The sequence below is a fragment of the Quercus suber genome, unplaced genomic scaffold (assembly GCF_002906115.3).
Source record: "Quercus suber isolate HL8 unplaced genomic scaffold, Cork oak 2.0 scaffold_937, whole genome shotgun sequence".
In the NCBI taxonomy this organism is placed as follows: Eukaryota; Viridiplantae; Streptophyta; class Magnoliopsida; order Fagales; family Fagaceae; genus Quercus; species Quercus suber.
In genome coordinates this window covers 18099-90187 of record NW_027070360.1, presented here as the reverse complement: position 1 = coordinate 90187, position 72089 = coordinate 18099, and the positions used below count along the sequence as shown (strand labels likewise).

General features: G+C 33.8%; 2 protein-coding genes, 1 long non-coding RNA gene, 3 other non-coding genes and 2 pseudogenes across 6 annotated transcripts; 4 read left to right on the top strand and 4 right to left on the bottom strand.

Moving 5' to 3' along the window:
• Positions 1-14901: 14901 nt before the first annotated feature.
• Positions 14902-18007, bottom strand: LOC136065356 (uncharacterized). Its single transcript, XR_010626990.1, has 2 exons — positions 17413-18007; positions 14902-15680 (listed from the first exon to the last, which is right to left on the bottom strand). It is a non-coding gene; the product is annotated as an uncharacterized LOC136065356 (long non-coding RNA).
• Positions 16792-16881, bottom strand: LOC112003779 (small nucleolar RNA SNORD34). The gene has a single exon (XR_002882032.1). It is a non-coding gene; the product is annotated as a small nucleolar RNA SNORD34 (small nucleolar RNA).
• Positions 17409-17513, bottom strand: LOC112003720 (small nucleolar RNA R30/Z108). Its single transcript, XR_002882026.1, has one exon. It is a non-coding gene; the product is annotated as a small nucleolar RNA R30/Z108 (small nucleolar RNA).
• Positions 17634-17738, bottom strand: LOC112003896 (small nucleolar RNA Z107/R87). The gene has a single exon (XR_002882039.1). It is a non-coding gene; the product is annotated as a small nucleolar RNA Z107/R87 (small nucleolar RNA).
• A 16455-nt stretch (positions 18008-34462) lies between the features above and the next one.
• Positions 34463-35200, top strand: LOC136065360 (antimicrobial ginkbilobin-2-like protein; annotated as a pseudogene).
• A 3653-nt stretch (positions 35201-38853) lies between these two features.
• LOC136065359 (antimicrobial ginkbilobin-2-like protein) lies at positions 38854-39591 on the top strand (annotated as a pseudogene).
• Positions 39592-51340: 11749 nt separating this feature from the next.
• On the top strand, positions 51341-52167 carry LOC136065357 (antimicrobial ginkbilobin-2-like protein). Its single transcript, XM_065768445.1, has one exon. The coding sequence runs from the start codon at positions 51358-51360 to the stop codon at positions 52084-52086; it is 729 nt and encodes a 242-aa protein (XP_065624517.1). The 5' UTR covers positions 51341-51357; the 3' UTR covers positions 52087-52167.
• A 12981-nt stretch (positions 52168-65148) lies between these two features.
• LOC112039339 (antimicrobial ginkbilobin-2-like protein) lies at positions 65149-66023 on the top strand. The gene is given in 2 exon segments (XM_024072212.2): positions 65149-65735; positions 65737-66023. Coding segments are annotated over 2 exon segments (726 nt in total). The 5' UTR covers positions 65149-65172; the 3' UTR covers positions 65900-66023.
• The last annotated feature ends 6066 nt before the right edge of the window (positions 66024-72089 follow it).

The following is a 72089-nucleotide window of genomic DNA, read 5'->3' as shown; positions in this document are numbered from 1 at the left end:
TTAAATACAGCATTACAATGGATAAGATATCCTATTTCCAATAAGAAAGATTTACTTGACAGACTACATGAAGCAACTATATTTTCCAAGTTTGATATGAAAAGTGGATTTTGGCAGATACAGATTGATGAGAAAGACAAATACAAAACTGCTTTTACAATTCCTTTTGGTCATTATGAATGGAATGTCATGCCTTTTGGTTTAAAAAATGCACCTAGTGAATTTCAAAATATCATGAATGACATATTTACACATTTCACAGATTTTTCAATTGTCTATATAGATGATGTCTTAATTTTTTTCCAAATCCATCGATGACCATTGGAAACATTTAGATATATTTGTCAAAGTAATCAAACAAAATTGATTAGTTGTCTTAGCCACTCAAATAAATTTGTTTCAAGATAAAATCCGATTTTTAGGTCATAATATTCATAAGGGAACCTTAAGCCCCATTGACAGAGTCATTCAATTTGCAGAAAAATTTCCAAATGAAATAAAAGATAAAAATAAGTTACAAAGATTTCTTGGCAGCCTAAACTATGTTTCAGATTTCTTTCAAGGATTAAGAAAGATTTGCAAATCCCTGTATAAAAGGCTAGAAAAGAATCCTCCTCCGTGGACAGATAGACACACTATGATAATTAGACAGATTAAAAAATATGTTAAGTAGCTCCCCTGTATTGTTATTCCGTCCCCTGATACTTTTAAAATTGTCGAGACAAATGCTTCTGACATAGGTTATGGTGGACTTCTAAAACAGATAGCAAAAAATGATGCCAAATAACAGATTGTTAGGTTCCAATTTGGCTTTTGGTCAACTACCCAGCAAAATTACAATAATATTAAGAAAGAAATTTTATCTATTATATTATGTGTTTCAATATTTCAAAATGATCTTTTTAATAATTTTTTTTAATCTGAGTTGATTGTAAAAGTGCTAAAGAAGTTTTACAGAAAGATATTCAAAATCTTGTTTCCAAACAGAGTTTTGTTAGATGGCAGGCTATTTCAAGTGTTTTTGACTTTGATATTGAATACATTAAAGGAGAAACTAATTCAATTCCTGAATTCCTAACTCGTGAATTTCTACAGGGAAGATGAATTCCCCTACAGATAAAAGCAAATCCCCAAAACCCAAAACCAGACAGTCTTATGTTGCTCCTCCGATTCCTCCCCCCTAGTAGATTTCTCCCTTGTCCCTCTTTCACCTCACCCACTTTCTCTTTGAATAGACACCAAGAATGACCCCCATTAACTTGTAGCTCAAACCCCTTTGAACCACTCTCCCTAAGCCTTACTCTAACAGCCAAACAAACATATGCCTCGCCCTCAACCCCCTCAACTCCTTTAAAAAAACCATTTAACATAATTGCATCCTCTTTTCCCCCTTTAGCCTCTCCTTCTAACCAACCAAAGTACAGATCCTCCACCTCTCAGGAAGCCTGAGCCCTAAAAGAAGACCGCAGTATTGAACTCCCAAAAGATTCCTGAAATTTTAGTCTATGGATTGAACCAAAATTCCAACACATAACAGATACCCTCTCCCTAGTCAGACAGCTCATGCCACCAGGATGGGAGCACCCTAAGACAGAAAAGACCCAGAAATTTTATGAGTTTATTTTAGTTGATACAGACTCAATTCTAGTAACACATATGCCATGCTCCTAAGACCCAAAGAGAGTTGGCTACTTTAAGGTAGTCATAAAATAGATCCTCACCCCCTCCTAATGGAATGCAACACCCTGGATTACTAGGAACCTTTCTCAACCCTTTGACCCACAGTTTTATAATTATTATGACTATGTAGAAGCCTGGGATAGATTCCTTCTATTCCAAAATAGCATTTACAGACATACTTGGTTTTTCCGTTTTGATATGTATAGAAAGCAAGACATGATGGTCCCAAGATGGTTCATTGACTAGTGGAATTCTCATGGTCCTAAAGCTATGATTCTCCCTCCTAATCTCTTAAAAGCATATGAGACTTTCAAGAAAGAATCAGATATACCACATCTTAAGAATTTCCCACATCTTTTACAGTTTTACTATAGGTTTCCAGATCTCCCATGGATTATTAGATGGGAATACAAGATAGAAAGACATCCCCAGTATCATTTCCCCATACTCACCAGACAATTTAAATTAAAATGGTGGAATAAATTTAATTTTGATCATATTTGCCAAAAATTACAGAAAAAATCTTCTCCCTCCCAGACAGAGAGTTCTAATTTTCTTCTATAAAAGAGTCAGGTCTAGTGCCAGCTTGCCTTTGTCTCAAACAGAAGACAGCTTAAGAAGCAAATGCTTGAAGTTGCATCACAAATTTCAGACGATGAAGATGACACAATAATGGAATCTTCCTCCCCAAACTTCAGGACTCACCCAGAAGCATTCCAAGATTCTCAAGATCCCTATGACATATGACAGACAGAATAGCTCCTAGATAGATCACACATGGATTAGTATTCAGACAGATCTAGACAAATCCACACAATCCAAATAGAGACAGACAGATTAAAACTCACTTTATGACAAATTACTGTTCGCTAGCATGCGTACCCTGACAAAAGACAGACTACTGTTCATGAATAGTAAATTCTACAAGGTTCCACAAGTTTCCACCGACAGACTAACTTGAGTTCACTTAAGTCATGTTACTTTTGAAAAATTACCATGATTCATTTTATCTATAAAAGGACAGACTTCGAAGACAAAAGACAGGTCCAAAATTAAGGTCCAATTTTGAGGTTCAAATTTCTATTCAAAGCTTTGGTCCAAGATAGCTCTCTTTGTCCCTCAGAACGACTCTTGTAATCCTTTCTCTCTTTTGTAATCTTGTAACCCTTCCCTTCAAACAGATATAATTTTGTAACCTTTCAGTTTCAGAGACAAATTTTACTTTGTAATATTGTAACTCTTTAGACAGTTTTATTTCAAAACTTGTATCAAAGATAGAAGTTTGTTTTCAAGTTTTATCAAAGACAAAAGTTTTTATTCAAGTAAGATTTTACTAGTTTTTGTTTTCATATTCCATACTCCGTTTTAACTTATTTTGAATATATCTATTTTGCTGTTTTCTTCTTTATCATCTATTTTATCATTGTTTATGCTTCCATATTATTACTATGCTCTCTCTTGGGTAGATAATAGAAGTATTATTATGACAGATAAACAGCCTTCACAAGATGCAGTTAATACTTTAATTTTTATCATAACTAAACATTTTGTTGAAGATCCTAATCAATATAAAGAAAGAGCTTTAGATGTTTTAATTAATTTAAGATGTCTACAACTTTCATAGTTTAGATGGTATAAAGATATTTTTATTTCAAAAGTTTTAAGTAGAAATGACTGTCAACAAACCTACTGGAAAGAAAAATTTGTTGCTGGTTTACCTTATTTCTTTGGTCAAAAAGTTAGACTTGATATAGCTAATAATGACGTAACTATAAACTATCCTAGCTTAACATATGGTGACATAAGAGAAATGATATGTCTACAATAATTTTACAACAAATCTTAAATGGCAGATTGTTACTAGTTGTTATTATTGGGACAAAAAAGTAATCTTAATGTTAATTTTAAATTTGAACCAATAACAACTAACCACCTGTGATTTGTTGTAAAAATGTAAAATTGTTGTAGACGTAGCATCTTTTAGTGACATAATATCCTCAATCAATAAAACATGTCTATGGCTTTGTAATGATTTAAGACTAAAAAATCAGATAGAAAAAGAAAAAAGATATGCTAAAAAAGAACTATGAACTTTTTGTGAACAATATAGTTTTGATCCCTTAATTTACACTCTCCAGCCGTTAAAGAGTATTCCTCCATAGGATTTTTCCTTCTAGAGTCCTGAAAATAACCTGCCCTGCCAGATTAAGACTTGATAATCCTCTCCATAGATATGAATGCGGTGACCAATTTCTCAGTGAGGTCCTTGCTACACAATTAACAGGCTCCTGTTTTATGTTTGTATATGTTAAAATTGTTGATTGATTTGAGAGAATAAATGAGATGGTTGACTGACACTATTCACCATGCTCGTAAAGCACAAACTACGCGACACGTTTCCTTTCACTCAATTTTTTTTGGCCACGAACCAACAACTCAAAAGGATACTTATGACATTTATAAAATTCCGAAGATTAATCCTCATTTCCTGTTCCCAATGGACACGATTATAATGAGCAAAGAAACACAAACTTAAATTAAATGACAAAAACAAATAATGAAATGTCCAGAAATTCTTAAAAGTTCACTAACATGCAAAGGGAATTAGGTCCCCAACTTCAGAAGCATCAAGAGACAAGAGGGCGCGTATATGATTAAGTAATTTTTGCAAACACTTGTTGAGTATCGTTTTTTTTTTTTTTTTTTTCTTTTTAAGGAAAAACTTGTTGAGTATCTGATTGTATTGAAATCAAACTTTAATCACCAACTCCTACAAAAAATAAAAATAAAAATAAAAATTCACCGATTACAGACCCAAAAGATCACTACACATTATTATAAGCGTGAGTTTAAAGATGCAAAAACTACACTTGTGCATGAATGCAATGAATGTAAGTATAGGAGTCTTCCAAACAATTTTAACATTGGTTTAGAGTGAGTTTCTTCTAATGTAACCATTGTGAACCTCTTTTGATATCTTAAAATATACAATTTTAACATTGGTTTAGACTTTAGAGTGACTTTCTTTTAATATAGCCATTGTAAACCTCTTTTGATATTTTAAAATATGGGGCCTTGCATAGACTTGGACCTTATCTATATCATACACGTGCGCTTGTCCCATACGATACCGTCTCGTCTCATACGTGTGGGTTTGTATCAATTTTACATTGAGTTTTTATTTTTCTCTCTTTTCAGCCCTTTTGGGCTTTACTACGCATTTGTGACCGCTGGTTCAGTCTAGTGGAGATTAGCTTCCTTAGTACATTGAGTTTTTATTTTATTGTTGTCTGGTCAACTCAGTGGCTTATTTAACTCACCATTAGAACACTTTTCCACCAGATTTTTATTGCTCTCTCTCTCTCTCTCGATTTTGCTGAACAATAGCACTAATCTTTTTTTCTCTCAAAAGTGTTCTTCCTCGCCCACATATTATTATTTACTATCATGCTAATGGTATTCCAATTTCCCCTTTGAATTTAGATTCCAATTCAAAGGGGAAATTAGAATCTAAATTATTGATTTAAATTGGGAAAATCAATAATTCCAATTTCCCCTTTGAATTATTGATTTTCCCAATTTAATTTTTGTAATTTTAAAAGCTCTTTAAATTTTATCATTATTATACCTTGTGGATTATTACAATTACTAATATGGCATTTGTTTTTTGTTCACATGACCTAATACAACAGGCTAAATGCAAAATCGAAACATACAGAAACATAAGGTATACACGTTAGTCATTAGGGACTATCATATTTTATAGGAGTATTTATTTCAATATTATTTAAGTATCAAATTCAAGAAGAGTTAGAGAATTTTTTTTTCCATTCAAATATGAGTACTGTGTTGCACATCTGTTTTTTTTTTTTTTTTTTTCGTCAAATTCGTCTATAATACTCGTCCATTAAGGCCATGTTTGGTATATGTGTTTAACACATATTTTCAGTTTATATAAATAACATTACATGTATTTTTACATATTTTTTCACTCACACGAATTTTTAAATAATACAAACAACATTACTAGAATAACGTTACCAAACAGCCCCTAAATGCTAAATGTGTCTGATTTGTATGATTGGAGGAGCAGAATTTTCAGATATTTTTATTCCAAAAGCAAAAAATAATTCTTATCAACACATGGGTTGGGCCACAATATACAAATTAGAGCCTTAAGTGGGCCCAACGTGAGCTTGTGAGCATAGTGGATTGGAGAAGCTGTGCACATGAATTCTGAAAATGGATAAAACACGTATTGCCCAGTTCCATCACGTGGAGCTGGGCCCAACTTCATATACAGAATTTCAACATGAGCTTTTAGCATGCGTGTAGTGCGCATGGCATTGAACATTGCGTCCTAGATTCCATACAAGCTCTCACAAAAGGTCTTCAGCTCATCCCTTCTGTCTAATCTATATATAGTTTTATATCCTAGTTGAAACAAATGTAAGTCATTCTTTGTCTCACTCAGGCCTAGAGCTAAATAGCTAATGATAATCTTATCAAAAAAGAAGAAGAAGAAGCTAATGATAAGCATGGGCTTCAGCAGTAGAGCATGGATTATTAAGAGTGAAACAAAGCCTTATGATTACTCCTGTGTGAATTTCTCTCTTGAAAACTTGAACTCTAACCCTTACAACCTCCCACCCCATAATAATTTTTTATACTTGTGAAGTAACCATCATGCTAAGAATATGCGATGATACAAATACATAGAATATGACCAGTCATAATTTAGGAATATAAATTGGGTTATTTAAGAGAGTTACTAATTTTTGGAATTTAGTAACTAATTTACATTAAATAGAAGTTTAATTAGTTTACATTAATTTATCTTGATTCTAATTATTATATTATTATCATTAATGAATTAATTTTTTTTTTTTATTTATACAAGATAGAAATTCTACTTTAATTTAATTTAAGTGTATATGTGCATGAAGCTCTCTCCTGGAAATTTAAACCCCAACCCTTACCCCTCATACCCCACAAGCATTTATACTTGTTGGGTAACCATCGCACCAAGGGTGTGCGGTGGTATTAATGAATTTATTTTGGATGTAAGATGAAGTGTTCTATAAACTTATAACAACTCCACATTTCAAGAGTTGCATAAATTAACTTCACATTACAAGACTGATAGAAGTCCTTTTTTCTTTTTCTTTTTTTATTATTAAGGCTAGTAGAGAGAGAGAGGGGAAAAAAGGGGGACCTTCATACTGGTTTTATTAGCATAGAAATGGCATACAATGAACTTCCTGCGGAGGTAATGTGCTAGTCTTAGAAAAAAATGGCATTTCAATTTAGTATATTACATGTATGAGAAAGCAGTAACTAATGCAAAAACTATGATCAAATGAGTTCCCAATTACGATAGGATCATAGGATAATATTAAGGATTGGAATCCTCACATTTTATTTGGTTATGGATGCGTTTTCAAACATTATCACAATGAGCTCCCTTAGGACATGTTGTTTGTAAATGAGATTATATTGATTAATAAAACTTTAGTAGATTTAATTAATTATAAGTTTGAACTCTGGAAATTCAATCTAATTAATTATAAGTTTGAACTCTGGAAATTCAATCTAAAACTAGGACTAACAATTAGGGAAAGTAAAATTAGACTATCATGCGATACTATAGTTGGATAGATTATCCATGAAGATTGATAGAATGAAGAGGGTCCCTTTTATAGAGTTAGGCTAAGCAAAGTCTTTCCAAACTAGTTTGGGAAGACACTTTAAATGTGTCATATATTTTTTTATTGAATATGAATTTTGAAAATCTATCTGTTGAATTACATATTCTTTATGTTCTTAACATGTATATTAAATTTCGTTTAATAAACTTATTTTTTGTGCATAACTTTTTAAGAACATGTAATTCAACAGTTAGATTTTCAAAATTTATATCCAATAAAAAGATATAAAAGAAGTTTAAAGGGTTCATCTTTTCCATTCACAGTATTATTTGATAATAAGATACCCATTAGTCAAACAAAAACAATTCTATAAATTAGAAGTACTTAAGGTTAAGGGGCTAGCCTGAAAGAGGATGATAAGATATATGTACGAATATAGAAAAGATAGTGTAAATGACTAAATTCATTTTATGAGAAGGTAAAGCTGGTGCCAATTGAAGATAAAATGAGAAATTCATTAGAGATTAATGTATGGATTTACGTCTTGTATTTTCTATTAACTTATTTGCTTAAAGTTATTTTTTTTTGTCTATCCTTTTTACAAATAATTTTTTTTTAAAAGTAAACTTATTTGCATAAAACCATTTTTGTCTCCCCTTTTAACAAATAAGGTAATAAAAAAGAAGAAGAAAAAAAAGAGAGATGTTAAATGCAAATATTAGTCTAGTGTGATGACATCAATGATAAACGGAAAAAGAGAGAAAAAAAAGAAAAAAGAAAAAAAGAAGAAGACATGGGTAAATATGAAAATTTTAGATAGTAAAAGATATGATTTAGTATTCGTTTGGCTTTAGTTATTTTTGTTCAACTTTAAGTTTTTAGTTTTTATATGTAGTTTTATAAAATTTTACTTTTTTTTTTTAAATATAAATATTCTTTAACATATTTTTAGCAAAAAAAAAAAAAAACTGAATAAACTGATGCCAGACGCAAAATTAGACATAATCGAGTGACAAGTACATCTTAGATTCTAAGGGGAATTAAGTTGAATTGAGTCTTGATTGTGCTTGTTTTGGAAAACTTCCAAGTGGGGAACAACTACAAGTGAACAGCAAACGGGAAACAAGTAATCCTAGTCTCTGAGTTTTGAGTCTCTTATTTTCGCCTCGCTGCTGTAGTCCTCATCCTTCTCCTAGTCTCTGATATTTTTGTTAGTGCAAACTGCAAACTTATATTGTCCTCACATAAAGATAATGGCATATAAAGTGCCTAACAAACATACGCAAATTGTCAAGAGACTCAAAACTCCACTTGCGCCCTGAAATTCCCTCTAGATCACAGAAAGGCTGCACACGTACGTATCAGGATCAGGTCCCTTTCATAAATGACCAACTTAAGAACGTGTAAGTGAGAGACTCAAAGTGACTATCTCTGGACTGCACAGTGCCACCACAGCATATAGCACAAGCAAAAAGCGCCTTTTTTGCAGTTTAAAGTTTAAACTGATCAAATCAAGAAGAAGAAGAGGAAAAAAATAAAAATAAAAAACCCTAGCTAATACCCGTTACAACTTACAAATTTGTAAAACTCGTTTAAAGCCACGTGTCTAAGGTGGCATGGCATGGCCGGTGAAAGCTACAACCACCTAAAAGTTGGACCCGATCATCTCAATCTCAAAATCCAAAAAACTTTTTTTTTTTTTTTTTTGAATCTAGATTTCTTAGAGGGGTTCATTAATCTCTCATGTAATATTGTATATCATTGGGTAAATTTCTCTAACTACCTCTGAGATTTAGAGTAATACCAAGCAAGTCCAACATTTTTTAAAACTAACCAATATGGTTCTCGAACATAATTTAGTCCATAAATAGAGTAACAGACATTACTTATTTTTTAACTCTCCCTTCTCTATTCTCCTCTCTGACTCGAACCTCTCCTCTTTTCTCTCTCAAATCACCACTATAACCACCGAAACATCATCGATGAGACAAACTGCCACTAATCAACAATTAATCCTGATTTTCTTACTACTGTATTTGAGGTTTGGCTTGGGGTAGGTTTGGTTACAAGGTTAGATTTGGTATTTCTTAAGTGGTTTTTTTTTTTTTCCTGAATTGGTGGTTGAAAATTCACTTGGTGTGTAAAATACTAGTAAATGTTTAGACTCCAAATTTCAAAATTACCAACACAAGCTTATACTCAAATAATATATGTGCGGAATAATAAGTATAAGTTATATCCAAACAACCAAACTACTCTAAGCCATAATGTAATCACAACATAGCAGTAATTAAAAGCAAAGAGTAAAGGTTAGAGAGATACAAACATAAGATAACACTGGCATGTATTATCGAAGAGGAAACTGAAAAACTCGGTGAAAAACCTCTCCGCTACCCTTCAAACTGTGAAATGATCCACTAGAAAATCAGTTGAGATACATGAATAGTAATAGACTCTCTAAGCCTAATCTACTTGATGCACCTAAGCCCTCCAAGCTTTTTGGTTCAACAGGGTTAAGTCTAACCTTGTCTTCTCTAATTTACCAGATCCCGCAATAAGCCCATTGCCTCAACCAAATGAATTGATCATCTCTGAACTACTTCCCAAGCACCAAATAACCTTCTCACTTATATGAATATGGTGAGGTAAGGATTTGGCTAAAGTTCCTCTCAAAGGTATGTCAATGGAGAGGGTGAGAGTAAATGAATTTGAAGAATCAAATATATAAGATTGTGGATGAATCAATCTTGTTGTTCTCTAGGCTTTCTCTCTCAAAATTTTCTTTGGAAACTCTCTACATTATGTGGGTATAAGGGTATTTATAATAGAGTATGTGAGGAATGCGAAAAGTAATTTTTCTGCAAAACAGGAGTTTTTAGCAACTCACTTGCGATTGAGACAATTTGCGAGTTTCAATCGCGAAATAACTGACTGTTTAGACGGTCCTTTTTGTCCTGTAGTGCTCCAGCTGTCATGGCTTTTCAACTTCTTGCATGCTTCACACGTGTGGCATTTTGGCGAGGCATTAGTCACGAGTCACTCACGAGTTCCAATTACGAGAATGCTCTTGATTGCACACACACTTGAATTCTTCACACTCTCTCACACATTACATGATTCCCACCTAAATACAGGGTATCCAATTGTTGAATTATAAGTAAATTTGACATAGAATAAAGCTAACACATGGTTGAATAAATTCAACCTTACAGTGGTGGTGGTTTTCTATTTATGGGTCTCGTTGATGATGGGTTTGGGTTTGAGAAGAGGTGGGTTTTGTTGAATTTTCTTGTGTTTTTGGGGTGTGGTTTGTGATCCTTGAGCTGATTGGGTGTTGTGTATTTTCTATGTATGTGAACTGTTGTTTGTGGGTATGAATTCAAACCTGATCTCTCCTTTTTTTAGGATACTTCTTTGATTTGGGCAAGCATTCTTCAAGGGACGATGACACCAATCTTGTGGTAGGGCCATCTCATGGAGTCGATGATGGTGGATTGGTTTCATCGATGATGGTGCATGGGTTTAATTGCGGTGGCTAGAATTGGTTTGGTTTGGCTGTGGGTTTTGGATTGGTTTGATTTGGGTGGCTGTGACCGTGGGTTTGCATGGTTGGGTTTCTATTTATGGATTTGGTTTGTGGTGGTGGGCTTTGTAACAATGGTGATGAGTCTGTGGTTGTGATCTTGACAGGTGGATTTATGGGTTGTGGTGGCTTTTTTTTGGGTGCAATTTGAGTTCTGACTATGGGTTGTGTCTTGCTGTCTAAGTTTTGGTGTTCACGGTGGTGGTTTAAGAGAGAAGAAGAGGTTTGAGATAGAGTGAAAGAGAGACAAGAGAGAAGAAACAATCAAAGAATAAGTGAAAAACTACTGTTACTAATGCCAATTAGGAACTAAGTTGTGCTTAGGGACTATATTGGTTAGTTTTGAGAAGTTGTGGATCTGCTTGACATTAGTCCAAACCTCAAGGATAGTTAATGAAATTTACCCTATATAATTTTATTGTCCCAACCCCAAAAATTAGATTTTAAAAACAATCTTTATAGATAATACCTACCACAATTTAATTAAAATGCCTAAACAAGTCACCAACGTCAACCGTCTTTAAAAATATTTATAATTTTAGCATTTTTCTTAAACTATTCATTTGCAGTTAATTAAATGCTTCTTAATTAATACATTATAAGTGTGTTTGGGGAGTTAATTAGCCACTTCTTAATACGTTATAACTGTGTTAACCTAACATTGTTTCTTGATTTCTTGATTAAACCAAGGGAAAAGAAATTTCTTGTTTTTTCCCAGTGGGACAAAATAACCTTCATGGGTGTCCTTTTTTTTTTTTTTTTTTTCACAAATTTGATAGGATAACTCAAACTTGTCATCTTTTTTTTTTTTTTCAAGTGATGAAATAAAAATCCAATTCATAGACCAATAAACTTGGTTTTAAGGCTAGCAGATCGGTTTTTTTTTTTTTTAATAAAGGGAAAATTAAAAGAAGTNCTGATATAATTTCCCAAGCTAGGAATTCATATGTTCTAGGGCTTACGGTTCAAAAGTTTTTGCAATTTTATGAAGATTTTAAATCTTACTCTCATAACTCCAAAAAAAAAAAAAAAACAAAAAAAAAAAAAATCTTACTCTCATCACCTCAATAATTTTTTGGAAATTATATTAGACTCATGAATTTGCAACATCCAAAAAAAAAGACTCGCTAGTGTATTGATTCTTTCATACTCGTTAATACATATTGTTTGTAAACATATTATTCAATTTATGTTTTAAACGTGGATACTAATAAAAGTTTGTATATCGCACATAAAATTGTAGATGTGTATATGTAGTGTACAACAATGAATAAATTATTGGTATAATTTCCATTATATTCCAATATCCCAAAACAAGACACTATATAGAAGTGTTGTGCTTTTGCAAGACATACAAATGGTGTGAGACAAGCAGGTTATGCTTAGCTGCATAGGGATCGAACTCGAGCATAATTTATTCCCCTCCCAATGCTTATGTTAACCGGTTTACTATATACTTGAAACATCATACAATCGAAGCATAATTGCGTCTAATTAAGGGTGGCAAGATTAATCCAAACCCATTAATCCCCACCCATAACCTTGCCTATTACAAGGAAATCTTTACCCTCCCAATCAAGTCAAGATTTCAATGAAAATTTTACTTGTGTGTACAATTGTGTGCATGAGTGTGTATAACAATAATTATCCAAGATTTATTGGGTAACCTAATTAAGTGGGATATTAATAGATAAACCTATTGAGCATCCGTCATTACTCATTTCCTGGATTAGTTGAGTACACACACCATTTTTTTTTAACTGGCTAGATACTAATCAATACACATTAATACTTATTTCTTTAATTGTTTGGGTTGCTAGTGTGTACCGTGTACCCATCTCTATTTTTTCTACTAATTTGTAAACTACACCTAAAATTTTTTGGTAATTTTGATTTTGCCCCTAAAATTTTAAAAAAATTGATTCGCTCCCATAACGTAACCTATCATTTTGATTAGGAGCCCTTTCATCCATGCCCACATCTAGTTATCCATTAAGTGCCAATTAAGACTATCATGTGAGCTAATTGATTTAATGAAATCATGACATCACTTTAGTTATGCGATGTCAATTAAACAGTTTGAATTTTTTTAATATTAAAAAATATAAAAATTCTTTATAATAAGAATTAGGGTAATTTGCAAATTATACCCCTAAAGTTAGGGGGTTTGAATTTTATACTCTGAAATTTCAGAATTTAGATCTTACCCTCTAAAATTTTTGGGTGTTTAGATTTTATACTCCAAATTCTGAAACTTCAGGTTGTAAAATTCAAACACCCCCAAACTTTAGAGAGTAAAATCTAAATACCTCTAAAATTTAGAAGATAAAATTCAAATTCTAAAATGTCAAGATGTAAAATCCAAACACTCCAAATTTCAAAGGGCAAAATCTAAATTCTGAAACATCAAGGTATAAAATTTAAACATCCCCAAACTATATAGATTATTAATTAAAAAAATCAATATAAAAAACGAATCAGACTTAATTTAATCATCTCCCTTGTGATTGCACCGTGTAATATAATCATCTCTCACCTTCCCAAGCGCTTATTACTACAAACTCTCTCAAGATCTAAGATGGTAATCGATATGAAGTCGTTCTTGCACTTGCGATAGATAAAGTTTGGGTTTCAATGAAGATGTGTTTGTTGGGATTGAGATCCAATGCAATTGCAATATGCGATTGCACCGTGTATTAACCCTCCTTCCTCTCACAACAATTTTTACTATTCTCATTTTTTTATTCAATGTTTGAGGTTTAAAATTATTAAATTTCAACCATTCATAGCAATTACATAAGTTACAATACCTTAGATATTGCATCAGCTCTCAATCCGTGTTTATCCCAATGATAGCACGTATTGTAAAGTTTTCATGTCGGCCATGGACTTGATCAATGACTAGGACTGAGGCTATGTTTTGACCAGTGTTTTTTGAGTTTTTAAACTAGGTTGTATGTGGTACAATAGTCAACTTGTGCTCTGTGGGTGGATATCTCATGGAAAGCAATGCTGTTTTTTTAGAGAGAGATGCGACTAGCTTTTGTGTGCTTGTTTTCCCAAAAGAAAATTAATGATTTTATCAGAAAATGAGAGGATTGCTATGCTATGCATTTGGAAAAGGACAAAGTAAAACGAAACTGAAAAAATATGACAAAAAAAAAAATTGAAAATCATTAGAACATTTTTTTATGGCATGGTCAAACGAACCAATTAGAAGGGCTCACAATCAAAACATGCCCTAATGTTAGGAGAAGGAATCAAAATTTTGAAACTTTTTAAGGGGAAAAAAAAAATCACATTTTCTCAAAATTTAGGATTGCAATTTTTAATTTAGTCTTTTTCTCTCGCTCATTTTTTCCTTCTCCTCATCGATCTTCCAACTTTCCCAACCACCAAATGGATCCTCTCCTGCTAATGCATTTTTACCCTCCCTTTAGTCCCCATTCATGAAGATACATAGACCCCTGGAGATCTCACTCAAAAGCTCTGGATAACTGATATACTATTTCCATAAAAACATGATCTCAATTTTCATTATTTTTTTTTTCTTTTTATCTTGTCGACCACTTCATCTTTTTATTGAACTGAATTCATTGAATCCAAATTGCGGCCGATGTTATCTACTAGTCTACAAGAACAACCATTATCCACCTCATCTACAATCTTTCAAAACGAAATATTGCCAGTATGACAACTTTTTCTCCGCTCAATTCCTACATAACCAATCAAGACAGATCGTTATTTTCATTTACAACATCAAACCCAGCGTCACTCTCGCCACCATTATTACTCTTCCCAAAATCATTATCACATCGTATTATCATCACCATCTATGCCATTAAGCACTTCACCATATATAACCAACTTGTTTCAACAATGCATCCTCATCCAATCCACTGCATTACGTAAGTTGTACTCAACATCACACTAAATTTTCGAGGTCACATTCTTTATGATCAATTACAATCAATTGAGCATCACATCTCATAAAACAAATAACACTGAAATTCCATTCCTTTTCTTGAGGTCAAAACTTACAAAGTTCAGCAAAAGGATAAAAAGACAAAACAGAAATAAAAATTGTTTTAGGTACATTAATACCACACAATTGATAGTACAACACAAGCTTCTACTTTTTTTCTTTATTTTATCTGAATAAACATTTGTATTTCAAACAGAGATATATAGCAGAAGGAACTCTCTTCATCTACTTCCGGTGAACAAAAGCATGAAGAACAGATCAGATGGGGATATTTCCCACAAAGTTACACAGCAAAGTCTAAATTATGGGCCACAAAATTGGTTTCCCCAAATACACGAGCAACATCCCATTTCTCAAAAGAATATACTAATACTACTGCCTCAACTATGATTATTTTTATAGACCGGTGTGGAAGGGACTCTTATGTGGAGAAATAACATTAAATTATTAAAAGCATCACCACCACAAATTAAGGTTTTGAAGCTTTGTTCTTTTGCCTTGGATAATGCTAACAGCAATCTCTCAAAAAAAGAAAAAAAGATAATGCTAACAGCACTTTATTAAACCACTTCTTTTATTTTTGACCATGACAGACTCAAACCATTTCTGTGGAAGATAGCATGACAGGTATTACCAACTAAAACAACTCTACGTCAAAAATCTGGAATTGATGATTTCAGTAGTCTGCTATGTAGATCAGAAGAAGAAAACTCAATAATAGATTGCAGTCCACACCACTCTTGGATCAATTTGCAGTCCAGAAGATGGAGCTTAAACACAAGATCTGCACATAAATCACCACTGATTTGAAAATAAGATTTACTGGAAGATAAAGTAGCCAGATTAACCATAAAATCATCCCAAAAAGAAGAATTCGACAATAGTGTTTGATTTTGGTCATGCATGTGCCACAAACCATATTGGGGCAACCAAACATACTCAACACCAAGGCTTCATCATATATGAGCAGTGATCGTGTCACCTGCTATTAAGTTTTCCACATTTTCTGCAATGTCATTAGTTGACCCAACTGAAAAACTCCAAGTCGAATCAAGCTTGCCAAACATATAAAATCCAACCGTTATACCTTCTCCAATTTACCCCACTCGCTCCATTCAACCCAAATGTCAACAACTCTGCAACCTCCATTGTACTACAACCTTACCAAGGAGGAACTCAAATGAATGAAGGTGAGAAAGCCTGATCTAATGGGATGAAAGTGATGCATTAAGTATTTATTTAGGTCAAGGAATTTTACTCGAAGTTTGGTTGCTAAGCACAAAATAAAATGTTGGGTATTAATCTTATGGGAGTTTTGGGTTTGGAAAGTGTTAGGTTAAGAACTCATCAAGACAAACTAATATGTTTGAACTAGAATTGTGAAGTTGGTGCTTTTGTAGTGGGTGCTTTTGTTTCTACAACTGGTTGATTAAAAAGTACAATTTGAGATGTAAGATAGAACTTCTATGGAGATGGTTTAATTGAAACCTGTAGTAACTTGCAGATTAAAAAGATAAGGAAAGAGAATATTTTAAATTTCTCTTTGTTCATCTAAAGAGTTGATCTGTAAATGAAGAGAGAAGGACAAATAATAGCTTAAAATTGTCTTGTCAGGACATTTCTTTTTCTTTTTTGGCGAGCGATCAATTTTTTTTTTTTGGGATAAGTAAAAAGAAAAATGATAACATTCCCAAAATGAAAAGGAAATGATCAAATTATCTGTTGAAAATACATTATGAGTTGGGTACCAAGAGGAAAATATTACATTATAAACTTTGAAAGCAACTTCCCCAAATTATGAGACAGTGGTAACAATTAACAAACAACAACCCTAAAAGTCTAAAACACGAAATTTTTCCTTTTTTTAATTGACTTGAAGAAATAGAACATCATAGAAAGGCCTCAGATATGTCAGAGATATCATTATCTTATAACAGATAATCATCCAATGTAGGCAAAATAGTTTTAGATCATCACTGGCCTCAACTTACAATATAGAATTAAGCAAAACTTGTCAAGAAATCAGTAGCAAGTTGCAATTTTTTTAACATAACTTGTAAGAGATTAACCTTCAATGAGATTATCTATAATGATTTATCGAAACCATTCAAACATTGTTACCCCCACAGCTACAGCCACTTAACAACCTTCCCTACTATACAGCTTAATATTTATAAGCCAATCTAATTGAAGACACAATTTCTGAAATTTCATAAACACAGCACACACTAATAAAAATTTATTATAAATTAGATCTAACCCAAGTGCCCCATATGTTTTCCAAACATTCAATGAAGATTAGTTTATCTCACTTATTTTCCTGAATAACTGGTTTATCTAAAATTCACAACAATATCACCCACTTCAACCACAAAAAACAACACCAAGAATTTTAATTATAAGGAAATATCAAATATACTCACACCCAGTAAGAATGGGATTGGACCCATGACATTAAGCTAAAAAATTGAGTCTGAAAATAAAGATATGAAATGAAAGTGGGGGAGAGAGATTACTCAGTGGTGGCGTTTAGAGTTTTAGGTTCGATTCCGCCAGCAAATTTCCTCAACTTTTTAATTTCAGAAGAGGGAGCTTTTTCATCCTCATTGCAAAATCTATTTCCCCCAAAATTCTTATTGATTTGAACCAAACAGAGAATAATTTGTAACGATGAAAACATAAAATTAAAAAGACACGAGACCACAACAACAGCAACAACAAAGAAAGTAAAGAGTGAGATCGCTCAGTTCAGCGGGTATTCGACACGCAAAACTTTCTCGCAAGAGAAAGCCCTGCATTCCGGTCTGTTGAGCTTGAATTTTACCGAGTCATCACTGCGATCTTATTCTTCATCACCATTATTATTCTAAACTAAACCAAACACACAAGACATCTGAGAGAGAAAAGAAACAGAGAGAACATAAGACTAGAAAAGCCTTGAAGCCTATTGCTGCTGAGATAGGGTTAAACCAAAGGTGTGAAATTTATAGGGATTGTCATTTCTAGGGTTTTACGGGGTTTTGCTCGCACAATGGCAAGAGGGTCAAGGTTGAACCCGGATCCGTTAACCCGTCCGAACCCGGATAAAAAGTCTGGGGTTTTTGGACCTCAAGTTGTGAAATTCCGAGTGACCCGCTAGTCAACCCATGTTTTAACACGTGAACTTTTCATTTTGAGAGTTTTTTTTTTTTTTCAGAGTATCTTGGTCTCTACAGTCTACACTTCTCTCTAAATTTTCTTTAATAAAATAGTTATAGTTATAAAATTTTAACTATTTTATTGACCAATTTTTATTGTATATTAGAGTTATATTAAATATTGTAGTGTAGTTGAAAACATTGACAACATTACTCACTAATTTGAAGTGCAATTCTCAAGTATAAATACTCTATAATTAGATCTACAATTAACATTGAGTAAGTTGAGATACTCTATAGTTTGGATCTACAATTAACATTGAGTAAATTGAGATGCAATTCATATTAATTATTTATTAATTTTTCTTTACCTAACATGTTATGTTTTGTTCTTAAAACTTTATATATTTAGTTATCTTTGTATGTAATCCAACTTCATTTATGTTTTACACACTATAGGTGCACTTGAGAAAGTTGATAACATGATATAATCCACATCTAATTTTTTTTTTCTATTCGTTTATGATGATGATAAGATTATTTAACAACTTTGGATTGTATAACTTGGACCATATAGATTTAAAATTTTATGTATTATTTACTATTTATTTTCAAGTGTTTTTTTTTTTTTTTTTTTTGTATTTGTATTTGTATTTGTATTTGTTCCCTTGGTTGTATTGAAAGAAAGACAATGACAATATGATTAAGCTCATTTTCTTAATTTTTGTGTGTGTGTGTGTGTTTGAAAAAGGTACAAGTCATGCCTAGTTGACTCAACCCTTATAAGATCGAGTTAGGCATAGGTTTAGTAACCAGTTTTAGCCTTTTAGGACAACCTATTTCTAACCTAAACTCAATCAACCCAACTGGTTTCCCATGTGCAAAACCTAATTGATTACTTGGGTGTGTGCCTTTGCTTCTAAATTAAATTCAATATATCATATGGCTTGTTTGATCCATGCAGCACAATTATGTGTTGTATTGGCCAATATCAATATAATTTGATTTTTTTTTAAAATAGAAAACAATAGAATTGAATCGAATTGAAGAGCTTAATATACAACAGGCAAGGAACTATATTAAAATTTTACCTTACAGAGGGTGCAATTCATTTTAAAATGTATGATTAATATTAATAATTTTCATCATAAATATGGTCGTCATTACCCCATTTTGATCTTTTATCCTCATATTATTTAATGAAATTAGGGGTCCTAAAAAAATGTCATTTTACCTAAAGATCCCAAGAACTAGGATAGATTAGGGATGGCAATTTTGTCCTGCCCCGTTTTAACCCGCCTGCCCCATCCTGCCCCATACGGGTTTTCCCCACCCCACACAAGTGGTGAGGCGAGGATGGGGCAATATTTTGTCCACATACCCCAGGGCGGGGCGGGGATGGGTTTAGTGTTTTTATCCTGCCCCGCCTTACACTAATAAGGACTATAATTGTAAATTTAGTAAACCCTAAATCACTAATATTTAAAGTGAAACACAAGAGTACAAAACATGAGATAAAATATTTTTTATTCTAAAACCCTATTGCTATTGCCGCCCTCTAACCCATCCCTCTTCTCTATAGGCTATACGTGTTTTTCAAATTTCAAGCTAGACTCCACTCCAAGTCCAAGACGTTCCTTTTTAGGTTCATCTCATTCACTATCTTACTTTTGTTTTAGTGTTTCTTTAATCAGTTTTTTTTTTTTCAATTTAAATTTTGGTTCTTTTTTTCTATGTAAAATTGGTGTTTTTGTTTATAGCTATTGAAGAAGCACAGTTGGAAGGAAAAAAGGTTGGTCACGTAGTGCTTCAAGTAGGCAGTAGGCTTGTTTCTTATCATATTCCAATTGTTTCAAATTTTTTTTTTTTTTTTTTTTTTTTGCACATTGTTTCATGCTTCCAGTAGGTAGTAGGTTCGGGCATTCTTGGATTTCACTATGTATTAGGTAGTTTGAAGCTAGATGTGATTCATTATATGTTCAGCCCCACACTTGCTATTAGGCAGTTTTGAATTATGTTGTTATGTATTAGACTATTTAAATACTTGGTTTATTTAAATGCTTGGATTTTAAAACATTGTTTTGTTGTGATTTATATTATTGTAGCCAAAATTTTATTTGTATATATAAAATTGTATTAAGGGCGGGGCAAGGCAGGGCCCCAAGAGGCGAGGATGGGGCAAGGTGGTTTGCCCCGCACCTCGGGGCGGGACAAGGCAGGGATGGGGAAAGGCAACACCCATGTGGGGCGGGGACGAAGATCCCATTCACCGGCCACGCCTCACCCCATTGCCATCCCTAGGTTAGATGGGTCAGTTATCCTGAGTCCCTAACTAGACAATGGATTGATGAATGTCGTAAATTTACAATGAAACCCAAGTTTGGCTAAATTCGGCATGCTTGACTAAGCCTTAATTGAAGACCCTTTTTTTTTTTTCAATTTTATTTTATACAAGATAGATAATCTACTCTAACATAATCTAAGTGTATATATGTGTGAAGCTCTCTCTTGGAGACTTGAATCTCGACCCTTTCCCCCCACACCCTACACTCTATAAGCACTTATACTTGTGAAGTAATTATTACGCCACGGGTGGCGATGGTAAGATCTAATTGTTAGAACGCAGTAAAAATGGTTCTATATTAAGAGCATTAAATTCCTTTTGATTTAAAAAAAGCTTGAATTAAGTAAGATGTTATGGGAAAAAAATTATTGCAAATCATGAAAATATTTCCTTAGTAAGTATGCTAAAAATTTATTGGAATTCATCTAAATTTCATTGGATAATGTATCATAATTCTCTATAAAGAAATGCCTTATTTATTTGAACTAGAGCCAAAATCCTCTTAAATTTGCATGTTACTCTTAATAATTATTTGATTTTTATTGAAATCAATAGTAATTCCATCATTCTTTTTTAATCAATAACAAGTTTCTTGAAAAAATTCTCCTTAATTTTATTAAGGGGAATTACAGTAAATCCACCTATGGTTTGGCCCGTTTTCACTTTGCCTACTTGTGGTTTAAAATTTAACACTTTTCTTATTTGAAATCCAATCCGTTTGCTCTTCGTTACCCACCTCCCCTTCAGACGTTAGAAAAATACCTTTTTAATACAAATCACAACATAGCACGGATCAAAACAATAAATCTTTGAAATCTTTCCTCACGAGCCCTAGAATCACAAAAAAAAATCCTTGTATTAATCTAGTGTTTTGATTTTTCTGACCATGTTGCGTAAAACTTTCACATTCCCAGACATTCTGAATTTGGGTTGTCTTGAGGCATTGAATATTCGAAGATAGAACAAGCCAATTACGAAATTTATGCTTTATGTGTCTTAGGTTTTCACCTTTTGATGCTAGCTTTGATTCACAAGAAATTTGGATAGAAGTTGATAAGCGATGTCTTCTTCGAGTGGAAATTACTTAGGTTCAAGTGGGCGTATGTGTACATATGAGACTTGTGTGCTGAGAACAAGTCTGACAATGGATAGCTTTAGAAGAAGGTTTATGGGTTGTAGCCGATAAAAGGTAGGTATAGTTTTTAGTTAATTTAGTTGACTCAATTGAGTTGGAATGTGATATGTTCGATTCAATTTATGAACAGGTTGGTCCCAAGTGCACTTTATTTCATTGGGTTAATAATCCCACTTGTATGCGTAGGAATGAAGCTGCCTATTTGGTGTAACAAAAGCTGGACTGCAAATTAAGTTGCAACTTGCAAATGAAAGGGAAAGAACAGCTATCCAGACAGCAGCAGAAACTTCCCAAATGGCAGAAATTGCTCAAGTAAGAGTAGCAGAAGCTACTGAAAGGGAGAGAAAGTTTTGAGCTTCCTCTGTTAAAGCCAAGGAGATAGCAGTGAAAGATTTAGAGCATGAGAGAGTGCATAATTGCACTAATTCTGTCATGGTCTTTTTTTGTTTTGGCTATGTTGTTTTCATGTTTTGGCTTAAGTGAGAATGTTGAAATGATGAGATTGAGTCTGCCTGATGAGTTGTAATGTATAAGTAGGTTCTCAATTGGCCAATGTTGGCTGTTGGTGTTTTTGTTTAAAGTGAATTGGCAACTTGTGTCTTGTGGTTTTGTTGGATGCCATGACTTGTTTAAAGTGCAGAATTGTGTCTGGTGTTTGTGCAAAAAGTGCATTGTGTGAAGATAATTGTGTTGAAAGTGAATTGTTTAAAGTGTTTGTGTTGAAAGTGCATGACAACTGTCAACTTGCAAAAAAAGACAACAAATGCACACATAAACCTGCTATATTCAACACATACGCCTGCTTTATTTAATAAACCTACTGTATTCAATATATACACACATAAACCTGCTATGTTCAATTGCAATAATCAATCACATGACAACAACTAGTTAAAATAATAATTTTGAACACCTGCCATTAAGTTGGAAAATTGTGTACACATTTAAAGTGACATTAAATATTGTCTTTCATCAACCAACAGTCAATATAAGACATTTGGTACAACAACCACAAAACAGTTGCACCTGCCCTTACTTACAAAACTTACAAAAATAATACAAACCCCAACATATGTTTTGACAGCATATATAACCAACAATTGTCTACCCTACCATTGTTTACAAAATATATTTAACCCTAACACCTAATCATATTACCCTAACACTAAATATACATAGCAACAATCTTCTTCACACAAGCTTCATTTATTGCCCCTGCCTCTCCTACCATAGCCGCCCTTTCCACCTCTTGTGTTACATTTTTGTGTCTTTGTTGCATTACTGCTTCCTTTGAAAGTAGCTCCTTAGGTAGCAGATGGTCTTGTAGGCTACAAAGTACAAGAATTCAAATGTTAGCTACCGGTATCACAGATTTATGAATAAAACATCAAACATAAAACTACAGTACCTGTGATGATAGTGCTCTAGTGTCCTATGTTTCTTCAAGGGTGTGTGGTGCTAGCTAGCTTGAAGAGAACCAAGGAGCTCTTCTAATTGTGTACCTGAAGTCTGTAGAGTACCACTGAGTTGGTTGTTGTAACCATGGAGTTTAACCTGGTGGCTGTGACCCTGCTGTCTAGTTGGATGAGGCCATAGTATAAGGCTGATGAGTTGGTGGCAGCTGAGATAAGGATCGGGCTTGGGATGAAGATTGGGCTTGGGATCCTTGTCTACATGGGGCTTGGGTGAAGATTTTCCTTTTTGCACTCTTTTCCCTATTTCCCATGGTGTCTCACCAGTGACATTGACCTTGCATCCCTTTGCATTGTGCCTTTCCTTTTGACACCTCCCACACTTGACTGGCTTGTTTGCTCTAGATACCTTGTAAGGGTTCCTTGGCTTATCAGCATCACTCTTCCTTTTTATGGGTAGCCTGCCTAGTGGCTTATAGATAGTAGGTGCAACAGGAGCAAGTTGGCCATTTGAGATCCACTCAGACTAGCTAGGCATGGGAGGTATGGGTTACTTGTATGTCTCCACATAAACATCTTTGTAGTAGCATGGATGGGTGTAATCCTATGGTTTCTCACAATTCACAAAAATGGTTGCAACTCCATACTTGCAAGGGATTCCTGTCAAGTCTCATACTCTACAATTGCATGCCTTCCTTACCAAGTCCACCACATGTCTCTCCCTCTCATTGTCAACTTCATATACAAACCTCCTAGATGGCATTGCATAAAAGCCCTTAGACTCTACGTTCATCTTCATGCTTTTTACATAAAAATTAATGTTCATCATATAATATAAGTTTAAAAATGTAATTATAGTATTTCATATAAATTATATTATTATCATCTAAATCAATTCCAAGCACATGGCTAAATATATATATTAATATCTCATATCTAGCATCAAATGCTCTCCTTACTCTCTAATATTTGGTTAAAATACCAAAAAAAAAAAAAAAACCATAATTACATCTCTAAAATTTCATCAAATATTAACCAACTAGTTTATTACTCATCAAAATTATATATGGATTAAATATATAATTTTTCAAAAAAGAAAACTTAGCCAAAAATACCAACAGTAGCTCCAGTAGATGCTGCAATAACTCCAATAGCTTCTGCAGAAACAGCTCTAGCAGAAGCTGTTTCTGCAGAAGCTGCAACAGCTCTATCAAAAGCTGAAACAACTTCTGCAAAAACTGCAACAACTCCAACTGTAATACTAGAAATAGAAGGATCACATAAAGATTATCTTACCATCTTTAGCCAAACCATGAATTTAATGCCAAGTATTTTCCTCCAAGCAAAAAATGTCATTCAGATGACATCATCCAGCTATAACAGCTATGATTGACAGCTGTAACAGTAGCTCCAACACCATTAAAGTCTCAAATTTTCTTCTTTTGGCTAAAAAACAAAAACCCACTAATGAAACCACTTACTTTGTCAAAAACTTTTCCTTATTTGCTGAATTTCCCTTCAACTAATTCTAATCTAGTTATACACTTGGCTCTATATAAAGAGGGCCAAGCTACACACTAAGGGAGACACCATCCATCCCTCTCTCATCCTCAATATTCTGAAACTTCATTCACTTTGCTGCAGATATCTCTAAACTTTTCCATACTTCTCCATCTCCCTTACAAGAATATCTCTTCTTAGATAATACCATTACATCAAACCTATTACACCACACCATTACACACTATCTATCTCTCCCACACTTTAATATTCTGAAACTTCATAATTTTGCTGCCCAAAATCACATCTTCATCTCATTCTTTATTTCTCATACAAAATCTCCCTTCTTAGAAAGTAACATAACCCATGACATAACACAAAAAACCGCTCTAGCAGCATCTTTAATCTCATGTATTTACTATATTTAACCTTCATATTATCTATCTCACACTTCCATATATTTTACAAACACTTTCCTCACAAAATACTCATACATACTTCTCATATATCTTTAAACTCCATGTCTCGCAAAGTATACATATAATTCCTATACATATTACAAACAATATATCTCACAAAATATATATATTTCTTACCATTTTCACACATCTTAAAACATATCAAATACTCTTCCACGAACTTATTACTAAAAGCCCTTTCTCATGGAAGACATACATTTATAATGCTAAAAGCCCTTCTTATGAAAGGCAAAAACTTATAATACTAAAAGTCATTCTCATGGAAGACAACATCACTCATATTTGACTAAAAACTGAAAGAGAATTACATGGAGAAAGTTATTTAAGTGCATGATGAAAGGGGATAAACTTGACCAACCTATGCACACGACCGGACATTATCGGGGGCGGATTTTTAGCACGTAGCCACATGTCTCCTGCTGGAAGTGTGACTTTGCTAAGCCCAAATTTGTTTTAGAGAGTTCAACCCGGAACTCGACATCAGGCCACATAGACCAATGGCTTTCGGTGTATTTTTAAGCCTACAAAATAGATGAAGCCCAAAGTCTTAGAATCAAGATAATGGTTGAAATATATAAATGATATGCTTAGCATGATAGCTTTGATTAGATGGTGAGTTGATACATTATTATTCCGTATATTAAGTGATGTCCAGTATTAGAAAATAATAAATTAGGTGTCAAATGTCCAACAATGGGATGAGTCTAATAGTCCATGTCTAGTTGCGGTTCATGGTTCATATTCAACATAATAAGGTATGTCCGGCAATGGTAGTTCATTTCAAAAAAACATGTGTCCAATGGTGGTTCATGTCCAAATAATATATATGCAATGGTAGTAGATCGATTTATTAATATGTATATTCATTAATGAAGTATTAGTGAGATCATGTTTATTAAATAGTGAGATGATATTAAAATAACTTTCATCTAGCAGTAAAATAATAATGAATTAACATGTACTTAATAATGTAATCTTGAAAATAAAGAAAGATTGACTTATCTTCACAATTTGTAGCTCCAACTGTAGAACAGCAGTGGACTTATGACATTTCAACAGCGTGATAAAATTAGTCCAGCAATACAATATGATATTATGAGTCCTTCCGTGGTGACTTCATGATTGAAGGAGAAAAATGGGTGCAACTGGAGGGAGAGAAAATATGTCCAGCCATGCGCATAGGTTGGTTAAGTTTAACCCCTTTCATCATGCACTTAAATGACTTCCCCCATGTAATGCTCTTTTAGTTTTTCAGTCAAATGTGAGTGATGCTGCCTTCCATGAGAATGACTTTTAGTATTGTAAATTTTTGTCTTTCATAAGAAGGGCTTTAGCATTATAAATATATGTCTTCCATGAGAGAGGACTTTTAGCAATAAATTCTTGGAAGAGTGTTTGATATGTTTTAAGATGTGCGGAAATTATAAGAAATATATATATATATATTTTTTGATATATGGTGTTTGTAATATGTATAGGAATTATATGTAGATATTTTGTTAAACATGGATCTTGCATATGTATACTTTGTGAGACATGAAGTTTAAAGGTATATGAGAAGTATGTATGGGTATTTTGTGAGGAATGTATTTGTAAAATAAATAGAAGTATGAGATAGATAATATGAAGGTTAAATGTAGTAAAAGCTACTGCTGGAGTTGTTTTTTGTAATATGACATTGGTTATGTTGCTTTCTAAGAAAAGAGGTATTGTAAGAGAAATAGAGAAAGAGATAGAGATGTGTTTATGAGCAGCAAAATGGTAATGTTTCAGAATAATGAAGTATGGAAGAGATGGGTAATGGATAATGGTGTGTTGTAATATGTATGTTGTGTTGTTATCTATGAAGAGAGATTTTATAAGAGGGATGAAGAAAGATATGGATATCTTTTAGAGATATGGCAGTAAAATGAATGGAGTTTCAGAATATTGAAGATGAGAGAGGGATGGATCCCCCACCTAAGTGTGTAGTTTGGCCCCCTTTATATAGAGCCAAGCATGTAACTAGATTAGAACTAGTTGAAGAGAAATTTAGCAAATAAGGAAATTTTTTTGACAAAGTAAGTAGTTTCATTAGTGGGATTTTGTTTTTTAGTCAAAAGAAGAAAGTTGGAGACTTAACGCTATTGTAGCTACTATTACAGCTGTCAATCATAGTTTTTACAGCTATCAATCATAGCTGTTACAGTTGGATGATGTCATCTGAATGACATCTTTTACTTGGAGGAAAATACTTGGCATTAAATTCATGGTTTGACTAAAATTGATAAGATAATCTTTATGAGATCCTTCTATTTCTTTGGTTATGACAGCTAGCTACTGGGATTGGGCATCAATGGGCAAGTGATGTCATTTTAAGACATGTGTCAACCTGCTAAAGTTACTATAGCTTCTGCTGGAGCTGTTGCAGTTTTTGTAGAAGCTATTTGCAGTTTCCGCTAAAGCTGTTGCAGTTTCTACAAAAGCCGTTGCAACTTCTGCTGGAGCTGCTGTTGGTATTTTCGGCTAAGTTTCTTCTTTTGAAAAATTATATATTTAGTCCATATATAATTTTGGTAAGAAATAGACTAGTTGATTGATATTTGATGAAGTTTTAGAGATGTAATTATGGTTTTTTTGTATTATAACCAAATCTTGGAGAGTAAGGAAAGCATTTAATGCTAGATATGAGATATTAGTATATATTTAGCCATGTGCTTGGAATTGATTTAGATGATAATAATATAATTTATATGAAATACTATAATTACATTTTTAAACTTATATTATATGATGAATTTTAATTTTTATTTAAAGAGCATAGAGAGTTTTATCATTTTAAGTATTATGTGATATGAGAGGCTTACCAAATGTTACTTATTGCACACTAACCATCAGAATTTAGAGAATTAGGGAAGACATGCCAAGCAATATGCTTTCCTTTATCAACTTTGAACTACTGGAGCTTTACTAAACATACTTCTTGACCCTCCAAACCACGACTCCCAAAATTCCCTCGATGAGACTCATAAGCTTAGATCATGAGCCAAAAAATGAGATGATGTGCTATGAGCTTGAACCATGGACTTTAATGCCTTTTCGTGTAAGTATGGGCTTTTTGGGCTTTAGAAGAGATTTTCCCAAAATCCATAATAGTGTTGACGTGGTGCAAGTTGCCAATGAAATGAAGCCATGTGTTGTGAAAAATTTGTCGTCAACAGACATATTCTCTCTCTTTTCAGTTGCACCCATTTTTCTCTTTCAATCATGAAGTCACCATGGAAGGACTCATAATATCATATTGTACTATTGGACTCATTTTATCACGCTGCTGAAATGTCATAAGTCCCTTGCTGTTCTACGGCTAGAGCTACAAACACACAAGATAAGTCAATATTTCTCTATTTTCATGATTATGAACGGTTTTAGACCCCTTAAAACACAACCAGATTAGTTAGCCAAGTTGTTACTTAGTCAAATTATGTAATTCTAGGTTAAAGCAATCAAATAATCATATCAAAATAATAAAGCAGCGGAATAATAAAAGACACAATGATATGATCACCCAGGAAACCACACGGTAAAAATCTGGGGAGGATTTGACCTAGCTATCCTCAAGGTAAACCTGAATCCACTATGCGAAAGAATCGAAGTTCATACAGAAGGACTACAAGCTCCCCGCTTGACTTCCTAATGCTACCCACCAGTAGAACTTACTGACACGACCACGTGCAAGCTCCGAATCCACGGACTCCTTCTTTCTTGAATTCTTCAATCAGCTACAAGCACCCACGCTTGATATTCTTTAAGTTTCAATGGTAGCAACCAAGTTGATCATCAAGATATAAAACCCTAAGCTTTGTGTAAAGGAAAGCTCCTCAAATATCTCACAAGAGATTTACACAAAACAACAATATAAGCAACAAAGGCTTAGAGAGGTTTGGGTACAGAACCCTAGATACAAAAAAGGCACACTCTTCTCTCTCTCAAAAGTCCCAAAAACGTTCTAGGGTTTTCCTTATATATAGGAGTGTTTTACTTGAACCCCAAGACGTTTAAATAGAGTTTGGGCTTAACTGGAACTCTGCAGAAAAATAAATCTGTATGTGGTTCGATCAATCGAGTCTAATTTTCGATCGATCGAGCCTTACAGATTTAGTCCAATAAATCTGCAATCACTCGATTCCAGTTTTACAAATAAACATACTTTGAGCAAGCCTAAACAAGACTAAACATATTGTTTTGAGCATGGTTTGCCAACATTACACATTAGAGTTCTAAATACATAAAATCCTAAATCTTTAGAACCTAACAGATTACATTATTAAGTACATGTTAATTCAATATTATTATACCGATGGATGCAAGTTACTTTAATGTCATCTCATTATTTAATGAAACATGATTACACTAATACTTCATTAATGAACATACATATTAATAAATCGATAAATAAGTCAATACTTTCTCCATCTTTGAAATTACATTGTTAAGTGTATGTTAACTCATTATTATTTTACCGCTAGATGAAAGTTACTTTAATATCATCTCACTATTTAATAAACATGATCTCACTAATACTTCATTAATGAACATGCATATTAATAAATCGATCTACCACCATTGCACATATAGTATTTGGACATGAACCACCACTGGACACATATTTTTTGGAAATGGACTACCATTGGACATATATTATTTGGACATGGGTCATTACTGGACATACCTTATTATGTTGAACATAAACCATGAACTGCAACTGGATATGGACTATTGGACTCATCCCATTATTGGACATTTGATACCTAATTAATTATTTTTAAATATTGGACATCACTTAATATACATAATAATAACGTATCAATTTACCATTTAATCAAAACTATCATGCTAAGTATATTATTTATTTATTTCAACCATCATCATAATTCTAAGACTTTGAGCTTCATCTATTTTGTAGGCTTAAAAATACACTGGAAGTCATTGGTCTATGCGGCCCAATGTCGAGTTCCGGGTTAAACTCCTTAAAACAAATCCGGGCTTAGCAAAGTCACACTTCTAGCAGGAGACACGTGGCTACACTCACAAAACCGTCCCCGACAACCATAAAACCCATTGTACCCAAATTATAATTTTTCATGCAATGTAGAGTTTCGAAGGCAATAAGGATATTATCCAATATGAGGCGGCCTTTTGCAAAAGCTTATTCGTTTTCATTTATAATTGAATTGAGGAATTTTTTTAGCCTATTAGTGAGGACTTTTGAAAAATTTTTGTAAAGCACATTGCATAAACTAATAGGGCAATAATCTAACACTAAGCTTGGGTTTTTCTTTTTTAGGATTAGAGTAATAAAGGTATGATTCAGTGGGTGTGGGATAGTACCTGAATTTAACCAAGATAGCACCGAGTAAGTAACATCACCTTCAATCATAGGCTAGAAAAGCTGAAAAAACAAAGGGGGCATTCCATTTGGTCCAGGTGCCTTCATTGGTGCCATTTGTTTCAAAGCTTGGTTTACTTCCCATTCCTCAAATCTGCTTGTCAATTCTTGGTTCATGTCATCGGTGATCACTTGAGGAATATGGTTTAGAGCTTCATGGTGAGTGGACGGCCTTGAGGTAGTGAAAAGTTCACTATAGTATTGGATGAGGATAGCTGCTATATCATTCGGCCCTTCCTTCCATACTCCATGGCTATCATTTATTCCCATAATCACATTTTTCCTATACTAGTGGGAGGCACAACTGTGGAAAAATTTTGTATTTCCATCTCCATTTTTCAGCCAAAGAATACGGGAGTGTTGATTCCACATCCTTGTTTCTCGGTCCATAAACTCATTTATCTCTCTTTGCAATTCTTTGATTCGTACATTGCTTCCAGTTCTCAATGCCAACGGCTTCCTCTTCAAGTAGCATGTCCCTCTTCTTTTTAACTCCCTCCTCACATTGCCAAAGACATTATAATTCCACCATGATAAATCTTTACCGCACTTTTCTATTTCTCCAAGGATTTCCTTACTTGGGTCTAGTGATACCACTACAAAAAACGCGTCCTCTAGCCGCGTTTTGTAGCCGCGTTTTTGTAAAACGCGGCTACAGGTTAGAGTTTGAGCCGCGTTTTGTAAAAACGCGGCTCCAGCTTAGAGTTTGAGCCGCGTTTATGACAAACGCGGCTCCAGCTTAAACATTGAGCCGCGTTTTGCTAAACCCGGCTAGAAACCTCCCTGAAGCTGCGTTTTTAAATGGTGAGGCTGCGTTTTTGGGGTTTTTGTTTTTTTTTTTTTTTTTAGAATATTTCAACATATCATTTTAGGGTGTTTCAGAATATATATATATATATATATATATCATGTCTAATCAATTCATTTAAAGAAAGGAAATGGTTGGCAGAGTTCGGCTACCACACTGCCCAAGCCATCTGCATTTTCAAATCCCAACATTTTACTTATTCTCTATTCTTTTTTCCTTTTTTCCTTCCCATTTAGTTTTTCTTTGTTTCCTCTTTTCTGAATGTTTTTCTCCAGTGATATCATTTCTCCAATTATCATCCTAAGCAACCTGTCACCACTAGCATCAAGCTGTACAAGTACGTGATATTAAGACGAAAGAGTTTGAGAGTAGTTCAGTGAGAGAAATGTAGTTTATTTATTTATTCATTTTCAAAATAGACTTCCCAAACTTCATATTGGCCGAATCTTGAATTTTGGCAGGAATTTATTGAAACGATCCAAAATGCCCAAAATGACTCGGAATAGTCCGAAATTTGATCTGAGGTGAAGCAAGGGTGGTTATTGTTTTGGTTTGCTCATCGGTATGGTATTTTTCGGCCATTGCAACCGGAACGGAATGGTATGCATAACATTAATTTGGATTGAATAGATTGAATTTGACTGAATGGACTGAAGTGGACCATAGTGAATTAAAATGGACCAAAATATTATTTTGATGTGGCTTAACAGGAGCATAACAACAATAAATATTACATTTCAGTTTTTAGATATTATATAGATGATGTCATTTAGTCATATATAACAAATATACAAAATTATTATGCCATGTTGTCAATTTGGTAAGTTACGCACATATTGTAGTTAAAAACTTTATTAGAGTTATTATAGATTGGCCTTGGAAGTCTAAAATGGTTACAATGAAACCTATCATCTAAAGTTTTAATGGGAATCATGTTTCACATTGATTGGGCTAGTGTTAAAACTATAATAAATTGTCTCTAGAAAGAAGTTTTACACACATATATACTTAGATTAGGTTAGAGGAGAATTTCTATCTTGTATAAAAATAAAATAAAATAAAAATCTGTTGAATTTATGTCAAATTGTGTGATTTTAAATTAATTATAGCAAACTTTTTTTTTTTAAGAAGAAAACAAGGACTTTTATTAAGATAAATTGGCTATATAAGACTAAAAAATATGGAGTTATGATGGAACATCTTCTATTCAAACTAACATATCTGGGACATTTATAGAATTTTTGGCCAAATTATGAGCTAACTTATGACCCTCTCTTCTGTTATGAGAAAAACTTAACCAAGTAAAAGAATTAGAAAAAACTCTAGCATACGATACTCCCAAAACCAGCCAAGGACAAAGCTTCATCTGCAAGTGCATGTATAATCACACTACAAAAAACGCGTCCTCTAGCCGCGTTTTGTAGCCGCGTTTTTGTAAAACGCGGCTACAGGTTAGAGTTTGAGCCGCGTTTTGTAAAAACGCGGCTCCAGCTTAGAGTTTGAGCCGCGTTTATGACAAACGCGGCTCCAGCTTAAACATTGAGCCGCGTTTTGCTAAACCCGGCTAGAAACCTCCCTGAAGCTGCGTTTTTAAATGGTGAGGCTGCGTTTTTGGGGTTTTTGTTTTTTTTTTTTTTTCGTATATGTCTGGAGCTGCGTTTACGAAACGCAGCTCAGGATATGTCTGCCTTCGACATTTAGTCTAAATTATTAAGAAAAACAAAATCATCACTCCACAGAAAGGAAAAAAACCCCTAAGCTCTCGGTCTCAAAAAACTCTCACGCTACTCTCTCCGAATCCCCTTCCTCTGAACTCTGAGCTCTCAAACTCCTTCCCTCGCTTCCACACTCTTCGAATCCCCTTCCTCCTTCCGGTCTTCCCTCCCCTCCATTCGTGCTGCGGTACTTAGGCCGCGTTTACAAACGCGGCTACAGGAAACGCGGCTCCAGCCTGTAGCCGCGTTTTTTGGGTCTATAGCCGCGTTTTTCAAACGCGGCTATAGACCCAGATTTTTGTAGTGTCATCTCAGAATCACCTTCAAGTATAGTAGCTTGTGTAATCCCAATTTACAAAGCAAATTCTAGAGCTATTGCGATTTTATTCTTATGATTGTCTTAACTAGCAAGTCAGCCACTGAAGAAGTTTCATGCAATTTATTCTTATGATTGTCTTCATTTTGGCCTTGAACAACTTGAATTTTCATGAAGTGCTTTAAAGAACTTAGTCGTGAAACTTTCATGATTCCTGATTTTGATGAATCAAATTATTTTAAAATCTAACGACACATTAACTTTCTAGTGTATTAAGACTTTTTCAAACTTTGACTTTTACTATTATGGTGACTTTGTCAAGTTCAACTTTTTGTTGAAATAAAATAATACGAGGGTTGAGTGCACTTACATTTTATTTCATTTTTAATAACTTGATCAAAGTGCAATTCTAGGGAAAAGCTCTCATGGTGCATGAGACTTGCCTGTGAGAGGCAAATCTCATGCGCCTTACGCATGAGATATTTGCTCGTAGTTCTAGTTCTATTTTTTACTTTTGCAAATAAAGCAACCCACACTGGAAATTTCTTGTTCAACTTCAACAATGATAAAGAAGAAATAGTCAGTCCCTTTTAACATTTCCAATTAGTATGAAGCTGAGATTTACTATAAATAAGTGCTGCATGGTCCATACTTTAAACCAGTGGTGGAGGCAGGATTTTAGTCTTGAGGGGGCAAAATTAAAAGATGATATTAAAAGTGAAATTAATCTAAAAAATATTAATCAACAATAATAACAAAATAAATAAACAATTGTAAGCAAATATGAATATATTTCATATTATTAAAATAAATAAACAAAAATAACCAATTCATAGCTACTAATTATTTACAAACTGATGGATTAAGAATGTGATTAGTGTTACTTAAAAAATATAATGAATAAATGTTTGAAATGATTTTTTTGTTATTGGTGACATGCCAATTTGTAAGACATAAATTGTAAAATTTGTAATATCTCTAGCATCATTCAAAAATAAAATGCTGTGAAAAGTATCATAAATAGTAAAATGGTGTAAATATTGATATAGAATAAAAAATAAATAATAGTGAAATAGGTGCAAGTTGCAGTAGAACAAGACAAAAGCAATGGTTTGGTCACTTTCAAGTTTTCAACCAAGTCCTTTTTTTCTTTTTTTCCTCCATGTCAGTATATAACTACTTTAGACTACTATTACTAAAAAATTTGAGGAGTCAGGGGGGGCAGGTGCCCCCCATCGCCCCCCTCTGGCTCCGCCAGTGCTTTAAACCCATCATCCTCTCATTTCCTTCTGAAAATGTCTTCCTCGCAGTTCACCTTCTCAATCTACCTGCTAAACTTTGCTTTCTTTCTCCAAACCATTTTTGGAGTCAACCCCCCTCTCTACAATATTTGTTCAGGATCTGAGAACTTCACCACCAATGACCAATATGAATCAAACCTAAGAAAGCTTTTAGGTAATCTTAACTACCAAACCCCTCCTCTTGGTTTTGGTCTTGGTTCAGTAGGTTGGTACCCATACCAAACTTATGGGCTTGCTCTTTGTCGTGGAGACATTGCAGCCGCAGATTGCAAGGCGTGTGTTAATGAGGCTAGCAACGAAATTCACAAACGTTGCCCATATGGTAAAGGTGCAATTATATGGTACGATAATTGTCTTTTGAAGTACTCAAACAAGGACTTCTTGGGTCAAATTGATAATGAAAATTGGTTCTATTTGTTGAATGTGTAAAATGTGAGTGAGCCAACAATATTTAACCAAAAGACTAGGGAGTTATTGAGCCAACTAGCCAAGGATGCATCTTTCACTGTTAAAAAGTATGCAGTTGGAGAGCTAAACCTGGGATTGGGAGAATCAACCAAACTCTATGGCTTGGCTCAATGCACATGGGACCTTTCTACCATTGAATGTTTTCAATGTCTTGATGATGCAATCGATCAACTTCCTAGTTGTTGTGATGGGAAACAAGGAGGAAGAGTTGTTGGTGGGAGTTGCAACATAAGATATGAGATTTACCCATTTGTCAGTACTTAATTCGTTGTAGAGTGCTCTAGGTTTCGGGTGCCTTTTTCATGATCTCACTTTGGTGGGATACTCAAGAATAATGATCTATGATTCTTTAATTTTCTTTGAACCAATGTAATTATATAATCCCTTGCCAATAAAATTGATTTGTTTTGGTTTTCTTTATTTTTTCCGTCAAATAATTCAATAAGAATCTCTCGATTCAGGGGTATAGGTGTTGTTAGTTGAAGCTCCATTATGACACTCGCTGTCCAGGAGCACGAAAACTCCCAATTCACTCAAGGTGAGGTTCTCTACACGCTTGCACTAACCACAGGCTTTTACCTTTTCCTTTCCAAAGGTAAAATTTTTTATTTTTTTTTATTTTTTATTTTTTATGGTTGTATATATCCTTACTACAATTATTATAGCTTCCTTTTCGGGACCCTCGATGAAAAACATGAGACTTGAAGTCTGAATTGCCAACAAATATGAGTGGACAGTGGAGTTAAGTACATAGAACAGGCATGCATGGATCTCGGATGTCGGATGTTGGTCCTCTATTAAGCACGTAAGCAAGAATTATAATGGCTGGGTCACAAAGAAAGTATAGGAAGACAATGCATTGTTAGAACGAACGTATTACGACTTGAGTGGAGGAGCGGCAAGTACTAGAGCTGGATTTATTAGAGTCAGACTTATCAGTTCGCATGGAAGAGGCAATAGAAGGGTTAGCTGCCAACATAGTAAAGCTTTTTTTGGGCTTGCAAGCTCTGTAGACGAGTCTCACAAGCTAACTCATTAAGGACGAGTCTCACAAGCTCTGTAGAATGCAGAGAGGCTCATAGACATCATGCAAAGCTATCAAGAATCGGTAGAGAGGGACTGATCTTGTTATACAGTGTACTTGGCTGGATAAGTGGGAGTCCCAAATTACATGAATGGCACAATTTAACCATGAGTTCATATTCCTTGGAACCATGAGGAGCAAAATAGTGTTTGTCTAGCATATATTGTAACAACCTTGTAAGGTTGAATTTAATCAACCGTCTTATTGGCTTTATTTCGTGCCAATTTGCTTGTAATTTAACACTTAGTAACCTTGTATTTAGGTGTGATTCATGTAAAGGTAGTGTATAAAGAGAGTGTGAAGAATTGCTCAACTTTGTGCCAAGAAGTAGGGACTTGCGGCTAGGACTCGCGACTTGCAAGCCGCCAATTGCTGTGCACGTGAGAAGCATGCGGGGAGGTGAAGGGTCACGCCAGCTGTCGCACTACATGACAAAAGTCCCAGGCTGGCTAGGCCGTTATCTCGCAACTTGAACTCGCGACTTGGACAAGTCGCGAGGCCAAGCCGCCAACCAGCCCTGTTTGGGAAAAACTGACTCTTCATATTCCAAACACACACCACTATATATAGACCCTTATACCCACGAAATGTAGAGAACTTCTAGAGAGAATTTTTGAGAGAAACCCTAGAGAAAAACAAGATTGATTCATCCATAATCTTTACCTTAGAGACTCTACAAATTCCTCTACTCTCACCCTCTCTATTGTCATACCCTTGAGAGGCTCTTTGCCAAATTCTTATCTCACCACACTTACGTCTGTGAGAAGGTTTAATTTGGTGCTTTGGGAAGCAGTTATGAAGGGACCAATCTACATTGGTTGATGCTATGGTTTAGTAGCGGAATCCGGTAAGCTAAAGAAGAAATAGGTTCGACGCAACCTCATTGGAGCAAAAAGCTTGGAGGGCTTAGGTACATTGGGTAGATTAGNGAAAAAAAAAAAAAAAAAAAAAACCTATAGCCGCGTTTTTAAAAACGCGGCTATAGGTTGCTGAAAACGTCACTGAAGCAGCCGCGGTTTTGCTGTAAACGCAGCGCAAGAGGCACCTATAGCCGCGTTTTAAAAACGCGGCTATAGGTCCGCTGCTGTAGCCGCGCGTTACAAAACGCGGCTCAAGTGCGAGCTGTAGCCGCGTTTTGAAACGCGGCTCCAGCTAGTCCTGTAGCCGCGTTTTTTACATAACGCGGCTACAGGTCTGGTACCGTAGCCGCGTTTTGAAACGCGGCTCCAGCTAGTCCTGTAGCCGCGTTTTTTACAAAACGCGGCCATAGGCCTGCGGAGCCGGTCCCCTTTCCCAAACCGGAAAACGCGGCTACAGGTCAGACCTGTAGCCGCGTTTTCGTAAAACGCGGCTATAGGTTGACCTGTAGCCGCGTTTTCCAGAAACGCGGCTAGAGGTCTGGAGCTGCGGTACTTAGGCCGCGTTTACAAACGCGGCTACAGGAAACGCGGCTCCAGCCTGTAGCCGCGTTTTTTGGGTCTATAGCCGCGTTTTTCAAACGCGGCTATAGACCCAGATTTTTGTAGTGTCATCTCAGAATCACCTTCAAGTATAGTAGCTTGTGTAATCCCAATTTACAAAGCAAATTCTAGAGCTATTGCGATTTTATTCTTATGATTGTCTTAACTAGCAAGTCAGCCACTGAAGAAGTTTCATGCAATTTATTCTTATGATTGTCTTCATTTTGGCCTTGAACAACTTGAATTTTCATGAAGTGCTTTAAAGAACTTAGTCGTGAAACTTTCATGATTCCTGATTTTGATGAATCAAATTATTTTAAAATCTAACGACACATTAACTTTCTAGTGTATTAAGACTTTTTCAAACTTTGACTTTTACTATTATGGTGACTTTGTCAAGTTCAACTTTTTGTTGAAATAAAATAATACGAGGGTTGAGTGCACTTACATTTTATTTCATTTTTAATAACTTGATCAAAGTGCAATTCTAGGGAAAAGCTCTCATGGTGCATGAGACTTGCCTGTGAGAGGCAAATCTCATGCGCCTTACGCATGAGATATTTGCTCGTAGTTCTAGTTCTATTTTTTACTTTTGCAAATAAAGCAACCCACACTGGAAATTTCTTGTTCAACTTCAACAATGATAAAGAAGAAATAGTCAGTCCCTTTTAACATTTCCAATTAGTATGAAGCTGAGATTTACTATAAATAAGTGCTGCATGGTCCATACTTTAAACCAGTGGTGGAGGCAGGATTTTAGTCTTGAGGGGGCAAAATTAAAAGATGATATTAAAAGTGAAATTAATCTAAAAAATATTAATCAACAATAATAACAAAATAAATAAACAATTGTAAGCAAATATGAATATATTTCATATTATTAAAATAAATAAACAAAAATAACCAATTCATAGCTACTAATTATTTACAAACTGATGGATTAAGAATGTGATTAGTGTTACTTAAAAAATATAATGAATAAATGTTTGAAATGATTTTTTTGTTATTGGTGACATGCCAATTTGTAAGACATAAATTGTAAAATTTGTAATATCTCTAGCATCATTCAAAAATAAAATGCTGTGAAAAGTATCATAAATAGTAAAATGGTGTAAATATTGATATAGAATAAAAAATAAATAATAGTGAAATAGGTGCAAGTTGCAGTAGAACAAGACAAAAGCAATGGTTTGGTCACTTTCAAGTTTTCAACCAAGTCCTTTTTTTCTTTTTTTCCTCCATGTCAGTATATAACTACTTTAGACTACTATTACTAAAAAATTTGAGGAGTCAGGGGGGGCAGGTGCCCCCCATCGCCCCCCTCTGGCTCCGCCAGTGCTTTAAACCCATCATCCTCTCATTTCCTTCTGAAAATGTCTTCCTCGCAGTTCACCTTCTCAATCTACCTGCTAAACTTTGCTTTCTTTCTCCAAACCATTTTTGGAGTCAACCCCCCTCTCTACAATATTTGTTCAGGATCTGAGAACTTCACCACCAATGACCAATATGAATCAAACCTAAGAAAGCTTTTAGGTAATCTTAACTACCAAACCCCTCCTCTTGGTTTTGGTCTTGGTTCAGTAGGTTGGTACCCATACCAAACTTATGGGCTTGCTCTTTGTCGTGGAGACATTGCAGCCGCAGATTGCAAGGCGTGTGTTAATGAGGCTAGCAACGAAATTCACAAACGTTGCCCATATGGTAAAGGTGCAATTATATGGTACGATAATTGTCTTTTGAAGTACTCAAACAAGGACTTCTTGGGTCAAATTGATAATGAAAATTGGTTCTATTTGTTGAATGTGTAAAATGTGAGTGAGCCAACAATATTTAACCAAAAGACTAGGGAGTTATTGAGCCAACTAGCCAAGGATGCATCTTTCACTGTTAAAAAGTATGCAGTTGGAGAGCTAAACCTGGGATTGGGAGAATCAACCAAACTCTATGGCTTGGCTCAATGCACATGGGACCTTTCTACCATTGAATGTTTTCAATGTCTTGATGATGCAATCGATCAACTTCCTAGTTGTTGTGATGGGAAACAAGGAGGAAGAGTTGTTGGTGGGAGTTGCAACATAAGATATGAGATTTACCCATTTGTCAGTACTTAATTCGTTGTAGAGTGCTCTAGGTTTCGGGTGCCTTTTTCATGATCTCACTTTGGTGGGATACTCAAGAATAATGATCTATGATTCTTTAATTTTCTTTGAACCAATGTAATTATATTATCCCTTGCCAATAAAATTGATTTGTTTTGGTTTTCTTTATTTTTTCCGTCAAATAATTCAATAAGAATCTCTCGATTCAGGGGTATAGGTGTTGTTAGTTGAAGCTCCATTATGACACTCGCTGTCCAGGAGCACAAAAACTCCCAATTCACTCAAGGTGAGGTTCTCTACACGCTTGCACTAACCACAGGCTTTTACCTTTTCCTTTCCAAAGGTAAAATTTTTTATTTTTTTTTATTTTTTATTTTTTATGGTTGTATATATCCTTACTACAATTATTATAGCTTCCTTTTCGGGACCCTCGATGAAAAACATGAGACTTGAAGTCTGAATTGCCAACAAATATGAGTGGACAGTGGAGTTAAGTACATAGAACAGGCATGCATGGATCTCGGATGTCGGATGTTGGTCCTCTATTAAGCACGTAAGCAAGAATTATAATGGCTGGGTCACAAAGAAAGTATAGGAAGACAATGCATTGTTAGAACGAACGTATTACGACTTGAGTGGAGGAGCAGCAAGTACTAGAGCTGGATTTATTAGAGTCAGACTTATCAGTGCGCATGGAAGAGGCAATAGAAGGGTTAGCTGCCAACATAGTAAAGCCTTTTTTGGGCTTGCAAGCTCTGTAGACGAGTCTCACAAGCTAACTCATTAAGGACGAGTCTCACAAGCTCTATAGACTGCAGAGAGGCTCATAGACATCATGCAAAGCTATCAAGAATCGGTAGAGAGGGACTGATCTTGTTATACAGTGTACTTGGCTGGATAAGTGGGAGTCCCAAATTACATGAATGGCTCAATTTAACCATGAGTTCATATTCCTTGGAACCATGAGGAGCAAAATAGTGTTTGTCTAGCATATATTGTAACAACCTTGTAAGGTTGAATTTAATCAACCGTCTTATTGGCTTTATTCCGTGTCAATTTACTTGTAATTTAGCACTTAGTAACCTTGTATTTAGGTGTGATTCATGTAAAGGTAGTGTGTAAAGAGAGTGTGAAGAATTGCTCAACTTTGTGCCAAGAAGTAGGGACTTGCAGCTAGGACTTGCGACTTGCAAGCCGCCAATTGCTGTGCACGTGAGAAGCATGCGGGGAGGTGAAGGGTCGCGCCAGCTGTCGCACTACATGATAAAAGTCCCAGGCTGGCCAGGCCGTTATCTCGCAACTTGAACTCGCAACTTGGACAAGTTGCGAGGCCAAGCCGCCAACCAGCCCTGTTTGGGAAAAACTGACTCTTCATATTCCAAACACACACCACTATATATAGACCCTTATACCCACGAAATGTAGAGAACTTCTAGAGAGAATTTTTGAGAGAAACCCTAGAGAAAAACAAGATTGATTCATCTATAATCTTTACCTTAGAGACTCTACAAATTCCTCTACTCTCACCCTCTCTATTGTCATACCCTTGAGAGGCTCTTTGCTAAATCCTTATCTCACCACACTTACGTCTGTGAGAAGGTTTAATTTGGTACTTTGGGAAGCAGTTATGAAGGGACCAATCTACATTGGTTGATGCTATGGTTTAGTAGCGGAATCCGGTAAGCTAAAGAAGAAATAGGTTCGGTGCAACCTCGTTGGAGCAAGAAGCTTGGAGGGCTTAGGTACATTGGGTAGATTAGGCTTGGAGGGTCTTCTGCTGATCATGTATCCCAACTACATTCTTTAGTGGATTATTAACCACTTGGAGGGCGGCGGAGAGGTTTTACGCCGAGGGCTTCGGTTTCCTCTTCGATAACACATCACGTGTTGTCCTTGTGTTTGCATCTCTCTTCCTTTATCTTTGCCATTTATTTTCTATTGTGGATGTGATTATATTTGGCTTAGATTGTTTATCAATTCTGTATTTGATTTATATTCATATTCTGCACATTAATTATAATAAGTTTGAATTGATTTTTTGTAATTTGGGGTTTAAATGTTCAAGTGTGTTTTACACACATATTGAACATTCAAACCTAAGGAAAAACAATAATCATGTCTACGATTATATCCAAAAGGACTAGTCTAATTACAATTGAGGTTCTTTATAGTGGTTAATAAAGCTCAAATCAACCAAGGCAAAAAATAAAATAAAATAAAAATTCAACTTTCATAAAGTCAAAATCAATCCTACTAATCAACAGTTTCGAAAAATGGTTCAAACCATGGCTTCTGATTGCAAATCGGACTCAAGTCAAGCACAGTCAAGTCGAATTGGGTAACATGAACCGAAACTAATGTGGCACTTGGTTTTGGCGTGGCAATTTTCATGCCACATAAAATAATGTGGCAGGTAACATGGTAATGCTGATGTGGCAATAGGGCTAGAATGGTAGTGCTGCCATCGTAAATGTTGTTGATAGGTGATGTTGACTTGACCTTAGGGCTGACATGTCATTCTATGAATGTTACAAGTGTCAATGACACGTGCTTGATTGTTGGAGACACTGTGGCACGTGAGAAAATTGGGATGGCGTCTAAGATAGCTGGGATCACCATGATTCTTTCACTGATGGCGGTGGTGAATTGTATGGAGGCTCGGAGACAAAAATTTTGAGTGTGGCGACGATTTTGTAGTGATGATGGTGGTGAAGGAAAGATGGTAATGGTAGGCCTGAGAAAGCAAAGTTAGTAGAAAAATGCCAAGGAAGACAAAGACTATTCTTGAATAAAGAAATATCAAAGCTATATATATAGTAGAATTGTATGAATAGAAAAATGTCTCGTATGCCATGTTAGAATGGAGGAGAAATTCTAAGTGTATTGACTTCTGTGTAAAACGGTACAAGGACATTAGGGTTGTACAAGTAACAAGAATCTTGTATGATTAAATTACAATAAGATTGGGTCCCAGTTAGACTTTGAACTTGTAAGATTGAATTTAATCAACCATTCTGTTGGCTTTATTCCGTGCTAATTTTGCTTGTAATTCAGCATTTAAAAACCCTGTATTTATGTGGGAATCATGTAAGGGTAGTGTGTGAGAGAGTGTGAAGAATTGCTTAAGATTATGCAGTGAAGCAAGGACTCGCGACTAGAACTCGCGGGTGGCTCGCAACTGGCAAGTCTTCAGAAAATGCACACGAGTGAAACATGCAGAGAAGCTGAATCGTCATGCCAGTTGTTGTACTACAGGATAAAAAGTCCAGACTGGCCATTCAGTTAGCTCGCGGCTTGAACTCGCGACTCAGTCAAGTTGCCAGCTAGCTCTGTTTTGAAAAAATGACTCTTTGCATTCCAAACACCCACCACTATATATAGACCTTTATACCCACGAAATGTAGAGAGCTTCTAGAGAGAATTTTGAGAGAGCAACCCTGGAGAAAAACAAAATTGATTCATCCACAATCTTTACATAGAGACTTTTCAAATTTCTTTACTCTCACCCTCTCTATTGTTACATCCTTAAGAGGTTCTTACCCAAATCCTTTTCTCACCATACCCACATCTATGAAAAGGCTATTTGGTGCTTAGGAAACAGTTGAAAAGGGACCAACGGTTATTGGTTGATGCTATGGGCTATAGCGGAATCCGGTAAGCTAAAGAAGACAAAGGTTCAGCCCAACCTCGTTAGAGTAAGAAACTTGGAGGGCTTAGGTACACTAGGTAGATTAGGCTTGAAGGGTCTTCTACTGTTCATGTATCCCAACTTCATTCTTTAGTGGATTATTGACCACTTGGAGGGCAGTGGAGAGGTTTTACGCCGAGGGCTTCGATTTCCTCTTTGATAATACATCGTTGTGTTGTCTTTGTGTTGACATTTCTCTTCCCTTAATCTTTTCCATTTAATTTCTGCTGTGGATGTGATTTTAATTGGTTTAGATTGTTTATCAATTCTGCTATTAACTTATGTTCATGTTTCGCACATTTATTGTTTGATAATAAGTTTGAATTGGTAATTTGTAATTGAGGGTCTAAACGTTCATAGTATTTTACACGCTATTTGAACATTCAATTGGTATCAAAGCGGGTGCACTTGTTGTGGTTTAAATACCTAAGTGTGATCCTTGACCCCTTGTGTTTATTTGTCATGGATAGTGCTTTATATGCCTCTATGCATGTTTTGGATATTGATGAATGTAACATGCCATGTGTTTGTGAAAATGCCTCTATGAGTGATAATCCTCATAATTGTGATGCAATGTTACATGAATCTTTGGGTGTTCTTGATATTCCTAACATCAAACCCTTGAAAAAAAATGCTAAGACGTTTCAAAAGAATTTGAGCAAGTTATTTTGTGAAAATGATGATTTGATTGCTAAGCTCAATGAATTCAAGAAATTGGTTGAGAAATATAAGAATCTTGCTAAAAATTCTCTTGAAAAGCTGAAGGAGCTTGAGTGTTTGAATGTGGACTTGGATGCTAAACTTGTTTTATATAACAAACTTGTTGATGAGCTAAAATGTGAGAATGAACCTCTGAAAATGCATGCCAAGTGTTTGATTGCTGAACCTATTGCTAAAAAGGATGATAATTTATGTTGCAATCATGTTGTGGTACCCGATTTTGTGCCTAATGTGTGCTCTACCTCTAAGGGCAAATCGGTGTACATTCCTCCACACAAAAGAAATTAAAAGGTGGAGAGAAAGGCTATTAAGTCAAAACCTTTGTTTAGGTCTCAACCTAAGGCTTTGGATGGATTTAAGTTTGTTCCAACTTTCTACCATTGTGGTGTGATTGATCATATAAGACCCTAATGTCATAAGTTGAAGAGGGAACAAAACCATGTTGCTAGATCCCTTCCCAAAAAGTCTAGTGGACCTAAACACATTGTGTGTCATCACTGTGGTGCTTTTGGTCATCTAAGACCTCATTGCTCTAAGTTTCATGCTCTTAAAAGTATCAAAAGAAAAGAGAAACTTGAGCTTCTTAGAAGTTGTGCTAAAAAGGGTAAACCGAATTTGAGTGAAAATAGCATGTTGTTAAAGAAAGTGTTTAATGTTCTTAACTCCTTAACTATGTGCATCTCCGGTTCTCATTCTTCCAACCCTCGTCTCACTTCTCTTGAGACACTCATTCCAAACAATCGTTCCGTTTGGATGAGAAAGGGTTTCTATGGTTAAGCCTTTTGCTCTTTTGGTCTTTGATCTAATTCTTTCGATCTTTGTAGGATCCCTCATGCATTAGATGCTTCATTGTCATGCATTTGTGTATCTTGCATTTCTTTATATGCACTGTTTTGTATTGATCTTACTTTTATGTTTTAGTTTTGTGTGAGTAAAAAATCCAAAACCACATAAAAAGTGAAAAATTTAAAAAGTTTGATCGTATATGTTTGAGCACATATCACATGTGAGTTTTGCCTTATACCTTTGTACTAATGCTTTTGCGCATTTACGAGCTTAGCTTATTCTTTCTGCACTTATATCCTTATGGGAAAAATCTTGACATCTTTATGTGATTGTTGTAAATTGATCTTCAAGCTTGTCATGAATGGTCAGTCAATAGTCATGTTGGTTTTGATACATGTGTAGACTTGTGCTTATATATCTTCCCACTCTTTCATTTTTATTGCTTAAAGAGCTCAACAAATTTAAATCTCAAAATGAAAAGAGATAATGAGCTACAAAAGCCGTCGCATATACTAGTATTTGACTAGGAAAATGAGAAAGCAACTTTTATACATTTTTGGGCAATATACATTTTCATAAAAGTCTCTTTCTCATTTTTGGGCATTATACTACTATTCCACACTTGATACATACACACAACACACATGCCTAATGTTCATTGAATACTTTATTCATTTATTCGATTGTACTTGTTTAAATGTGATGTGTGTGTGCTCAACTATATATAGACAAATCCAAAAAGATTTTTGATCATTTTATATGTTTTTGGAAGTGATTTTTATCACTCTTTGTGTTCATGTTTAGTGCTTATTTTGTTTTTCATTGTTTAAACATGTTGTGCGTTGAAAAACAAGTGTCTGAGTTTTTTGCGACTCACCTCGCGACTCACTCGTGACTTGCTCGCTACTCACACGACTCACGAAAATTTTCGCGACTCATCTCACGACTCGACAGTCGCACAATGCAAGTCGTGAGTTCATCTAGAAGCTTTCACGACTCATCTCGTGACTCGCTCGTAACTCACTCGTGGCTCGTGAAAATATTTGCTACTCGCTCAGTCGCGAAACGCCCAGAAATAACTTTTTAAAGGGCTTTCCGTGGAAAACCTATTTTAAACCTCTCCCATCATCTTTTAAACCCCTCTTTCAATATTTTTACATCAAAACCCAATCAATTTGAATGGTTTTTCATTCCATTAACATCTCTAAGGTAATTTTAAACTCTTTTCATTTATTTGATTCCTTAGATTATGTTTTAGAGAGTTTTGTGATATTGGTTGGGATTTTCATCATAGGGGTTGGGAAAACTTTTTTTTTTTGGGTCAAATTTTTGTATGGGATTGGTTTCCTCTGATGATTTCTTTGGATGTTGGCCCCTTGTAGCAAAAGAACATGTATTAAGAGTGGATTTCATGATGTTTATGCATTGTTTTACATTGTTGTTCACAGTGTGCACGTTAGGTGTTTGATAAAATGTCTCTTAGGCATTTTCTCACTTGTTTAGACTCCGATGAGTACCAAATTTTGGGGTTTCTCATGTTTCCTCATTAAGAACATGTTTGTCTCATTGGTTGTGTATTTAACACACCTTGCTCCACATGTGCATTTTCCATGCATTGGTCATGCATTGCACATAGCCACCTCTTGCACACAGCCACCTCTTGCACACACCTTTGTTACCCTTGTCATGCATTGGTCTATACCTTTGTTGCCTCATCCAACCATATCATGTTTACCTTATGCTTTGTAACATTTTGTTCTGTTTTAGGTTTGAGCTTTATTTTCTTATTCATCTTACGCCCTTCATGCATCACTATCATTGTTTGTACTTTCATCTCTTGCCATCGTTTCTCCATGACCCTTTGTCTATTCTTGCAAAAAGGGGGAGAGTATACTCTAGAGTAGTAAACCAGAGAGTTTTGTCATTTCTATATAGCTCTTGTGCACATTTTTAGGGGGTATTTCTTGTGCACATTTGTAGGGAGAAAGATATTCCATAGAGGAGATACATATACCAAGGGGGAGAAGACATTATGTTAATAAGAAAACTTTGTTTTGGTATATGGTGTATGATCAAGTTGCTCACATGTTTCACATTATGTTTACTTAATCGCAATTTACTTATTACATTATACTTGTCCTTTTATGACTTGTTTTACCTTGAGTGTAACGTCCCAGTTAAATTAAAAAAAAAAAAAAAAAAAAAATTAAAGACCAGACTTTTATTTTGGGTTCCCATGTGCCAAGCCCCACCTAACCCCACTACCCACTCCCTCTTATCTCTTCTTTTGGCCGGCTCCCTATTTTCTTTCTTTCATTTTCTTTCTTTTCTCTTTATGAAACACCACACATTCACTTCCATACTCACCCGTCGGCCTCCACTCTAAACCACACCATCTCACCATCATTTTTCCGGCAAGATCACCGGAAAAATACTTTGGAACCCCAAAGAATCTTCATCATTTTGTTTAAGGTAAAAATTTCTCATCTTTTTGGTGGGTTTTGCACTTTTCTTGAGGTTATTTTTATCTAAGCTTTAATAATGATACCCATGTGATTTATGAGTATTGGAAGTGATATTTATGTGTTTTTATGTATGGGTTTTGTATTGGTGAAATTATTTGATGAATGGGTATATATTTTGTGTTATTGATGACTACTTAAGGGTTATGTATGGTGGAAAAATTTAGGAGTTTTTAGTTAAAACATGTGATGGTTGGTGAATTTAATATTTCCATTGCCATTGGGTTTCTTGGAGTTAGTTGATGTTCTAAATTTCTTATCTTGGAGGATATATTGATTTTGCTTTCATGGGTCTCTTAATGATGTAGTGTAAATTTTATGGAAGTTAGTCATAATGTTGGAGATGATGTTAAATGGGTTAACTCTATAAATTGGAGTTTATGCCTTGTGGCTAGATGCAATTTCAAGCTCTATACTTATTGTGATAGGTTTACTTGATATTGTTTAGGTTCTAACTAATCTCCATGGAGCTTGGAGAATTAGGATTTTGCGGTTGCGAGGTAAGTAGCTTTTTAATGGGACTTTGAAAAATAACATAAATGTTGTTTTTGGGTTAGACATGTTTTTGGAAATTACCTATGGAAACTATATTTTCCTAAAAACTATTGTGTCTTAACCTTAATATATATATATATATATATATATGTATGTATATGTATATATATGAAAATGCATCATATTTGGTATTGCATTTGGGAAAATGTATGAATTGTTGATATGGAAAAGTAAGCATCTTTTATTTAATCTTTGATAAGAAAATCATTGATTTTATGGTATATTGAAAAATTTAGAGATGCCTATCTTGTCTTGTATTATTTGGGAAATTGATAGAAAATCTCTTGACAAGAATGAAGTTGAAAACCTTATAAACTTGGTAGAAGTTAGATTATTTAAGGTTTTCTGAAACTACCTGGATATGAACTATGTGTCTCAAAGTAGTGTAACCTGTGAGTTTATGTTGTTTTAACACCATGCCATGTGTGATTTCCCGGTAATCACCCGATTTGGTTTTCGTGGTCTTTGTGACAACGGATTCAAGTTTAGGTCAATGCCCTTCCACTTTGGATAACGTGTTCTTCCCTACTGTCCATGGGGGAAAGAGGATTCCTTGATTGTATGTGGGTGAGGCTGCTGCCCATGGGGCCAAGGGACCACATGCAAAAGAGGTCCTATTTGACGCGCTCTCTCTACTGCCCATGGGGAGAGAGAAAAACCTTGAGGGCATGGATGAGGCTACTGTCTATGGGGCCAAGAGTTTGCATACCAGAGAGGACAATTCATGCCAGTTGTGAATAGGTGGATCCCCTGACCGGTCTATGTGGTAGTGTAGTATATTTGAGATAAATTACCATATCTTAGAAATTATGGCTTTGGAATTATACTATTATTGCTCACAAATTATAGCATATGGGTTCAAGATATTTACTTTGAGGAATTTATATTTCATTATTAAATCATTCTTGTCATATTACTATTATTATAGTAGATGAAAACTCTCATTAAATATGCTACTTACTGGGCTCTGTCTTATCCCATTATTTTATAACCTTTTCAGAGTAGGCAACAGTCTTTTGACAACTTTTTGGTGGCTAATAGTAGTTAGACTAACTACTGATAGAGGCTGAACTTTTGTAATGGGTATATTAGATGGTGTAAATCTTAGAATAGACTTGACTCATTCTTTTGTATATTAAAGTGGTTGTGATGTTATTTCCACTGATGGGACAAGCTGTGATATGTAATTAATTATTCAGATCTCTATTCTTTTGTGGCCAATGATCTTTGTAATTATTGTTTAGATCTCTGACTTACTTTGAGAGTATATTCAATTAAATTATTATGATAATTCTTAATGTTGGTTTTTGATATGATTTATGTGGATTGGATTATCAAAAAAAGAAAATCTACATGTTCTTTGAGATGTCTTTTTCATGCCTTGGACCCTTTGTGGTTTGGGGTATGACATTGAGGGTTTAATGTGTTTTGTGCAAGTGTTTCAGGTTACAAGTATATATATTCCAAGTGCATCATAGCTTCTCATCATTTTAAAGAGGAGAAACTTTAAGCACTTTTAGTTTATTTAAAATACTTTATAGTTTGTACCTGTTACTTTTGTAGGCTTTTAAGGTTTTTGTACCTATGTTTTGTAACTTAAGTACTTGATGTTAAATGTCATGCATTTTTTTTAATTTCATTACTCTTGTGCCCTTTGTTGGATTTTATATCCTTAATGCAATTACCTTGTGTTGTTGTATTGGTTGAGTGTTAAATATGCAAATGATACTTTGCAATTGAGCTTATTAGCTTGTATGTCTGGATATTCATTACATGTGTGAATGAGCATTGTGATCACTATTTATAGTGATTGTTCGTTTTTTGTCAAGTCATGGTTTATTACTTATTTCCATTTTGCTTGATCGCATTGTGCTTGCTCTATATGCATTACAAGTTTTCTGCATACAATGATCATATTGTGTTGTTGTGTTTTAGGAGATATTTGTTCTTATGGTTCAAGAGTTTCAGAGATTCTAGAGTTAGGTGTGAGTGAATTTTGTTCAACTATTCTCAACTCACACGTTAAGTCTAGAGTTTGTTGTAGGGTTTTGTCACGAAATAGCCAAAAGGGGAGATTGTAAGGTTGAATTTAATCAACCATTCTGTTGGTTTTATTCTATGCCAAATTTGCTTATAATTCAGCATTTAAAAATCCTGTATTTAGGTGAGAATCATTTAAGGGTAGTGTGTGAGAGAGTGAAGAATTACTCAAGATTGTGCAGTGAAGCAGGGACTTGCAACTGGAACTCACTGGTAGCTCGCGACTGGCAAGCCGCCAGAAGATGCATACAAGTGAAGCATGCAGAGAAGCTGAACTGTCATACCAGCTGTTGCACTACAAGACAAAAATTTCAGATTGACCATTCAGTTAGCTCGCGGCTTGAACTTGCAACTCAATCAAATCGCGAGGCCAAGTCGCTAGCCAGCTCTGTTTTGGAAAAATGACTCTTCGTATTCCAAACACCCGCCACTATATATAGATCTTTATACTCACGAAATGTAGAGAACTTCTAAAGAGAATTTTGAAAGAAAAATCCTAAAGAAAAACAAGATTGATTCATCTACAATCTTTACATAAAGACTCTTCAAATTCCTTTACTCTCACTCTCTCCATTGTTACATCCTTGAGAGGTTCTTACCCAAATCCTTTTCTCACCATACCTACATCTATGAAAAGGCTATTTGGTGCTTTGGAAAGCAGTTAGGAAAGGACCAATGGTTATTGATTGATGCTATGGGCTATAGCGGAATCCGATAAGCTAAAGAAGACCAAGGTTCGACGCAACTTCGTTGGAGTAAGAAGTTTGAAGGGCTTAGGTACACTGGGTAGATTAAGCTTGGAGGGTCTTATGCTGTTCATGTATCCTAACTTCATTCTTTAGTGGATTATTAACTGCTTAAAGGGAGGCAGAGAGGTTTTACGTCAAAGGTTTCGGTTTCCTCTTCGATAACACATTATTGTGTTGTCTTTGTATTTGCATATCTCTTCTCTTAATCTTTGTCATTTAATTTCTGTTGTGGATATGGTTTTAATTGGTTTATATTGTTTATCAATTTTGCTATTAGCTTATGTTCATGTTCCGCACATTTATTGTTTGATAATAAGCTTGAATTGGTAATTTGTAATTAAGGGTCTAAATGTTCATAGTGTTTTACACGCTATTTGAACATTTAGAACTAACAAGAACGCTTGCGAAATTTCTTTTTAATTATTGTGGCATTTTTCTCATCTTCCACATTACATTTCAATAAAATATTAGGGTTACCAATGTGATTTTTTCTATTTCATAAATAAGTTAGATTAAATAATTACAGATTTAGCTTTCCCAGTTTTGACTTTTTGCAAAGAATGCAGCCCAGTTTTGAAAATTTCTTGTCAATTTGACAAGTTATTTAGAAGAAAAAGTCAAACCTTTTAATGTTTTGGGCATAGATAGATTTACTATATATAACCGCTGCATTGTCCATAGCTTAAGCCCATCAACCTTCTCTCATTTCCTCTTGAAAATGTCTTCCTCACACTTTACTTTCTCCATCTACTTTCTAACCTTTGCTCTCTTTCTCCAAACCATTTTTGGAGCCAGCCCTCTCTTCCATTTCTGTTCAAACTCTGAGAACTTCACTACCAATGACCAATATGAATCAAACCTGAGAAAGCTCTTGGGTAATCTTAACTACCAAACCCCTCCCCTTGGTTTTGGTCTTGGTTCAGTGGGTTGGTATCAGTACCAAACTTATGGGATTGCTCTTTGTCGTGGAGACGTAGCAACCACAGATTGCAAGACGTGTGTAAATGAGGCCAGCAACGAAATTCACAGACTTTGCCCGTATGATAAAGGTGCGATTATATGGTACGATAATTGTCTTTTGAAGTACTCAAACAAGAATTTCTTAGGTCAAATTGATAATGAAAATTGGTTCTCCTTGTTGAATGTGCAAAATGTGAGTGATCCAACAATATTTAACCAAAAGACTAGGGAGCTGTTGAGCCAACTAGCTACAGAGGCGTCTGTCACCACAAAAAAGTATGCAGTTGGACACATAGAGCTAGGAGAATCAACCAATCTCTATGGCTTGGCTCAATGCACATGGGACCTTTCTCGCAATGATTGTTTTCAGTGTCTTGAGGATGCAATTGGCCAGCTTCCAAGTTGTTGTGATGGGAAAGAAGGAGGGAGAGTTGTTGGTGGGAGTTGCAACATAAGATATGAGATCTACCCATTTCTCAGTTCTTAATATTGGATTCAGGAGTTTGTTTATGATTCTTACTTTTAGAGGGAAATTAAGGAATAATTACTTGTAATTCTTTATTTTTCGTTGGACGAATGTAATTATAAAATTCATTTTCAATAAATTGAATTTATTTTTGCCATTTGATAAATGAAGTGATGATTCCATTTGTTAGTCACCCGATTTAGAGGGATAAGTAATATTGTTAGTTGAGCCTCCATTGTGTGATATACTTTCGAAGAGCACCGAAAATCCTATGTATTAATTGTTCATTGATCCTTCATTATGTGATATACTATCTAGGAGCACCAAAAATCCCAATCCACCTGGTTGCGATTTTCAACACAATTGCACCTGCTAAAATTGTTGGTGATTGAGTGATGAGCATAAGCATATAAGAGAGAGCAAACATGAAGATTTATGGGATTCAGCTTGATGCCTATATACATCCATAATAAAAGTCCTTGCATAGCTAGATATTTGATAGTAAGCTCTTGTTTAAAATGAATTCCATGTAGAATTTATATGCTAGAAATCCCAAGATTAATCTTCGGTTAATTATAGACTAACTCAATGTTAATTTGCTTTTTCTACAAGAAAATTGGCCTAAAATTGGATTGAACCACTTTGACCATAATATGTCTAACTGCACTAACCACATGCTTTTATATTTCCTTTCCCTTAATAATTTATTTTGACAATTGTTTCCTTCGCTACATTAACTACAGCTTCTTGTTGAGGTCCTCAATGAACAAGATGAAACTATAAAGTGTGACGCGCGAATGGGCGTTAGTGGAGCGGAGCACCAAGGTTCTTCAAAGCCAAGATTATCAACTAGTGGATTTTTTTTTTTCAAAGCCAATGTGTTCGCTACCTAGTTGTTTAGATCTGTTCTACATAGTCAAGGATCGCAACCTAAGCGTTTAGCTTTATTCCTTGTTCTTTGTTTTCTAAAGGAGGTCAATGTCGCTATTAGGTATGTTAGGTTCTAAAGATTTAGGAATTTATGTATTTAGAACTCTAATGTGTATTGTTGGCAAATCATGATCAAAACAGGTTGTTAGTCTTGTTTAGACTTACTCAAAGTGTGGGCGTTTTATGTAAAGTTGGAATCGAGTAGCTGCAGAAGTATTAGTGACTTTCGGCCTGGCTCAATCGATCGAAAGAAAGACTCGATTGATCGAATCTTAGGCAGAATGTTTTTCTGCAGAATTTTCCAGCTCAGCCCTAACTCATTAAACGTTTTGGGTTTTCTGTTTTTACCCTAGGTATATAAAGAAAAACCCTAGCCACGTTTTTAGAGTTGCGCCAGTTGAGTTGTTGCTCATATTTTGCTGTTTTGTGTAAATCTCTTGTGAGATCTAGAGGAGCTTTTCTTTACACAAAGCTTAGGGTTTTCAAGGTAGAGATTACTTCAACATCTTGATGATTAACTCGGTTGCTACCATTGAAACTTAAAGAATATCAAGCGTGGGTGCTTGTAGCTGATTGGAGAATTCAAGAAAGAAGGGGTCTGTGGATTTGGAGCTTGCATATGGTCATGTCAGTAAGTTCTACTGGTGGGTAGCATTACGAAGTCAAGTGGGGAGCTTGTAAATCCTTTTGTATGAACTTCGATTCTTTCGCATAGTGGATTCAGGTTTACCTTGAGGATAGCTAGGTCAAATCCTCCCCAGATTTTTTACCGGTTTGGTTTTCCTGGATGATCATATCTTGTGTTATTTATTATTCCGCTGCTTTATATTCTTAATATGATTATATGTTTGTGATAACCTAGAACTGCATAATTTGACTAAGTTAATCACTTGGCTAATCAACTAGGTTAATACATTTATTGTTTTAAGGGGTCTAAATTTCTAACAAGTGGTATCAAAGCGAGTAGCTCTTCTGTTTTAGATCTTTTGATCTAAGAGCTGATTCTTGACCCCTATTATCATGAATAATTTGAAATATCTTTCTGCTCATGCCTGTGATGTTTTGAATAAAAAGGACACTATTGTTTCTATTGATTTTTTTGATGCTTTTGAAACTCTTCATAAGAAATTATCTAAATCTTTGAAAATTACTAAGAAATTTAAAGAAGAGTTAAAATTGGCTAATCTTGAAAAAGATGAATTGATTGTGAGATTGGATGAATCTAATAAAAAGAATGAACTTTTGAGAAATCAAATTTCCTCTCAAGATGAGAAGATGAAAAGCTTGGAACAAGAGTTAGTTGAATCTAAAACTAAAATTGAAAATTTGACTAGTACGTTGATAACAAAAGTGTTTCTGTTTCTCTTAAGCCTAAAACTGAGAAAGTTTATATTCCTCCTTTCAAGAGGAATAATAAAAACAAGGCTTATTTTGCTAGGTTAGACAAAGGTAAAAGTTTTGATGTTAACGTTGAAGTTTCTAAACCTATGTCTAAACCTACTGTTAAAGAGCATAATAAATCTATTTTTGTGCCTACCTGTCACCTTTGTGGTGTTGTTGTTCATATTAGACCAAACTGTTCTTTATTGAGGCAAAAACCAAAATCTGAAATTAGATTTGCTGTTAGGAATACTGATGTTCCTAAATTTGTCCTTGTTTGCCACTTTTGTGGTGTTCGTGGTCACATTCGTCATGATTGTCATAAGTTGAAATTTAAGCATTATGTATGTCAATCTAGGATATGTGATGATATTTCTCCCACCATAAGTCCAAATAAATTGTTTCTTATTCTTTTGAAAAATTTGAGCTTGTTAGCTTGTGAAAGGAATTTGCATGATTTCAGTCTCTCTTAGAAGATTGATGTAATTCCTCAAATACACTCTACTCCTCATGGATTTTCACCTACAAAGCCGAAGACCTGTGATATATGGGTGAGAAAAGATTCTCCAAGGTGAGTGTAGCTGACTTGTCCCTGTTTTAATTCTTTCAATTGTTTGTGGACATGTCTTGTTTTTGTTTTTGGTTGTTTTGTTTCTTAAGTTGTTTTTTTTTTTTTTTTTAAATCCAAAAACATCTAAAATTTTCAAAAAGACAAAAATATTTTATTTTGTGTCTAGTTTTTCTTTTTGAGGATTACATGAGTTATGATATCTCTCTCTTGATTTAGAACATGCTTGACATTGTGGAAAAACTGGAATAGTATGTGTTATATAAGTGCTAAGCTATTTTTGATTTTGTGTGAGTACGTACTAGTTTGTATATATACTCATGGGTTAATTAAGAAATTGATATTTCTTGTTTGTGTACCCTCTATAGCTTAGTTAAGCACTGGCATGCATTGCATTTGCATTTTTAATCATTGAGCATAATGTATGCTTTTTGTTTTTGGTCATAAAATTTGTTTTTAAACTAAAAAGATTTTTGTGTTTTGTATTACATATCATGGATTTGAAATCAAGGTTGGCTACCTTATCTTTACATAACAAGTTTATGTATCTTGTTTAAACTTCGATGAGCTTATTTTTTGCACTTTACTAGTTGAAGTTTTGTAGTGCAAGTTGTGTGGGAAAGATGTTTACGGTATTTATCATTTTGTCTTAATCTTGAAGTCACATGTTATTTGATTGTCGGACTTGATCCTTTTGAGAAAGGTATAAATAACCATCTCACCACTGTTCACTAGCCAATCATGAAAACCTTAGTGCATATCCTAAGATTTTGTGCTCGAGAAAATGTAACACATACACAAAAAGAACATAAGGTGTAGCCTCAGTTTAATTGCTAAATGCTTAAAATTGGTGTGTACCATTAGGTTTGATGCCAAATCACATAATTAAAACTAGTATGTATATTATGAGGCAAATTCAAGAAACTTACATGATAGCAAGCTTATGTTATACGGAGTTATATGATGAAACTCTTTAGGTGATAGTTTCTTTTGAATTCTATGTGATGGATTTTGTAAACTTTGTGATTGATTGCTATTCACATATCACATCACATGTATCTCAAGCTTTTGCTAGTTGCACACACTACACAAGTTACTCTTTGCTAAACTTGGTACATTATATTGTGTGTGATTTTGTTGTGGTCATCCAAGATTAAAAGTTCCTTGATTTAATACAAAATGTGTATAATGTTTGCGCTTTAAGGACAAATTGATTGAAAATCTTGATTTTGGAAGATCTTGGTTAAATTCAAGTGTTTTTTAAAAACTTTTCGTCTCATACTCATGCATTTTTTATAAAACAATGTGCTTTGAGGAGTTTCTGCATTAAAATGCTCTATTTTTCAAAAATTTGATTTTTCCAGACTTTCGATCGATCGAACCTGTTTTTCGATCAATCGAAATTGCGATTAAAATTTTTGGTTTGAGTCTGCCTGACTCGATTGATGTTTGATCGATTCTCGATCGATCGAAACTGAAAAATTTTCAGTTTCTATGTTTTTGACCAAAATTTTTTTTATGCATCATTTGTGTTTCGGATTCACATGCATTGCATTGATTTCTGTATCCATCTTGCAGTTTTACAGTCATATCTTTCATTGTTTTCACACATAACATGCATACACTTTGCTATATTGGGTACTCAACTTGATTTAAAAGTTGATTGATTAATTTTTGAGTTTTGTACATTCTAGTATATGCTATTTCTTATGTGTGAACTGCAGAAATTTTTTTCTTAAAAGATATGATGGATAATCAATGTGCAAATATTTTATCTACTCATGCAACTGTTTATGGGTCGCATAGTGCCATGTTTGCATTTTATTGAAAGAGAGAATATTTTTTCTTCATGTGTATCCTCACCTTAGTTTTTAACTTTGGTTTGTGTATTTTTATTTTCCCCACCTCCTAAAGTTTCCCCAAAACTATTTTTCCCAAAACTTGTTTTGTTTTTCCTATTTTTATAGGAAGAGAAGCTTATGTTTAACCTTTGTTGTTCATAAAGGGAGGTGACTCTATTTTCTATAGAGTTGATCTGTATTGTGTATCCTTCCCTTGATTCTCTATTTTCTCTTATCATTTATTGCGTATGGTGACTGTTTACTCTTTGTATGAGTTATCTTTATCAATACGTGACAAAAATGGGGAGAAATTATTGATTTATGGGAATCATGTTTGTCTTGTTTAGGGGGAGTTGAAATTATTTTTGAAAGGGGAGAATATAAATAAAAACTTTTTGTTGTATCAAACTTAGGGAGAGAGTGAGTTTACTTATGTTTTTATTTCTATTTCTTGTTCACTGCTCATTGATTTATATTTATGAGTTATTCATGATATATGTCTTTGTTTTGTGTTTTGTGAAGTCAAGAATTTATTTGTTGATTTACTGTTTTTCTGTCACACATGCGTTTATGTGTTTTGTTTAGTATTTCAGGAAATATACAAGTTGATTCAATTGAGCTGCTGTCTACACTTGCAACTGATGGATAGTAGTTAGGATTGAATTTGTGTTATGAGCATTATTTTTGTAGAGGGCTTTTACTTGTAAACTTTGAGCTTTTAATTTGTGTTTTGTCACGGATTGCCAAAGGGGGAGTTTGTTAGGTTCTAAAGATTTAGGAATTTATGTATTTAGAACTCTAATGTGTATTATTGGCAAACCATGATCAAAACATGTTGTTAGTCTTGTTTAGACTTGCTCAAAGTGTGGGCGTTTTATGTAAAGTTGGAATTGAGTGGCTGTAAAAGTATTAGTGACTTTCGACCTGGCTCAATCGATCGAAAGAAAAACTCGATCAATCGAATCTCAGGCAAAATGTTTTTCTGCAGAATTTTCCAGCTCAGCCCTAACTCATTAAACGTTTTGGGTTTTATGTTTTTACCCTAGGTATATAAAGAAAAACCCTAGCCACGTTTTTAGAGTTGTTCCAGTTGAGTTGTTGCTCATACTTTGCTGTTTTGTGTAAATCTCTTGCGAGATCTAGATGAGCTTTCCTTTACACAAAGCTTAGGTTTTTCAAAGTAGAGATTACTTCAACATCTTGATAATCAACTCGGTTGCTACCATTGAAACTTAAAGAATATCAAGCGTGGGTGCTTGTAGCTGATTGGAGAATCCAAGAAAGAAGGAGTCCGTGGATTCGGAGCTTACACGTGATCGTGTCAGTAAGTTCTACTGGTGGGTAACATTACGAAGTCAAGTGGGGAGCTTGTAAGTCCTTTTGTATGAACTTCGATTCTTTCGCATAGTGGATTTAGGTTTACCTTAAGGATAGCTAGGTCAAATCCTCCTCAGGTTTTTTACCGGTTTGGTTTTCCTGGGTGATCATATCTTGTGTTATTTATTATTCCGCTGCTTTATATTCTTGATATGATTATATATTTGTGATAACCTAGAACTGCATAATTTGACTAAGTTAATCACTTGGCTAATTCAACTAGGTTAATACATTTGTTGTTTTAAGGGGTCTAAATTTCTAACAAGATTAAAGAAATAAGAAATTTCTCTAGTGTTTATTATTTGTGAGAAAACTATTTAGGTGTATTGAGTTTGGGTTTTGTAAGAGTGTCTTTACACCATCTTTGTATCTTGTATTTGTTAGTGAAATTTTCTCCTTATCATCACTTGTGAACATTGGCAAAAGATCGAACCAAATAAATCCTTGGTCCTCTCTCTTTTGTGTGTGGTTGCCTATTTTTCTTTTAGGTTCGTTTCTATTATTTAGTTTAGTGATCTTTCCAAAGTCATAATATTTTCATAATCATCTAATGTGTGAGTGCTATTTGAGAGCCATTTCCTACTACAATTGGTATCAAAGCTTCAGTTATTACAAAAAAATAGTATCAGGGTCAATGGCTTGATGGGCAAGTGTTTGTTAGTAGGTACAACCATATAGAATGAGGAAAACTATCATGTCAGCTCTACCCATGGTTAAGTAAAGGTTCTCTACTACTTGTGATTGATGAGTCAAGGTAATTGTGCATATTGGTAACTCTCACAGTTGTACAAGGAAGACTCATGTTCACTCCACCCATTGTCAAATAAAGAACATTCTATTGGTGATGGTAATTCATAACATATGGTATTTGAGCTTGTTTACTATAATAGCGGAAGCTCTAATACCAATTTGTTATGGAAAATAGCTTTGGGTATTCCGACACGAGATTTGTTCATTTTGTTTAGAAAAAATGTACACTCAGATTGTTTAACCTAATTAATTAACTAAGTTGATACTAAGGTTTATTATGTAGATCTAGGTTAAACACATACAATCATATCACATAGTGCGGAAAAGTAAAAAGACAAGCAATATGATTACCTAGGAAAACCAATGAAACCAATAGTTTCAAGGTAAAAAACCTGGGGAAGATTTAACATAATCTATCTCAACGTAACAAATTCACTATGATAGAATGGAAATTTTACAATAGATTTAAACCCTAAATCTAAAACTACCTCTTGTAGTATTTACTCATACGACCACATGCAGCTCCGAATTTATGGACTCTTTTATCTGAATTTGCTAAACACAAACACCCCCATTTGTAACTATGAGATCCCACTAAAAGCTTTAAACTCAACAATGTATGATCTTGTATGCAGTAACTTAATCCACCAGTTCTTAAATACAGATCTTTTTTTTTTTTAGTAGATGCTTGTTGAGTAAGAAGACTACGGAAACCTCACAAATCTCACAAGACTTCCAAGAACTTCTAAAACATATTTAGGATTTCCCTTTTATACCTAGTAGTATTAGACATAAACCCTAAACGTTTTCGTGGGCTTTGGGCCTAATTTAAAACCTGTAGAAAATGATCTTCGATCAGTCAAGCCTTTCTTTCTATCAGTCAAGTCTTGTAAAACCTGAATTCTTCTTTCTACAGCTTGACTGTTCTTGAATATTGACTTGAACCTATATGAGCAATGTCTAACACTTAAACTAGATATGTTTTTGTTCCCAGTTTGCCAACTTACAAAAAATTAGAACATAAACATTTGTTCCTAAATATTTAGAACCTAACAAGATTGATTGTGAAAATACCATGGATTTAGAAATTAAAGATCACCAAATAGAATTGAGCAAAAAGATGGAGAAAAGTGGGATATGTTGCACTCTTTTCGTTAATATCTAATGTGAAATTTTATTACTTAACTAACCACCACTCACACATGAATATTCTAACATCTATAAGATGGAGTCATGAAGAATAAAGAGATACCTCAAAGGAAAAGTGAATAGCAAAGAGAAAGTGATTTTTTTTTGGGGGATTATACATGGTATTAGTGTATACTTTTTAAAATCATATATATATATATAATTTAGAATTTAATTATTTTATACTTTTGGTTTTTGCACCCAATAATTCATTTGCCACAAAAATTTAAAACTTAGATAGACACGTGGCGGAAAATTGGACTACAATTGAAATCTAATTTAGAATCGAACTAGATTTGGACTTTTCAATTTTTACACTCAATAATTCACTTAGCACAAAATTAAAAATTAAATGGGACACATAGAGTAAAATTAAGAATCCAATTAAAATCTAATATGATTTTTTTCATCAAGCTTTGGCTATATATATGTATATATAGATTAGCATTGAGACACCATATTGAGTATGCTAGAATAGAAGAGGAAGTTGAATCATAAAGTATAGAACACAAGAACATAAGGGTTATGCAGTTCAACCAAATAGCTTATGACCACAGAGGAAACCCTTAAGGGTTACACATTTAATATATGAGAGTATAATACAAATCTTGTGTTATAATAAATCATAACATGATATATATAGTAAGCTAAATCTTAGATTAACCATACATTAACTATGTTTAATAGACTTCTAGTAAAAATAGGAGGCTTGACTTCCACACAAAAAGATTGGACTTGGGCTAATTTATCTCCAACAATATATATTTACAGTCTAAGAAAGAAGATAAAATGAAGCAACTCAACTTTGTTACAATAACACACCCCCTCACTAATTTAACAGGTTGCTTGCTCGGATGCTTAGTCATTTTTTCCAGTTGCAACAAGTGGCTTATGCTGATTATATTGCAACAGTGAGAGTACTAACCACTTGTGCTAATATGGCTTTGAAAACATATATATATAATTCACTTTCTGGTGGAGGTGGGGAAGAATCATTTATACTCTGACCAAGTTTTTCTCATTAAAAAACATATACTCGGCCAACAGATTTAAAAATAAAAAAATGAAAGGTTGTTGTATTTTATTCCATCATTGCATCTGACTCAATACTTATTGTTAAAAGTCTGGAGCATTCTCCATCCAGCACATGCTATGTCTAGAGAATAAATTGACTAAGATTTTCTTCTCGATCACAATTTTGTGCCACAACTTTTATTATAATTTTGACATGGCAGATAATGAGTAATCACTTATCATTTTCATATGAATCTATTACTTTATTTCAAGTACTTACAGTCAGGTACATCAAAATTATGACAAAGTTGTGTTCATGGATTTTCCCAAAAATAAAAGCTAATAGCTATGCAGTACTGTTTCCTTGTCTTCTGACACACATGTTAACACCAACTTCTTTTTTTACAATTAGCTAGTTACAATGGGGACTAGAAGAGAGAATTTAACCCTAGATATTTTTATTAAAAATACTAGAAGGTGTCACTTAAACTACAAAGCTCTTGACATGTTCTAAAATAGCTCAGTCCATGAAACAGCTTTATAGTCAATGCTAATCCTGCTTATTTTATTTTTTTGTTCAAATCTTGATTTGTAAATCCAAACCACAAACTAAAATTTAAGGTCTTATCTAGAACATATGATTATTCGTAAAGATACAAGGCATATACGCTTAATCAATTATCACCCAACAAATGACTGCGCACCACTAAATATTCAACTTTTTACGCGCATGGAGCGTATATGGGTCCATTTGAATACAACTTATTATTGCTGAAAATTTATTGTTACTGAAAACACTGTAGCAAAATAATTTTTAAATGTATGAATAGTATTGTGAGACCCATTTTTAATATTTTTAATGCATGAACAGTGCATAAACAGTGTGTAAATAGTGCACACACTGTTCATGCACAATACTTTTTGTCCCTCAAAAGTCAATAACTCCGGTGTAAAAAATAAAAAAATAATAAAAAACTTGAAAGCACAGGAACAAAACGCAACGTAACATTAAGTGAAATAAAGTGCTATCCAAACTGATACTATAAGTCATGGCAATAAACTATTCTGCCATTGATGGAAGGGTTTGTTATAATAGTCTTCTTCTTCTTTTTTCTAAAAGTAAATAAATAAATAAAATAAAATAAAATAAAAAGAAGCTAAATTTCGCCAAAATAATGTGATCTTCAATCATGCTGATATATAGCAATGGAACCGAAATGGTTGAAGATAGTATTTTGCAGCTCTATGTATTTAGAGTACCAATTGCTTCATCCTGTCTCGTCATAATTCATCAAAACATCAAAATTTAGCTTCATATGATAGAAGGAGAATAAATATCCTTTGTTTCATATTAATAGTGTTCAACTTTATTATTCATCAATTATATTAGATCAGTGTCTGCCTTAAAAAAAAAAAAAAAAAAAAAAAAAAAAATTGTGAAAAAAAANGGTTCCCATTTTAAGATTCTGCCATGTGGATTTTTTTTTCATAGAAATCTAGTGTATTTTTAAGTTAAGTAGCCACATGGCTAAATTTTAACAAGAGAACCTAAGGAACAGCACCTAAAATACTGTACTTAAGTTTTGTTCAAATGGAATACACACGTTGAGAAATAGGATTTTTATTTGAGAAGGGTGCTGTTTGGTGATAGATTTCCTATATGGGTTCTTGGAATAGTCCAATTGAATTTTCAGCTTTGTGGGGCCTATAAACCCCCAATTAAAAAAAAAAATCAGTAATGAAAATATGATTATAAGATTCAACACTAAATTAATGAAAAGAAAATTAAAAAAAATTTAGAATAAATGAAAATTTAAAATTAGTGTCCATTAAACGTTAACGAAAGAAAAGACACGAATAATTATTTATCAATACATTAAATCAATCATTTATCAAGTAGAACATGGCATACTTACAAATCCCAAAAATTATCTTTGATAAGTTTTCCACTATGATTAATACTATTACTCATATGTGAAGTGGTTATTGGTGAGTAAAAATGTGATGTAACTGGTGGATCCAAATACGAACAACAAAAATTTGCTACTTTAACTGTTTGTAAAAATATTGTATAAAAGTTTGGAGTTATAGTATTACTCTTAAAAGAATCAATGATATTGTTAATAGAAAAAGTGTAATTATGTTAAAAAAAAGGGGTGGGGGGGAGTCTTTGTAACCAATTGGCAAAATTCAGAAGAAATAATAATAATAATAATAATAATAATGAATATATAATGATATGTGTACTTCAGATCTTTGAATATCCCCGGCCCATAAATAATTTGACGGAAAAAAATATTTGATTAAATAATAATAATAATAATAATAATAATAATAAGGATTTTTACTGTATAAAACACAAAATGTAAAAATAAAAAAATAAATTGCAATGTTTTATGTTACAAATGATTTTACTTTTTCTAGGAGAGCCACACATCATAGGCTAGTCGACCATTCTTGGGGGCCAAACTTTAAATATTTATATAAATTTATTTGTTATAAAATAAATAAATTTTCAAGAAGGGGTTTAGCCTATTTTTATCATACGCTGGTAGGGGCAAAAATAGATAAATACCCTTTATTTTTAAAGTATATAACAAAATGCATATCTTTTCAAACTATGTAGTAAGATGCCCCTATTTTAAAATTCAATTTTAACAAAATCGAGTTCTGCGTAAAACTTAATATCCTCAAAATTAAGTTCAATGCATACTCTTTAAGTAAAAACATTAGCAATGTCGGGTTTCACTTAAATTTTTTTTTTTTTTTTAAAAGAAACAATAATAATGATAAATGGAAAATTTTGCATAGAATTGGAAACTGCTCCACTTGGAACTTATAGGGGCATTTGCAAGATATTTTGGAAAATGGGGTGCATTGCTACATCTTTAAAAATAAATGGCATTTAGTCATTTTCCTCTTAGTTGGGGTCCTATTCTAGATCTGTCTCTATCTTTGACTTATATTTATATAATGCAGTGTAGTTGTAGAACTAAATTCTTTGAAATGGACAAAACTAAAATAAGTCTAATAAGTTTGTAGCTCAATGACATTGACCAATATTTTTTACAAAGAGAGCTAGAGTTCAAATCCCACTTCTCTTGCTTGTTGTAGCAACTGAATTATAAAAAGTTTAAATAAATTAAGTCATACATAATAAAAACAAACTACTTGTCCAAACGTTAACTTCATTTTAAACAAACTTTAAACTTCAATCAAAATCTAATGTAAAATTATATATTTATTTATTTTGCAAGAGGTATACACTTTTCATGCGTAAAATTTGGTCATTTTCACCGGATAAATCATAGATGGAATTATAAAATGGGTTCGATTAATGTATGTTTTTAGAATATATATTAATCATCCATTTTAGAAATTTTACTACGAAAAATTGATAAGTTGTCAAAAAGTTAGTTAATTTTTAATTTCCACATAAAAGGCTTTCTAAAATGGTTTAAATTAATGTATGTCCTAAGGGCATATGTTAGTAAAACCTTTATAAAATTTATATTTTCTTAAATTTTCAAGTATAATTAAAAATAAAGATTTTAGATTAAAAATGAGACAAAAATCAAAGTCTAAGACAAAGTATATTCTACCTCTTAATTATGTTCTTTAATACTTAAAACCCAAGTAGGCTGGACAACTTCTTTTGTATAAATCGTATCTATTATTACCATACATGATATCCTCAGTTGTGATTTTCTTAACTAAGCCTTTTTCAATCTAATAATTACAACAGCATTTGGAATAATGTTTTAGAACTATCCTTTTTAATATTTAGGTGACTTTTTCACCTTCTAAGTTTTGTAGCAATCTAATATATTAATACTGTCGACGGAGCGCACCTTCAACTTTCTGGATAATTAGTTTATTTTGAGTGCATTTTGAGCTTCCGCACTTTTGACTTTTACAATTAACGCAGCACATTTTGACAATTTCTTGTCAACTAGAACAGTTGTATAGAAGAAATAGTAAGCACGAGATTTACTATAAATAGCAGCTGCATGGACCAAAGTTTAAACCCATCAATCATCCTCTCATCTCCTTTTGACAATGTCTTCCTCACACTTCACCTTCTCCATCTACATTCTAACATTTGCTCTCTTTCTCCAAACCATTTTTGGAGCTAGCCCTCTCTTCCATTTCTGTTCAAGCTCTGAGAACTTCACCACCAATGACCCTTATGAATCAAACCTAAAAAAGCTCTTGGGTAACCTTTACTATCAAACCCCTCTCCTGGGCTTTGGTCTTGGTTCAGTGGGTTCATATCCATACCAAACTAATGGACTTGCTCTTTGTCGTGGTGATGTTGAAACCACAGACTGCAAGACTTGTGTCAATGAGGCTAGCAATAAAATTCACAAACTTTGCCCATACAGTAAAGGTGCCATTATATGGTACGACAATTGTCTTGTGAAGTACTTGAACAAGGATTTCTTTGGCCAAATTGATAATCAAAACAAGTTCTACATGTGGAACTTGAGAAATGTTAGCGATCCGACAACATTTAACGAAAAGACAAGAAAGTTGTTGAGTCTCCTAGCCAAAGAAGCATCTGTTACTCCAAAACTGTATGCAGTTGGAGAGCTAGAGCTTGGAGAATCAAAGAAGCTTTATGTTGGCCCAATGCACTAGGGATCTTTCTAACAGTGACTGCTTCAAGTGTCTTGATGGTGTAATTGGTGAACTTCCTCGATGTTGTAATGGGAAAGAAGGAGGAAGAGTTGTTGGTGGGAGTTGTAACATAAGATATGAGATTTACCCATTTGTCAATTCTTAGATTATGTATGTCCTAGGGTTTAGAACTACCCATATGTCGTAACATAAAATAAAGTGTTTGTAGAAACACCTTTATGATGATTCTCCATTTTGGAAGAATGCAGAAATAGAATCTACTTTGTATTTGTTGGATGTTTCAACTTTCAACCATCCTCATATGTTGTTAAATAAACTTTCTTTTTATGACTTATTGATAAATGACAAATTTTGCATCCTTGAATGGACAAGTAGGGTGGATGACTTCAAAAAACTTAAAAAAAAGTTTAATATTGCAATAAATTTTAAACAAATTTTACAATTATTGAGGTGACAATGGTATAAACGAAAAGTGATGTTAGTAGTAGTCTTATGTGAAAATGATGTATACATTAATCACAATTTATTACCTCAATAATTGTGAAACTTATTGTATTTGTAACATTGCTAAATTATTATTATTATTATTATTATTATTATTATCATTATTATAAGAATAGCATTGCTGAAAACTTAAACCCTAAATATATAAAAAACAAATTTTAAATGATTTAACTTATCTCTAGTACTTTTATTTATTGGAGATAATACGGGTATAACATGTGTCATAAAATGATCATGTGTCAATCTCATGTCTTGTCCAATATAGAGGAGCACTAAAAAGAATTCTTACCCATTTTAAAACAATAATGTAGTACTACATTTCTTGGTTGCCAATTTCTTATGTGGCAAAAAATAAAATAACAATAACAAATAACAATAACAATTATAATAATGAAAAGAAAAAAGAGAGAGAAGGCTGCTAACTACTCTATATTAATTGTGTATATATTTTTTTATACTACTTCTCTTCTAATACATGCATCTCTTGTGTAATAATTAACAAGAAAATTTTTTAGTTAAACTCTAGTACTTTTATTTATTATTGGAGATAATACGAGTATAACATGTCATAAAATGATCATGTGTCAACCTCATGTCCTGTCTAATATAGAGGAGCACTAAAAAAAAATTCTTTCCCATTTTAAAACAATAATGTAGTACTACATTTCTTGATTGCCAATTTCTATTGTGGCAAAAAATAATATAACAATAACAATTATAATAATGAAAATAAAAGAGAAAGAGAGAGAAGGTCGCTAACTGCTCTATATTAATTGTGTATATATATATATATATATATTTTTATCCTACTTCTCTTCTAATACATCTCGTGTAATAATTAACAAGAAAATTTTTTCGTTAAACTAACTCTCACATAATTATGTATCTCTTTTTGCTAATAGTGTCATTTTTGTTTATGTTTCTTTTTTCTTTTTCTTTTTTTGACAAAGCTACCCAAATCCCAGGTAGTGATTGATGAGATAATATATGTCTGTTTGGGATCCGCTTATTTTACTGTAACTAAAAAAATTTTGCTGAAAACATTATAGATAAAAGTAAAAGTTAGCTGAAATAGTACAGTGGGACCCATGAATAGTATCAAAAAGTGTAGTAAAATCCATAAATAATAGCAAAAGTAAGTTTAATAGTAAAATAAGCTGGCTTTTTAATTTATGTCAAATACACACTACATACGATTCCTCCTCTTTTTATATAAAAAATTTGAGAAACAAAAGTGTGTCATTGGAGTTTTAGTGTGGTAGAAAGAAAAAATTTTAGAGAGAGAGAGAGAGAGAGGGGGAGAGAGAATCAGAAAAAAACAAATCCTTTTTTTTTTTTAAGGTCAAACACTCAAACCATAACCTTTTCTCTTTTTCTTTTTCTTTTTTTAATTATGGTCAAACCATGCATAACTGGTAGACGAAAACCAAGAAACTGGATTAGAAAAAAACATTCAACTTTTAAAATGATTATATATATAAAATTATAAATGCAAAATCGCCTAAGAAATTACTGTGCCGCAGCACCAAACATTCAACTTTTTACATTGAACAGATGTAATCACGGCAAGTTGGATGCTTCGCTTTAATAGTTGCTTTTCCCTTTTATGTAGGCCAAAAAAAAAACCACTAACAAATCTGCCAAAATAATGTGATCTGGGATAAAGCTTAAATCAATGGAACTGTAATAGTTGAACTGTTAAACCCACCTTGCGAGAATGTATGCAGCACTATTTGCAGCTCTAATATCAGCAGAAATAGAATCTACTTTGTATTTGTTGGATGTTTCAACTTTCAACCATCCTCATATGTTGTTAAATAAACTTTCTTTTTATGACTTATTGATAAATGACAAATTTTGCATCCTTGAATGGACAAGTAGGGTGGATGACTTCAAAAAACTTAACAAAAAGTTTAATACTGCAATAAATTTTAAACAAATTTTACAATTATTGAGGTGGCAATGGTATAAACGAAAAGTGATGTTAGTAGTAGTCTTATGTGAAAATGATCTATACATTTAACTTATTGTATTTGTAACATTGCTAAATTATTATTATTATTATTATTATTATTATAAGAATAGCATTGCTGAAAACTTAAACCCTAAATATATAAAAAAAAAATTAAATGATTTAACTTATCTCTAGTACTTTTATTTATTGGAGATAATACGGGTATAACATGTGTCATAAAATGATCATGTGTCAATCTCATGTCTTGTCCAATATACAGGAGCACTAAAAAGAATTCTTACCCATTTTAAAACAATAATGTAGTACTACATTTCTTGGTTGCCAATTTCTTATGTGGCAAAAAATAAAATAACAATGACAAATAACAATAACAATTATAATAATGAAAAGAAAAAAGAGAGAGAAGGCCGCTAACTACTCTATATTAATTGTGTATATTTTTTTTTATACTACTTCTCTTCTAATACATGCATCTCTTGTGTAATAATTAACAAGAAAATTTTTTAGTTAAACTCTAGTACTTTTATTTATTATTGGAGATAATACGAGTATAACATGTCATAAAATGATCATGTGTCAACCTCATATCCTGTCTAATATAGAGGAGCACTAAAAAAAAATTCTTTCCCATTTTAAAACAATAATGTAGTACTACATTTCTTGGTTGTCAATTTCTATTGTGGCAAAAAATAATATAACAATAACAATTATAATAATGAAAATAAAAGAGAAAGAGAGAGAAGGTCGCTAACTGCTCTATATTAATTGTGCATATATATATTTTTATCCTACTTCTCTTCTAATACATCTCGTGTAATAATTAACAAGAAAATTTTTTCGTTAAACTAACTCTCACATAATTATGTATCTCTTTTTGCTAGTAGTGTCATTTTTGTTTATGTTTCTTTTTTCTTTTTCTTTTTTTGACAAAGCTACCCAAATCCCAGGTAGTGATTGATGAGACAATATGTGTTTGTTTGGGATCCGCTTATTTTACTGTAACTAAAAAAATTTTGCTGAAAACATTATAGATAAAAGTAAAAGTTAGCTGAAATAGTACAATGGGAGCTATGAATAGTATCAAAAAGTGTAGTGAAATCCATAAATAATAGTAAAAGTAAGTTTAATAGTAAAATAAGCTGGCTTTTTAATTTGTGTCAAATACACACTACGTACGATTCCTCCTCTTTTTATATAAAAAATTTGAGAAACAAAAGTGTGTCATTGGAGTTTTAGTGTGGTAGAAAGAAAAAATTTTAGAGAGAGAGAGAGAGGGAGAGAGAATCAGAAAAAAACAAATCNAGCACACAGGGAAGCTGAAGGGTCGCGCCAACTGTCGCATTACATGACAAAAATCCCAGGCTGGCCAGGCCGTTACGTCGCGACTTGAACTCGTAACTTGGACAAGCCGCGAGTTTAAGCCGCCAATCAGCCTTGTTTGGCAAAAACTGACTCTTCGTATTCCAAACACACACCACTATATATAGACCCTTATACCCACTAAATTGAGAGAGCTTCCAGGGAGAATTTTGTGAGAGAAACCCTAGAGAAAAACAAGATTGCCTCATCCTCAATCTTTGCCTTAGAGACTCTACAAATTCCTCTTCTCTCTTCCTCTCCATTGTCACATCTTTGAGAGGTCATTAACCAAATCCTTATCTCACCACACCCACGTCTGTGAGAAGGTTTATTTGGTGCTGTTGGGAAGCAATTTGGAAGGAACCAATATACATTGGTTGATGTTATGGTCTAGTAGCAAAATCTGGTAAGCTAGAAAAGAAAAAGTTTCGGCGCAACCTCGTTGGAGTAGGAAGCTTGGAGGGCTTAGGTACCTGGGTAGATTAGGTTTGAAGGGTTTATTGCTAGTCATGTATCACAACTACATTTTCTAGTGGATTATTGACCGCTTGGAGGGCGGCGGAGAGGTTTTGCACCGAGGACTTCGGTTTCCTCTTCGATAACACATTGTGTGTTGTCCGTGTGTTTGCATCTTCCTTCCCTTTATCTTTACCTTATATTTACTGTTGTGGATGTATTTATATTTGGCTTAGATTAGTTATCAATTCTGTAATTGGCTTATGTTCATGTTCCGCACATTAATTGTTTGATTATAAGCTTGAATTGATATTTTATAATTTGGGGTCTAAACGTTCAAGGGTGTTTTATACACATATTGAACTTTCAAACACCATGTTTGGTAGTTTATGAATAAAATGAAAATGAAAGGAGTAGAATGCATATAATAGAAAATAGGGTAAATTGAAAATTGCATCCCTAAAGTTTGGAGTTGTTTGGATTTTATACCTTGAAGTTTCAGAATTTTGATTTTACCCCCTAAAGTTTGGGATGTTTGAATTTTACACCCTGACGTTTTAGAATTTGGATTTTATCTTCTAAAATTTGGGAGTGTTTGGATTTTACATCCCCAAATTCAGAAACTTTACGGTGTAAAATCCAAACAACCCTAAACTTTAGGGGTGTAATTTGCAATTTACCCTAGAAGATAACATAAATAAATTAAATATATATATATATATATATCGATTTCTTGTTTGAATGTTTGAAAGTAAATGAATTGAATGGAAAGCAACATTGGTTTGGAGTTTAGTGAAAAGAATGAAAATGAATATTTTATAACAATACTACTGTTATATCATTTCTTTAATAAAAATGTGGATAAAGGCATTTAAGAGAGGGAAAAAAGAAGAAGAAAAGAAGAAGAAGGTGAACAAAAATTAAAATGGAATTTTAAATATCTTTTTTTTGATGAATTTTTTGCTTTAAAAATAAATATTTTATTATAATAATTCACATATTTGCATATAATTGCCTTTTTTTTGGTCCTTCCAGATAGTAAAGGACCAATTTCATTTCTAGGTTTAGGAATTCTTAATTTCCAATTAAAACAATAATTATTTTATATTTTTACAAAAAAAAAAAAAAAAAAAAACAAAAGCAAAAGCACAAAACACAAAACTCTTTTGTTGGTAGATCTTAAATTAAAGGGAAAAATGCAAAAAACATTTTGGTTCAGTTACAAAAACACTATATGGGGTTTCAATTCTTCCTTAAAACACCTTGAGGTTTTCATATTTGCCAAATTGACTAATGACACTAACATTTGTTAGCTTATTTCTACAAAAAAAAAAAAAAATCATGTGATTATCATGTGATGACATTAAGAAGACGATGATAAGACCAACTAAGTCTTGTGAATTAAAGAGAAAGATGAGTAGTTCTTCAAGGGAACTAGGCCTTCTATTCAATTAAAGGGTAAGAGAGAGAGAACAATCAAATGGAGAGAAGTTGGCATTCTAGATGATTTCCTTTACAATAGTATAATCTTCTTTATATAAACCTACAATGCCAAAATCAGTTACAATGAAGCCACAATGCCTAACTACCAACTATTTCCATGTCAGCACCAATTGTATCAACTAACTTAACTACCAATAACAACTATAACAAACTTGGTCCAACTCATCCTAACAATCCATTAATTGACTTTAGCTCCTAACATTTCTTTCCCCATAAGAAAGATATTATCCACTAGGTCAAGGCAAAACAATCCTAGTAGCTGTAATTCTAGCCGAACAACGTATTCCAAAAGCAAAACACAACACACTACATAATGCAAAACATAATTCCAACTGTTGCACCATTCCAACTCCACCACACCAATTGCAAAATTCCAAGCCCAGCTTTGACCCCTCCGCCCCCCCCCCCCCCCCCTTTCATTACCTTACCCACAAGGTGAGGAAACTTATCCTGAAGGGTTTATAAGGACTCCTAAGTGGCATCTTTTGGAAGTTTGCCTTGCCACTGAACCAGAACCTTGGTAGTGGTTCTAGTCCTC

What these genes read in the sequence shown, in the direction of transcription:
- LOC136065357 (XM_065768445.1), top strand. Translation starts at nt 51,358, where the DNA reads ATGTCTTCCTCACACTTTACTTTCTCCATCTACTTTCTAACCTTTGCT.